The 72,089-nt window shown below is 42.3% G+C and overlaps 1 protein-coding gene across 1 annotated transcript; it reads right to left on the bottom strand.

Moving 5' to 3' along the window:
• Window positions 1-3,872: 3,872 nt before the first annotated feature.
• Window positions 3,873-55,747, bottom strand: LOC114658743 (cytochrome P450 2J2-like). The gene is made up of 9 exons (XM_028810790.2): window positions 55,375-55,747; window positions 46,895-47,057; window positions 45,033-45,182; window positions 44,608-44,768; window positions 40,340-40,516; window positions 29,494-29,635; window positions 18,689-18,876; window positions 16,738-16,879; window positions 3,873-4,268 (listed from the first exon to the last, which is right to left on the bottom strand). The coding sequence occupies exons 1-9, from the start codon at window positions 55,564-55,566 to the stop codon at window positions 4,081-4,083; spliced, it is 1,503 nt and encodes a 500-aa protein (XP_028666623.1). The 5' UTR covers window positions 55,567-55,747; the 3' UTR covers window positions 3,873-4,080.
• Between the last annotated feature and the right edge of the window lie 16,342 nt (window positions 55,748-72,089).

Below are 72,089 nucleotides of genomic sequence, written 5' to 3' on the forward strand. Positions count from 1 at the left end.
ACAAAACACGACTTTCTTGATATTAAAAACACACGACTTTCTTAATAGTTTATAATTTAAAAACGGAATACGAATCTGAAAATATAACAACATCACATTAAAGTTCGATAAACTCTGAAAAGAATGATACCAAACATATATATGTAGGTTTTAAAGTAAGTCTCATTTAAAGCGTGACAAAAAACGTGACATAAAATCGTTGCACTAGATAGATAGATAGATAGATAGATAGATAGATAGATAGATAGATAGATAGATAGATAGATAGATAGATAGATAGATAGATAGATAGATAGATAGATAGATAGATACACTGAAAAAAGAATAACATTAATGTTGTTCATTCAACGTAAACTATCTCTTTCAAGCAACTTAAGATTAGTCATTTAGTGTTGTAGCTTGAAATATTTGGTTTCAGATTTCAACCAAAGTAAAAAAAAAATTGTTTGTACCAAAGTAAGTGGTGGGAATAAATGCCACTGGATAAAAGCTGTTATTATGTATCATCTCATAAAGCAACCTGGGAGGGAAACAAATCCAACTGCTCCTCCATGGGGGCTCATCTTGCTGTGATTGAAGACAACAAGGAGCTGGTGAGTTTTCAGTAGAAAAGATAAGCAGGATGTCTGAAAGGCCACTGCACAGGTGGATCAAAGCCCCTGTTCTGCATTCTGTGTTACACTCATTTTTATATTCCATTGAAATTTATGTTTTCTATTTAAAGAATGAATGCTTTTGAAATGCACAAATAACACAAGGATGACTTCACACCAGAAAGCAAATTCTCTATGTATCAAGTAAAAGATTAAACCGCCTTGTTTCAGTAGTGAGTAAATAACGTCAACATGGCCACACAACTGTAATTTATTCCAAAGACAACAACTGAGCCTTTTATGTTATGTGACAGTTTTGTACTATTAAAAGTTAAACTGTTGGCTGCATTTCAAATTATTAGTGTTTTCTATTCAGATCCCTCTTGGGTTCTACCAGCACTTTCACGATAGTTCTATTCACTTAAATTATGCAGATGGTGCCCTCTACATCTAGTCTTCTAGATTTGATCAATCGATCTATTGATCCATCATTCATCACTAGGCTGGGAGCTGTGAGAGTTAAAGACTTCTGATGGGTTTATAGTCTCAGAATTTTAGAACTTAAAGTTCACAACAACACGGCAAATGTCACGGCAGCTTTTTGGAATGGACGGCATCCCCACATTGACAGTGGAGCTTAGAAGAATTAAATCTCCTCATTCCACTAAGGTTTAGGGACTTAAAGATACTTGGTAGCATCATTGCCTGAATTATCCTGAATGACGGAAGTCTGGAAAGATGAGTCCATCACTGGAGCACAAGCACTAGGGGTGAGCTCAAAGTTCAGTGAGCGTCTGTTAAAGGTTTTAGTTCTTGTAAAGAACCTGGAGGTCCACAAGTTTCATTGGTACTCTGATTAATATATTCCTGGACACACACTGGTAGAGTTCAGCATTCTAGAGGCTTTAGACTCACATGAGTTCAAAAGCTGTGGAACAAAGTTGGCAGCCATTACCACAGGATATGAAGAGGACATCTTATGAGAGGCCTTTGGCACTTTGGTGCGTGGTGGTGTGCTGCAGTGATCAGCTTTGGAGGCAAACTAAACAAAGTGTCTGTCCTATCTAACTATTATATAGTGCCTTTCATATTTATCTATTACATAGCACCTTGCACATCTATCTATCTATCTATCTATCTATCTATCTATCTATCTATCTATCTATCTATCTATCTATCTATCTATCTATCTATCTATCTATCTATTATATAGTGCCTTTCATATCCATCCATCCATTATCCAACCCACTATATCCTAACTACAGGGTCACGGGGGTCTGCTGGAGCCAATCCCAGCCAGCAGAGGGTGCAAGGCAGAAACAAATCCCTGGGCAGGGCACCAGCCCACCACAGGGCACACACACACACACACACACACACACACACACACACAAGGGACAATTTAGGATCGCCAGTGCACCTGACCTGCATGTCTTTGGACTGTGGGAGGAAACCCACGCAGACACGGGGAGAACATGCAAACTTCACACAGGGAGGACTCGGGAAGCGAACCCAGGTCTCCAAACTGTGAGGCAGCAGAGCCACCCACTGCGCCACTGTGTTAACAAAGTATGTATTATTAAAAAAATGAATATAATATAATTAGTGAGAGGGCTGAGCTTGGTGTGATGACAACAATTTTGCGATGTTTGGTGCCATTTTTGTCATCAGCAATCTTAAATTGCTGCATTCCACTATTAACAATCTGTTTCTTTTCTTTGTTAATAGATTGTAGACTATGCTAAATCCTCTTTTGGCTAAATATGATGATGGGAGACTTGTAGATTGTCTGATTCGTGTTGCCATCAGGGAAAAGTAGCGTTTCTTCCCAATGAAGAGGCCTATCCGCAAGATTTATTGTTTGATGAAAGTGAAATCCACATACACGAGCGGCAGAGATGTGAAGTGGCTGGCTGGTGAAGGGGCTGGCAAGTGAAGTGAGCAGGGGGCAGAGCCCCCTGGTTTTAATAAGTAGGTCCACGTAAGTTTTCCTTTGATTCGGTACTGTAGGTACCACACTGTAATTTTAGGTTTACACTTGCTCTGAAGGAATCCCGAAAAACTTCTCACATATTTATAGTAATGTTCAATGAACCTATCGAAACATGCGCATAAGTTCGGTCCTCTGCACATGCGTTAATCTTGTAAGGACTTGCATGATCTGAGAATGCATGACTTGTGCAGACTTGTAAATATAATGTACCAATACCTACTATTTAATAAGGACGGATGTTTCCTAATGGACATTTAGAATAATTGGTTGAAACATGAGTTTGATGATATTTAGTATTAATCAAACTTTTCAGCGTGTTCTTACGAGTATTGCCCAAGGGGGTGGCGGGTGGTCCTCAACGCCCCCTTAATATGTCTTGGACCAGAAATGCCCCATTAGATTTCTTCAGTGCCCACTGATTGGCAGTACCGCCCCCGTTAGGAACCTTAGCACTATATCCTAACACAGGGTCATGGGGGTTATACTGGAGCCAATCCCAGCCAACATAGGGTGCAAGGCAGGAACAAATCCCCGGGTAGGGCGCCAGTGTTGTAAATGTGCTTTATACATAAAGTCTGACTCGACTTTGACAAACACAAAACATTTTTGTCTGTTGTATCATTTGATAAAATGCATTTTTGTGTTGCTGCTTACATTTCATTTTATTGTTGTCCGTCATTTTGCTTTGTCCAATTGGCGTTCTTCCATTGACTTCAATAATTAAAAAATATTTTGAAGCATATTTTTCTATTTGTGGCATTTTATTTCTTTTTCCTTCTTGGTTTTTGATCACACATTCTAGTACGATCCTCATTTGCTGTATTTTGTTCCAGTCTGGTGTGCCTTTCACTTTCTAGTTCTTTGTTTGCTCTTTAGCAGTTAGTTCATATTAGGCAGGCACTTAGTCTCATCATGATAGATTACGTGAGTGAAGTAAGCTTGAAAGGCTTACAATAATTGACAATATCTATTTTGTGAAAATTGACAATAATTGTTATTTTTTTCTTTCTCTTTTCAGACATCTGCCAGGGCCTATTACTTTGATTTAACTTTATATTTGATTCCTTTGTTTACTCTTCTTGCTAATGTAACAATGGGTGACTCAGACGCATTTTTGTGCTTTCTGAATTTTCTTTTTTAATTTTTTCTTCCCCATTGCTGTTGAGTCATTACATTTTCATGGTAAACTGGTCAAATAACAAGGGGAACTTCCACTTACTACAGAAGCAGTTTGGCTAAGCAATCGACGTGTTAGTTATCACGTAATTGGATAGTATAATAACAAAAGAGAGAAAGCTTTTCTAAGCTGACCAAGCAATTGGAAAGAAATTCAAATCTGATTTCTCTGACTGCACATTCTTGTAAATTGAAGGAATGTAACAGTTTGCCACTCGTATAGATTCAGAATTAAGATAATGAATATGTAAAAAGGAAGAAAACTAGATTCTCGTAAAAGTATTTTGATGTCTAAACAGTAACGCAGGAAAGCCAATCTCAAGCAATTTGATGACGAGGGATGGCACAGATTTTGTATGGCACAGGCGCACGTGTAAAACCACTTATAGAATCCAATGTCAGGTTTGTCCCTTCAGGGGCACAAAAGGTGAACTTTTGCAGGAGACATGTAAAAAAGAGAAAGAGCTCAATTCTTGCCAGTGGTTCTCCCAGACAGGATCGCTTTCCTGAAAAAAATAAAATAATAATAATAATAAAAATTCAGTAATAATGATTTTTATAGATTCAAATTATAATTCAGATGTGGTTAGTAAGTAAATCTTTATGTGGGCCTTAACTACAGGGATTCCCAACCTGGGGTGAGAGATTGCATTTCAAAGGGTGCGATGTGCATGTTTTGCTCATTTTGAATGAGGTGTGTTGTCAGACTTTCTCGTGGTGCACTCGGTGTCTTGCAGTGTGCCATCATTTGTAGGCCATTTATTAGTTGGAGCTACTGTTCTGTGACATGAAAAGAATCAAGCATTGCGTACACAAATGTGCATGATGTGCAGAAATCCGCTTTCTTGTGGTTTACTTGCCGTGGGTGTGGCGTTCTTAAAGGCAAATAACGTTTATTAAGAGAATGGAATTTGGACCTTGCACTCTTCTGTAGAGAAGGTTGAGGTCTATTATTGACTTCTGTGCAAGCCCAAATTGCAAACCATCACTGATTTTGAGATTTGATGAACATTTTTTGCTAGGGTGCTGGGAAAGGGGGCACTGAATTGGATGCAACACCTGCTGCTCACACTCAGCTCATCTCTCCTGCTGGTGGTCCTGACAGCTGTGGAAGATGAATGTTCTCTTCGTTCCCTTGTACTAATCCTTGTCTAAGGAGTTAAGCAGAAGTAACCTTTAAAAACATGCTTTATTGAGCAAACAGAAAAAATATTTGTCAGAAGGACTCAAGGTCTAAGCTTCCACACTGAGACTGCCTTATCACGTTTTCCCTTTGTTTACATCTGAACGCCATAACAAGGAGCCAAGGAATCAAGTTGCACAAGGAGCATTGAAGGGGCTCAAGGATTGTGTATAATAAAGTGTTGACTGTTGCATTTTCATAATCAATATTAAATCACGCATTCTAGGGGTATAAAAACTTGCTCCACCCAATAAACAGGGTTCAGAAGAGCCCTGACGCTGTCATGTAATATTGATTGCCTGCTTTTCTGAAACCTGTTCACTGTGACGATGTGAAAATAAAGCTGCTATATGACCACATCTGCTGTCTTGTCTAAGTGATCGTCCACACAGCAGTGCAGCGATATTAACTGTGTTTGAACTGCAGGACAGGTGTTATAGGTGGGGAGGGACAAAGCTCGTCGACTGAGTTTCATTGCTTAGCAGTTCTCTGGCACCTGTTGCTTCATTCCAGTCCCCAAAACCTCTTGAACGCTGAGAAAGTATTTTGTAATAATTAGGGTAGAATTGAGGGTGTAGAGGTGATTGAATCACTAACGTCAAGTGACCATAATATAATATAGTTCTCAGTATTTTGTAAGACTGCGGATGCAAAGACTAAAACCGTTAGGTTTAACATTGATAGGGCTAATTTTGAGCAGATGCTTCAAAGTCTAAGAAGGAAAATCTGGGATAAGCTTTTAAGTGTGGAGACAGTAGAGGAGCAGTGGAACAGGTTTAAAAATGTTTTACATGTAATGCAGGACAGATACAGACCTAAATTTGGAATTAATCTGAAATTTTAAAAATCCCCATTGTGGGTTAAAAAAGAGTTAAAAAAGATGCTGCAAAGGGAAAAACAGATGAATAAGTCAAATAAGACTAATAACTCCAAAGTGAAATATAGGGCGTTTGAGAACATGAGGGCAACCATTAAGAAAGATTTTAGGGAGGCTTAAAGACAGTTGGAGAGGAATATAGCAGATAAGGCAAAAGACGGCCCATAGAAATACTTTCAATACTTTAGTAGTAAAAGAACAGTCAAGGAGGAGGTGAAGTGCATCAGGATTAGTAAAGGGGAATTAAAAGATAAAGACAGTGAAATAGTGGGCACTCTTAGCTTGTATTTTTCTGAGGTCTTCACAAGTAAGAAAGTGGATAATCTCCCAGCAGTAACAGGGACTACTAAGGAGGTACTGAGGGATTTGGAAATTGTAGAGTGCATCTTTAACAGGTTTGACCACCCTAACCCACTCTCACCTTGGAGTACTGCACCCTCCACCCATCCTTCTGCAGATACCATCATAGGAGAGTGTTTCCCCCCACCCAAAATTACAGCAGCCCAGGTAAGCAGAGAGCTGAGGAGACTTCGTGCCAGCAAAGCAGTGGGTCCAGATGGAGTATCACCATGACTGCTGAAGGTCTGTGTGTTGGAGCTGGGGAGTCCTCTACTGCGCATCTTCATCCCGAGCCTGGAACAGGGGAGCGTCCCAAGACTTTGGAAAACATCTTGCAAACATCACCCAAAGGTATCACGTCCTAGAGAGCTGAACGACTTCCGGCCTGATGCTCTGACGTCACATGTGATGAAGACCATGGAGTGGCTGCTGCTTCACCACCTGAGGCCACAGGTCCGCCACGCCCTCGACCCTCTGCAGTTCGCATACCAGGAGAAGGTGGGAGTGGAGGATGCCATCATCTACATGCTACACCAATCCCTCTCACACTTGGACAGAGGCAGTGGTGCAGTAAGAATTATGTTTCTGGACTTCTCTAGCGCCTTCAACACCATCCAACCTCTGCTCCTTAGGGACAAGCTGACAGAGATGGGAATAGATTCATACCTGGTGGCATGGATTGTGGACTATCTTACAGACGGACCTCAGTATGTGCGTTTCGGGAACTGCAGGTCTGACATTGTGGTCAGCAACACAGGAGCGCCGCAGGGGACTGTACTTTCTCCAGTCTTGTTCAGCCTATATACATTGGACTTCCAATACAACTCGGAGTCCTGCCACGTGCAAAAGTTCTCTGACGACACTGCTATCATGGGCTGTATCAGGAGTGGGCAGAAGGAGGAGTAAAGGAACCTAATCAAGGACTTTGTTAAATGGTGCGACTCAAACCACCTACAACTGAACACCAGCAAAGCCAAGGAGCTGGTGGTGGATTTTAGGAGGCCCAGGCCCTTCATGGACCCCGTGATCATCAGAGGTGACTGTGTGAAGAGGGTGCAGACCTATAAATATCTGGCTGGGCAGCTGGATGATAAATTGGACTGGACTGCCAATACTGATGCTCTGTGCAAGAGAGGACAGAGCCGACTATACTTCCTTAGAAGGCTGGTGTCCTTCAATATCTGCAATAAGATGCTGCAGATGTTCTATCAGACGGTTGTGGCGAGTGTCCTCTTCTACGCGGCGGTGTGCTGGGGAGGCAGCATAAAGAAGAGAGACGCCTCACGCCTGGACAAACTGGTGAGGAAGGCAGGCTGTATTGTAAGCACGGAGCTGGACAGTTTGACATCTGTGGCAGAGCGACAGGTGCTGAGCAGACTCCTGTCAATCATGGAGAATCCACTGCATCCACTGAACAGGATCATCTCCAGACAGAGGAGCAGCTTCAGAGACAGACTGCTGTCACCGTCCTGCTCCACTGACAGACTGAGGAGATCGTTCCTCCCCACACTATGCGACTCTTCAATTCCACTCTGGGGGGTAAACGTTAACATTATACAAAGTTATTGTCTGTCTGTATACCTGCATTGTTATCACTCTTTAATTTAATATTGTGCTGCAGACAATAAATGTCAGCCATCAGTGGTAATGGAGCGGCTGCCCTTTGCTACTCCCCAAAGTATGTAGGCTATTGGCCATTGCTAACACCCACTTCGGGACACCACACATCCGGATGCTTAGGCAGAGTTAAAGATGCTAAGATTTGCATTGGGTGTGACGAGGATAGACAGGATTAGAAATGAGGACATTAGAGGGTCAGCTCAGGTGGGTCGGTTGGGAGACAAAGTCAGAGAGGCGAGATTGTGCTGGTGTGGACATGTGCAGAGGAGAGATCAGGGGTATATTGGGAGAAGGGTGCTAAGGATAGAGTTGCCAGGGAAGAGAAAAGGAGGAAGGTCTAAGAGAAGGTTTATGGATGTGGTGAGAGAGGACATGCAGGTGATGGGTGTAACAGAACAAGATGACAAGGACAGAAAGAGATGGAAGAAGATGATCCTCTGTGGCAACCCCTAATGGTGGCAGCCAGAAGAAGAAGAAGAAGAATGTGGCAAATCTCATTTTTGAATAACAAATGATAAGTTGCCATACTGTGTGGTTTCTAATTGTTAGGAAAGAGACCTGGAGAGTTTGGCCCTTCATGGGACACGCAGACTTTGGGGGCAGAGGACTTGCTAACCGTCTCTCTGCACCTGAGACCGCCTTCTTAAAAAAGTCATTCTATTAAAGTCTTTCTATTATATAGTGCCTCCCATGTCTATCTATCTATCTATCTATCTATCTATCTATCTATCTATCTATCTATCTATCTATCTATCTATCTAGAGGGAGAAGTGCTGCTCAAATTAAATACACTAAAATCAAACAAATCACCAGGACTCAATAATATTTATCATGGAGTTGTTAAGGAGGCTATCGAGTACAGATATAAACCATTGAGACATATTTTTAGGAAGTCACTGCACACTGGGCAGAGTCCAAAGCCCTAGAAAATGGCAAATATTATCCTGTTACATAAAAAGGGTGACCGGGAAGATCCAAGCAACTATAGGCCAGTACACTTAATGTGCATCACAGGAAGATTAATGGAAGGAATGATAAAGAATAAGATTGGGCAACACCTGGCAAGGACAGGAGTTATTCTGAACAGTCAGCATGGGCTCAAAAGAGGGAGGTTGTGTTTTACCAACATGCTGGAATTCAATGATGAAGCAACAAACGGATATGATCAAAGTCGAGCTTATGATATTATTTATCTGGACTTTCAGAAATCATTTGATGAGGTGTCACATGAGAGGTTGGGCATCAAACTAAAAGAAGTGGGAGTTCAGGGTGATGTTTTTAGGTGGGTGCAGAATCAGCTCAGACACAGGAAGCAAAGGGTGATGGTGCAAGGACCCTTATCTGAACTGGCTAATGTTAAGAGTGGTGTTTCACACAGATCAGTGCTAGGGCCGCTGCTATTTTTAATATTTATAAATTATTTGTATAGAAAAATAAATAACAAGCTGGTTAAGTTTGCAGATAATACCAAGATATGTAGATTAGCAGATAATCAAGAATCTGTTGAATCATTAGAGGGGCTTGGACAGCACATAGGGTTGGGCAGATTTTGTGGCAAATGAAATTTAATGTCAGTAAATTTAAGGTTAGGTCTGAATACACAATGGGAGATCTGAAAATCGAGAGTACACCTTATGAGAAGGATTTAGGAGTCATAGTAGACTCGTCACTATCAACTGCCAGACAGTGTTCAGAAGTCATTAAGAAGGCTAACAGAATGGCAGGTTTATATATAGTGCCTTGATGTGTGCAGTACAAGTCACAGGAGGTTCTGCTCAAGCTTTATAACACACTGGTGAGGACTCATCTGGAGTCCTGTGTGCAGTTTGTTAATATTTTTATTTTATTAATTTTCATTGTAATCATTCCATACAAACAGATCAATTTATAACCCAACAAATTTGAAAACAAATCAAACCCCATCCCTGAGAAGGAGAGCTTAGCTAAAGGAAAATTTCTTTAAGCTTTTTAATAAGGCAACATTAGACAAAAGAAGGGGAGAAGTAAATATCTATATAAATAAGAGATGGAGAAGGGAGTTAAATGCAATAATAGTTAATTCTCTTATTCTAAAATAATATTGATTAAATCCTGCCAAGTTTTGAAAAAATGTTGTACAGATCCTCTAACTGAAAATTTGATTTTTTCCAATTTCAAATAATATAAAACATCAGTTTCCCACTGACTTATAAGAGGAGAATTAGGATTCTTCCAATTTAACAAAATAAGTCTGCGTGCCAAGAGTGTAGTGAATGCAATCACCGTTTGTTTGTCCTTCTCCAATTCAAGTCCATCTGGAAGGACACCAAACACAGCTGTTAATGGGTTAGGAGGGATTGTGATACTAAGGCTGTCTGAGAAGCACTTAAAAATTTTTGTCCAAAATGATGTTAGTTTGGTGCAGGCCCAGAACATGTGACCCAGTGAGGCAGGAGCTTGGTTGCAGTGCTTGCAGGTTGGATCCTGGCCTGGAAACATTTTGGACAGTTTTAAGCGAGACAGATGAGCTCGATATATAATTTTTAGTTGAATAATTCTATGCTTTGCGCATATAGAACTCGAGTGAATTCCCTGCTTTGCTACCTTCCACTCCTTTTCTGATATATTGATTAAGAGATCTTCTTCCCAATGTCCTCTTGGATCTTTGAAAGGTAGGGACTCTAATAAGATTTTATATATTGCGGAAATAGTGTTTGTTTCCTCGGAATTGAGCAGTATTTTTTCCAGCATTGTGGAGGGTGCAAGGTGGGGGAAATCGGGCAATTTCTGTTTAACAAAATTTCTAATTTGAAGATAGTAAAAGAAATGTGTAGCTGGGAGGTTAAATTTTGAACGTAATTGTTCAAAAGATGTAAATATGTTGTCTATATAAAGATCTCTGAGCATTTTAATCCCAAAACTTTTCCAGGTATTAAAAACTGGATATACTTGCGAAGGTTGAAAGAGGTGGTTCCCTTGCAGAGGTGCCACTGATAAAAGATTTTCCATCTTAAAATGCTTCCTAATTTGGTTCCATATTCTGAGTGAGTAAAGCACAATTGGGTTATTAGTATATTTGCGATAACTTTCATTTATTGGAGAGCAGAGCAGGGAATATAAAGAAGTACTACAGGATTTTACTTCTATTGCGGACCAAGCCTGTGTATGTGCATTTATTTGTGTCCAGGTTTTTATGGCTTGTATGTTTGCTGCCCAGTAATAAAACTGAAAATTAGGTAAAGCCATGCCACCTTCTGCCTGAGGTCTTTGTAGGGTCGCTCTTCGGATACGTGGGTGTTTTGAGTTCCAAATGAATGAGGTTATTATTGAATCTAACTGTTTAAAAAACAATTTATTGATATATATTGAAATGTTTTGAAATAAAAAGAGAAGTTTAGGAAGGATATTCATCTTAACAATGTTAATTCTTCCGGCTAGAGTGAGATGAAGGGTTGACCATCTATGCAAGTCTTGCTTAATTTTTTCCATACAGACGCCAAAATTTTGTTGATAAAGAGCTTTATGTTTACTTGTGATATTTACCCCTCGGTATTTAAACTGATCTGCTATGGTAAAAGGTAGGGTGTCTAATCTAATATTATATGCTTGTGAGTTCACTGGAAAGAGTATACTTTTATTCAGATTAATTCTAAGACCAAATATCTTTTGAAATTCTGTTAGTGCTGTTAAAACAGCAGGGACAGTGTTTTCTGGGTCCGATATATATAAGACCATATCATCTGCATATAGAGAAATTTTCTGTTCCAGTCCTTCTCTGACAATCCCCTTTATCTGATGAGAATTTCGGCAGTGAACCGCCAGTGGTTCAATAGCGATTGCAAACAACAGTGGCGACAAGGGACATCCTTGTCTGGTACCACGTTCTAGTTTAAAGTAGTCTGAGCAAATTTTATTAATACAAACTGAAGCTTCTGGACTGGTATACAGTAGTTTAATCCAAGCACAAATATTCGGGCCAAACCCAAATTTCTCCAATGCAGTGAAAAGGTAATTCCATTCGATCATGTCAAATGCCTTTTCTGCGTCTAATGATAGTAATATCTCTGGGGTGTTTGATTTTGCTGGTGAATATATAACATTAAACAAGCGTCGGAGATTTGAAGATAGATGTCGGCCTTTAATAAATCCAGTTTGATCTTGTGATATTACCGAGGGCAGCACTTTCTCCATCCTTCTAGATAGGATTTTTGAGAGTATCTTAACATCATTATTCAGGAGTGAAATTGGTCTATATGATGCACATTGTAACAAGTCCTTATTTTGTTTAGGAAAGACGGTGATTAATGCTTGTCGAAATGTTTGAGGTAGTATTTGGTGGACTTTAGCTTCTGTAAATGTTACCAATAAGAGTGGAGCTAGCTGAGTGGAGAATTTCTTATAAAACTCTACGGGGTAACCATCAGGGCCTGATGATTTCCCGCTTTGTAGTGACTTTATGGCGTCTAGTAATTCTGTTAGCGTTAGAGGTTTATCTAGTTCCTCAGCACTTAAAGCATCTATTTGTGGTATTTGTGAATTATCCAGAAATGCATTAGATTGCGTGTTGTCTTCTTTGGGCTCAGTGGAATATAAAGACTTATAGTAATCTCTAAATGTGTGCATTATTTTATTATGGTCGATGATTTCTTCTCCATTCTTGTTGGTGATTACTGGTATTGCATTGTGAACTTCTTGTTTATGAATTTGTTGAGCTAAAAGCTTATTAGCTTTTTCTCCGTGTTCATAGTAATGCTGTCTAGACTTATAAATAAGTTGTTCAGTTTCTTTAGTTGTTAAGATGTTAAGTTCTGTATGCAGGGCCTGCCTTTTCCTGTAAAGAGCTTCACTTGGACGCCTGGCTTGTTCTTCATCTATTCTAGTAATTTCATTTCTTAGCTCTGACACTTTCTTGGTTTCTAATTTATTTCTATGGGAAAGATATGAAATAATCTGGCCTCTTAGGAAGGCCTTTAGAGTTTCCCAGAGTGTTCCTGCAGAAACCTCTGTAGACGTGTTTGTCTCTAGGAAGAAGCTGATTTGTTTGGATATAAATTCTGTGCAGTTCTCGTCTGCCAATAAAAGAGGGTTAAGACGCCATCTGCGAGGTGAGTACGAGGGGCTTATTGATTTTAGCTCCAAGACTAGAGGGGCATGGTCAGAGATAACAATTGTGTCATATTTGCATGATCTAATTGTAGGCAGGAAATTATTATCTATAAAAAAATAATCAATTCTTGAGTAGCTATAATGCACTGGTGAGTAGAACGAATATGTTCTTGAGTTTGGGTTAAGAAACCTCCAGGGGTCTGATAAGTTGTGATCATTTAAAAACTGTGTAATTATCTTTGCAGTATTAGATGTCGTCCCCCCTGTCACAGGAGTCCTATCTAAGAGTGGATTTAAAACACAATTAAAGTCCCCAGCCATTATAATTTTATGAGTGTTCACATTGGGAATGGATGCAAATAGATTTTGCATGAATTCCTTATCATCAACATTGGGTGCATAAACATTTATCAAAATCATTTTACTGTTATATAAGTTGCCTATGACCATCACATATCTCCCTTCAGGGTCCAACACTACCTCTGATTCTACAAATGGAACTGTTCTATGTATGAGAATTCCCACCCCTCTAGTTTTCTTTATAAAGCTAGAATGGAACATTTGGCCAGTCGAGTCTTTTTGTAGTCTGAACTGATCCTTGGTTAGTAAGTGGGTCTCCTGTAAAAATACTATTTTAGCGTTTAAGCCTGTTAGGTGAGAGCATACTTTCTTTCTCTTTAATTCGTGATTCAGGCCTTTAACATTCCAGCTCACAAAGTTAACTGTCCCATCATGGAGACATTGATTCTGAGTTTTTAATGTCATTTTATAGTTTTAATTGGTAATATGGCAGTTTTAATCTTAGTTTCAAGATTCCCCAGGAGTTGTTGCATGTTAGCCTGTTGCTGCATTGATATTTATAATTATAAGGATTATAAGAACAGATTAAATATAACCTGCTCTCCTTCTCTCCCCCCTTTATCCCCCCACCCCCCCATTTTGCCTCCCCACATGAGGCTAGACCCCACTTCGCGATGTTCCAGTCCTCTGACATACGAAGAGACAGAGCATGTCCAAAACAAAACAAACCCCACCCTGCAGCGGCGATACAGAATTAAAACAGAGATATCTTTTACAGTTAAATCCTTAATACTATCTGCCGAAAATGTTCTCATTAACAATATTTAAACTTGAAATAATCTTCAGCGCTTTTAAGTTAAGATATTAAGATTAAAAAAAAAAAAAAAAAAAAAAAAAAACAACCCTGGGAGTGATTTTAAAAACTAGTCTAGGATAAACCTGGTAATTCCTACTGTAATAGTATAATGGTAATTGTATAAATAGTAGAACAAGCATTAAACCAAGGGTATGAAGTTAAACAGTCTACTTTAAGGTATAGTAAAATAAAAAAAATAAATAAATAAATAAAAAAAAAAAAAAAAAAGGAATAAAAAAATAAATAAATAAAACGAATCCTACTTTAATCACTTCCACATTTTCACACTCACGTCTATAACTCTATAACTCTGATTAAAACATAAACATATAACATATAAAGTCCAGATAAAAAGAAAAAAAAAAAAAAAAAAAAGAAAATAAGAGATGTATAATTATAATACCAGTCTCTTTAAACATGGATCCAGCGATCAGATCATAGGTCTTTCCCGTGCCTTGATAGAATACGGCTCTTTAATTTTAATTAACTTTCAAAAAAGTGTCGGAAACAGCTTCTTTAATTCTTTTTCAGCTTCTTCTTTGCTGAAGAAGATATAATGTCCATCTTGAACTTCCACTTTCAGTTTGGCAGGATACAAGAGGCTGTATTTGATATCGGCTTCCCGTAGCATCCTTTTAATGTCGTTGTAGGATCTGCGTTTTGCAGCTGTTGATGGTGAGAAGTCGGGAAAAATACGAATAAGATTATTTTCGAATATAATCTCTTGCTTGTGTCTGAGAAGTGCCATCACATCGAGCTTACATCTTAGTCGTTCGAGGCGGACAATAAAAGACCTAGATTTAAAGGCGCTTGGTATCTTTGTGCGATAAGCCGTGGCTATCTCATTGTCGAGTTTAAAGTCATCTCCAATTATTTTAGACAGTAATTCTACTGCAAATTTCACTGGGCTTGAGCTTTTTCGTTTCTCAGGTATACCCTCAATTCTTATATTATTTCTTCTGCACCCATCCTCCAGGGCTGCAAGTCTGTCTCCAAGTTTTTTGTATTCCGAGTTCGCAGCTGTGGCTTTTTCATCGGCGTTAGATGCCATTTGTTCCGCTGTTTCCACTCGAGCCATGAGTCCCTGCTTAACGTCTTCCAGCTGATCTGAAACGTCATTAATATGATCATCAAGCCTTTTCAGTTTGGAGTTAGTTTCTTCAATGTGTTCCACTAATTTCTCCAACATGCCTTTAAAGTTCACGTCGAAACGTTCAAATAGACGCGTTTCCTTATCTTTGTTATCCTTCTTGAGCTCAGTGGCCACCTTCTTAAGATCATTTGTGTTATCTTTCTTAAGCTCATTCATGGCCGTAACCATGGCAGTGGCCAGTGTAGTGTTCATCTCTTTCTGTGTAGCTATCTGTGTAGCGATCATCTCTTTCAGTTCGGACAGTTCGCTTCTGCTTTCGTGCTCCGCAAGTGAAAATGCAGCTCCTGTTACAGGCTCGCGATGAGTAGATGAGAGCACGTCCTGCAGAGCCCTTTCTAGTCTCGAATGATCCCCAGAAATCGGCGATCCCTCGCGACCTGTATCACTTGCGCCTTCGCTCCCATTTTCACTCTCGACTGGAGACGATACAATGGAGCGGGGCCCCAGGAATTCTGCGCACTCTTCTGCCTGTTCCAGGTCAGTCTCCGTGATGCCATACCTTACAATTGCACTCAGGCCGGAAGTCTGTCCGGACTTCGATGCAGCTTTAAGTTTCTTTTCCGGTTCTTTCTGACTTTTCTTCTTGTTACTCATGCTTGTATATTGTATATTGTAGTGGAAGTTCCTTGGTCGGGTTAAATACAGGATACCTCTAAATAATATGAAATACGTGGGAAAATAAAGCCGCTGCTAGCAGAGCTCTGCTTCAGACGTCCATCTCCTATAAACGGACAAAACCAACTGTGTGCAGTTTGGGTCTCCAGGCTACCAAAAGGACATAGCAGCACTAGAGAAGGTCCAGAGAAGAGCGGCTAGGGTGTTTATGGGGAGCTACAGGGAATGAGTTATGAGGAAAGATTAAAAGAGCTGAGCCTTTACAGTTTAAACAAAAGAAGATTAAGAGGTGCCATGACTGAAGTGTTTAAAATGATGAAACTTAAGGGTAAATTTCACACAACCTTTAGGAAGTTTTTTTTCGCAGCGAAAACCACAGACACTTGGAATAAGTGACCAAGTACTGTGGTAGACAGTATGAATTTTCCTAATGTTCTAATGTGTGTAATTTCCTCGCAGTGCTTGATGCTTTACAGGAGAGTTCAATTCCTGGATTGCCAATTGAGTGTCTAAGCTTCACAGGGAACACATTTCCAAGATTATGGAGACTTATAAACGTAACTTGCTCAATTTATGTTAAATTTCACGTTGAAAAGCTTATTTGTCTAATTCAGTTTGTTCATCCGCAGTACTGTATGTGGTTCAATCTGTGGTTTAAAAGTGAGAAATTTGACTTCTTCATCTTCAGATGTGATATTACATTTGTAGGGAATGTGGGGCGTAGAAAAAGTTGGGAACCCCTGACTAGCATATACAGTAAGGGGGTACAGACAGCCAGACATTGTTCACAAACAAGACTTCTTTTAGTCATTAAGACAATAAGCGTGCAAGAAGACCCTGGTAAGCACACAAAATTAAGAAACACAAGGAGGTTATTCTTATTTGAAGAAAAAAAAAATGGAAGCCCCATCTCCATTTAACGATTGCAAAAATAAAATTTACATTACCAGCAGAGAAAGGCATAAAGGCCTCCCTTCGTCGGAACTTCCCATCAGGGGTGAGAAAGTGGGCAGGATTGAAAGTGTTGGGGGTCTCCCACTCGCTCTTGTCTTTGAGGATCGAGTTCAGATTAATGAGCACGGCCGTATCCTGAAGACAAAAACAGCAGTCACTTTACATGCCTCAAAAAAAGAAATGAGTACAAAAGAACGTACAAGAGTACAAATACAGTTTTATCAAGAAATATGTTGATGTTTTAATGTGAATATCGTTTCACATTGAGGTGCAGAAAAAAATGCTGTTTTAAAAATTCTTCTATATGATAGTGGTGTTAAAATATGAACTAGAAAGATATCCATTGTTAGGCCATTTATTAACAGACGCTCAACTTCCTAGTAGTCTCAACGGTCAGTGGGCCCAAAAAACAAATGCAAACTGAGATAAATTTAAATTTTAGTCTACAGAGTCACTCAGTCAGTCAGTCATTGTCCAACCCGCTATATCCTAACACAGGGTCATGGGGGTCTGCTGGAGCCAATCCCAGCAAACACAGGGCACAAGGCAGGAACAAATCTCTGGGCAGGGTGCCAGCCCACCACAGGGCACACACACACACAGCAAGCACACACTAGGGACAATTTACGATCGCCAATGCACCTAACCTATCTATCTATCTATCTATCTATCTATCTATCTATCTATCTATCTATCTATCTATCTATCTATCTATCTATCTATCTATCTATCTATCTATCTAACCTGCATGTCTTTGGACTGTGGGAGGAAACCGGGGCAGACACGGGGAGAACATGCAAACTCCACGCAGGGAGGACCCGGGAAGTGAACCCAGGTCTCCTTAGTGCGATGCAGCAGCGCTACATGTAATAGTTTACCAATGCAAAGTCTTTGAAATGTGACTTTTTGATGTTCACAAATACTGAACGTTTTTACAGAAGAGTAACCATTCTTGCAAGACATCACTATACTGCCCTCAGTATCACCCGGAAATCAGATTGAAAAGAAAATGAGCAGTATCGCCCATCACTACAAGATACTGTACTCTTCAATGCTGGGGGCGGGGTCTCGATGCGTCAGGTGGTTGCTCTACTAGCCAATGACCTTCTGTAGCATCGCGATTGCATATATATGAGGTTGATTTACCATGGCGGTGCGTTCCCGGGCGCACACTTACAAGATGATTTTTATTTATACCGAGTGTCAGTTTATTTTAAAGCTTAATTTTGCTGATTTTTGTGAAAACCACGCAAAGTTTTACAAACGATGCCCCTGGACTGGATGAGACGAAAATGCAGTGCAGAGCGCTAGCTGACACCATTTGTTATGATTGGGCACACTTTAATTTGTTAGCGTTGTTACTTCTTACAGTTGCTATACTCTGGCAGACAGGTCAACTTTCGTTTCCGACTCCCAGTGCTCCACTGGCGCCGCTAAATCTTCATGGAATTGCAACACGTCACGTAGTGGTGTTAAAATATGAACTAGAAAGACATCCATTGTTAAGCCATTTATTAATAGATGTTCAGCTTCCTAGTAGCCTCAATGGTCAGTGGGCCCAAAAAACAAATGCAACCTGAGTGAATTTAAATTTTAGTCTACAGAGTCACTCAGTCAGTCAGTCATTGTCCACTCGCTATATCCTAACACAGGGTCATGGGGGTCTACTGGAACCAATCCCAGCCAACACAGGGCACAAGGCGGGAACAAATCCCTGGGCAGGGCACCAGCCCACCACAGGGCACACACACACACACACACTAAGCACACACTCGAGACAATTTAGAATCGCTAATGCACCTAACCTGCATGTCTTTGGACTGTGAGAGGAAACCCACACAGACACGGGAAGCGAACCCAGGTCTCTTTACTGCAGTGCTTCCATTGTGCCACAGTGCCGCCCCAGTCCACAGAGTATTTCATTTAATTATTTTATGAGATCACCTTTGGAATTGCATATCCTCCAATTGTCATGTCCTCCACTGTCATTTTAAAAAGGTTCAGAGGGACAATGTCGCCCATCCTCTGGATCTCATGAACTACTGCCTCGGTGTATGGCATGTTGATTTTGTCCTCCATCGACGGCAGATGAGTTTGGCCCAATACACTGTCAATCTCAGCTTGGACCTTCTCTGGAATGAAAGAGAACAGAGAGCGACATATCACAAGGGGATCATTTGTACTTTATCCAGGTCACACTCATCCCGTCAAGCAGATAAAACATCGGCAATTCAGTTTACATTAATTCATCCATGAACAGCTTTACTGAGACGCTGTGTAGGCAGCATTGGGCATAAAGCAGGAAAAACCCTGAAAGGAATGAAGATCTGTTTCTAAATAGAGATATTGCTATTTGCATTCGTCAGTGGGATGTGGGTGGAAACTGGGAAACCCAAAGAAAACCAGTAAGACTCAACACAGGCATTGAGATGTGTAGCAGCAGGGACATTGTGCTCCTTCTTATCTGGTGTATCCAGGTGTATCCAGAGGGGGGCGTACACTCCCTGGGAATATATTTGTTAGAGATTGAAGCTTTTACTAAAACAAAGATGTATACATATTGTCACAAAAGCCACAAAGAGCCATAGCAAGGTTTGGGGCAGCCACCCGCGTATTTGGTTTCCTGGCTGCAAATTGAAGTAACTGATTGCACTACTGTGCACAAAACTGAGTCCAAAACAGAACTGAGGGAATAGGGAAAAGGTGGAGGATATTAAAGGGGAAGACAGGCAGTGAGATCAGGAAGGTCTTCAGCCATAGGCTCGAGCCCGGATGTGACATCACAGGGGCCGGAGCCGTCAAGGTCTTCTTTCATAGGCTCGGTCACGGAAGTGACGTCAAGAAGGCCAGGTGGAATCTCCCATGAATGGTCTGCAGGAAAGGGAGAAAAAGAGTCAGTGCACTCTATCACATCCCGGCATGCCTCGGAACTGCCCTTACTCAAGCCCTTTAGCTGCCTCCCATGTGCACGTGTGTGACTAATATATATCTATTATATAAAAACATTTGCGTCAAGACGTGATCATCTTAGGAAGACAGTTTGATGTCACGCGAGACGTGATCATCTCGGAGAGACACTTTGACGTCACGCGAAACTAGACATTATTACCTTAGAAAGCAAGAGCCATGAGACGGTGACTTTTGCACGTCACGCCCAACTTTCAGACAATTTAAAACAAGTTCACGGACATCTAACCTCACAGTTGTTGGAATGATTTCAGCAGACACATTTCATGTGCTACAAGCTCTTTAAAATGTTATACGTTCTAGATGGCACGTTAACGACTAAGCGAAGAAGAAAGAGCAGTGCGTCGAAAAGAGAAACAAAAGCATCGCAGAGAAAAGAAGGCAACAAAGGATGCACAAGAGAACAATAATAATCTATGTGCAAATTCATAAAATAAGGAAAGTAATAATTATCTCGAACCAAGGGGAATTGATAAGCTTGTAGGTCAAATCAGGGTCAGAAATAAAAGACTTCATAATGACGTTCAAAAACGTTGGTGCGATACACATGCAGAACAAGTTAAAGAATACAAAAGTAGCAAAATTCAAAAGTATCAAAAAAAAAGATAATAAAAATTGCATTAGCACAAACAAATGGAAATTATTACTCAGTGAAATAACGGAACAGCAAAAAGAGATTGACTATATGCACATAGATGATTTGTCAGAAGTATGTAGATATTGTAAGGCTTTAAAGCAGCAGCTGGCTTAAAGGACGGCTGCTGTACAGGCTTTTAAATGAACGACGTGCAGCGCGACATGCAGATCATGCAGCGCGGCACAAGCAGCCCTGGGGCAATAACTCATATACAAAAATAACAATCACTTTAAATTGTTTATCCAGTTAACCAAACCCAGGGGTGCAGGAGCGAAGTGGGAAGGGGGCGGAACCCCCTAGTATGTACTGTATATACCTGCAATACCTCCCCCTGGACGCTAGATGGCTGACCCCCTGGGTTGGAGCGGTGCCTTGGTTTCCCGCAGGGTTCCATGGGAATTGGAGTTGGGTGCAGCCCTGTTGGGTCCCACAGGTACCACCAGGGGTTACTGCAGCTGGGACACCTGAGCCCATCTGGGCAGCATATTCGCCACACCGGGAAGTGCAGCTGGAACTCAGCAATCAACTACCTGGGGCACTTCCAGGTGGACTACTATATAAAAAGGCCCAGCAACCTTTGTGGGTTGTGCCTGTGGGGATTAAGGGGAAGACGTGCCCTACAGGTTAAGCAAAATAAAAGTGTATTTATTTTAACATGCCTCTGGTGTGAGTGTGTCGGGTCAGGCGCCCATATAGTGCCTTTGTTACAATATATATAAATAAATATATATATTTATATATATATAGTGATGGGTAAAAGTAGGTTCACAGTTGTGACTATGCGAAACATATATATTTTTAGGTAATTTTAGCACTAAATGCACTGTGCCACTGTGACAACCTTTTGAGTTAATAAAGTTAATAGAGCTATTGAGTTGATAAAGCTTTTGGAATAATCATAACCTGCATGTCTTTTGGCATATGAAAAACTGTAAACCTACTTATTCCCACCCCTCAACATATACATATATACATATACATACAGTATATATACCCTGTACATATATATATATATATATATATATATATATATATATATATATATATATATATATATATATATATATATATATATATATATATACATATACATATATATATACATATACATATATATACATATACATATATATATATATATATATATATATATATATATATATATATATATATATATATATATATATATACACATATATATATATATACATAAATATGTATATATATATATATCCATCCATTATCCAACTATATCCTAACTACAGGGTCACAGGGGTCTGCTGGAGTCAGCCCCAGCCAACACAGGGCGCAAGGCAGGAAACAAACCCCGGGCAGGGCGCCAGCCCACCACATGGCACACATACCTACACACACCCACACACTAGGAACAATTTAGAATCGTCAATGCACCTAACCTGCATGTCTTTGGACTGTGGGAGGACACTCACGCAGACACGAGGAGAACATGCAAACTCCACGCAGGGAGGACCCGGAAAGTGAACCCAGACGGGTCTCCTTACTGCGAGGCAGCTGCGCTACCCACTGCGCCAGTGTGCCGTCCCTACATGGAACATTTCTGCACAATTCTTTTGTTTTTGTAATGCTTTTACCTTTGCATTTACTTATTTGGCTAATACCTTTATCCAAGGCAACGTACAACATTTATTTTGGTTTTCCAATTGGCGCACATGCAGGTCAAGTGACTTATTCAGGGTCACACACTGAGTCCATGGCCTTAACCACTACGCCACAATGCCTGCGTCTAGCACGTTGTTATTATTTCATGGTGCCACAATTTTATTTTTGTTTTGCATATGGACATCACCGTGTTATGATTTCTGTTACTGTGATGCTGCTCACAGTTGATTTTGAATGTCACTGCAACTAATATCATCAGCAAGATGCCTTAAATACCCGGGCAACAGTTCATTCAGTATTCATGATTTGGATATAAACACAATCAAATGTAGTGTGAATTTCTTTTTTGAATATTTCACTTTTAACCTTGCTGTTTTCCCTTTTACTTTAATAATAATGAAAGAATCTCTTAGGGTCGTCTGTCACCTTATCTGCTATATTCCTCTCCAACTGTCTTTTAGCCTTCCTGATATCCTTCTTAATGGTTGCCCTCATGTTCTCATACGCTCTACGATTCACTTTGCAGTCATTAGTCTTATATGCCTTAAAAAGCAGTTTTTTCCTTTGCATCTTCTTTTTTAAATGTTTATTAATCCACCGGGCAGCACGGTGGCGCAGTGGGTAGTGCTGCTGCCTCGCAGTTGGGAGTCGCAGTTGGGTTCGCTTCCCGGGTCCTCCCTGCGTGGAGTTTGCATGTTCTCCCCGTGTCTGCGTGGGTTTCCTCCGGGCGCTCCGGTTTCCTCCCACAGTCCAAAGACATGCAGGTTAGGTGGATTGGCGATTCTAAATTGGCCCTAGTGTGTGCTTGGTGTGTGGGTGTGTTTGTGTGTGTCCTGCGGTGGGTTGGCACCCCGCCCAGGATTGGTTCCTGCCTTGTGCCCTGTGTTGGCTGGGATTGGCTCCAGCAGACCCCCGTGACCCTGTAGTTAGGATTCAGCGGGTTGGAAAATGGATGGATGGATGGATACTAATAATAATGAAATGGAGTCTAAGACACAGCCAAAAGGTGTGAGGCCCACAAAATGAGCCACAAATGTAGGCAAGGAGTTTTACTGGCCAGTCCAGAAGAGGCTTACCCCAATCCAGCTAGTCCCCCAACTACTACCTGCTAGCTTTGGCCTACACTGGCCCAAAAGATGGAGCTGGCTTAAAAAAGTTCAAAATACAAAAAAAGAAAATGGACAAAAAATATTTCAAAATGCCCTACAAGAGAGAAGGTGACCTTAAACCTCTGGCTTGTAGACAATAAAGGCAATGATAAATGTATGCAAATAAAGAATTTATTAATAACACCAAGAGCAAAATTAGCAAAAATAGGGAAAAAAATTAAATTATGAGGAAAACAAGTGGCAAAACTTAAATTCAGAAGCCAATCCAAGAACAAAGCAAGAAAGAATCCAAATAATACCAAAAATATCAAGCAATACAACACTCAATGAGCTGACTCCATTAAACTCAATGCTCCACTGCTGAGTTTCTGGCTAGAAATAAAAAGGCAGCAGGTGTACCCAGCCGTGGTGATGTCATGATGGCCCCGCCTCCTGAGACTCTACCCACAAGTCACAGGTAATGAATTCACATTTAATGGGTCAGAATAAAAAATAAATAAATAAATAACATACAATTCTAAGAGAAACCTCAACACATGAAAAATGATAATTCAACTTTAAGAAAAGCAACCAATAAAACTCAACTGGCGATGCTATTCCATAATGGATGTGAGGAGCTGCCTGTACTTCTCAGCAGAGTGTCTGGCCAACAATTTTTATCAAATCATATACTCCATTTTTGGAAATGCAGCCCCTAACCTGTGGGGGTACCTCCACCGTGCTGCATCCCTGTATCGTTCTCCAGCACTTCAGCAGACAAACTGAATTTTATTAGAGCCGTCAGTTTTGAATTTGGACCCCTCAGTTTTCTGCCACCAAGTTCTTCTGGTTTGGTGTGCAGGTGAGCCATTTAGCTTTATTTCCACATCTGAGGAATGACTTTTTTGGATACAACTCTTCCATGAAGGACACTTTTCATAAGTCTTACCAAGACTATGGGAGTACTAGGGCTCCAGTGGTTTCTATGATATTAGTGGTGCTGGATATCTTAGAAGCGAAGTAAGTTGAATGTATTTCTAGTTTGCGGTTTCTATGGCTGACCACCGTGTTAATAGCTTCTCTGTCTGTTTTTGCTTCTGCAGAAGAACTTGGAGAGCTTACCTGAAAAGAGCTGTCTGCTTGCTGGGAGACCTTGATGATTATGGTGACCACCTTGTGTCTTTTCTCCATGCTCCCCTTTACCATGCATAGCGTACAATTTGTGGGTTAAAACGCCACATATATGGCAGATTCACCCTTTTAGTCTGGCCATTTCTGCCCAGTTTTATTCTACTCAGCAGTTTCTGTTTTTGTTCATCACTTTGGTTCAACCTACACATTGTCACACACGTGTGAGTAGGAGACAGCTAAAGGGCCTTAGTAAATGTAATACTACACCACACCAGGGGGTGTCAGAGTTTGCTGACTGTCTCTCTCAGTTCCTTGCAGACCATTCCCGTGAAATCTCGTTGGGTCCCAGCACCTCTGATGATGTCACTCCCGGCTCTGGCACCTCTGACGATGTCACTTCCGGTTCCAGTAAACGTAGATGACATCATTTTCTCCCCCAGCCCTTAAAACCGCCATCTTACCTCCAAGTATTCAGTTCTGTTTTGGACTGGATATAATATACAGGTGACTGCCTCAAACCTTTATAATGTCTGGAGATTCATTCTTCTCACAGTGGCGTAGTCGGCAGGATATTGGTTCCCTGAAGACAATGGGATGGGACCAAAGAAATAACCAGGTGAGATAGCACTGGGGCCGAGTTTCCGGGTGGGGAGTGTGTCCGGGGGTCAGGAGTAACTTGGTGCAGGCTCCGCTTCCTAAATATGATTGCTAAAAAAAATCCCCGTGGTGGTCCTACCAAGTCCACCTTTTGCGGTGATTCTGGGGAGGGAGTGGTCAAACATTAAAAGCAGCATACTAATTACTACTCCCAGAAAAAACCTTAGGCCTAGCTATAGACGGGGATGACTCAACTTCAGCTGTCTCCATGCCGTGTAATCAGCCAGCGGAGAGAGATGCAGAAGTCCAAGAGGTAGACGGGGAGGTTCCTGGGCCGTCACAGGCAGACACGTCATCACCAAAGAAATGTGAGAAATTCCTGCCCCTTGAGGTCAGACCGGACCCTCTCTCTGAAATGCACTTTCAGTTCAGAGAAACGCTGGCTTCTTTCAAAAGGGAGCAGTGGAATGATGACTCCCTGAAACATGCAAAAGATGCAGCAGTACATGTTAATGGCCAACGCACTCATCAGCCAATGCCACAGGGGGGTCCTCACTTTGTGATAGAAAACGACCTATTATATTGAATAGCTGAGCATGAGGGGGAGGTGAGAAAGCTGTTGTTAATCCCACAAATTTACCGATGGAAAGTCTGTGAATTACACTAGTGCAGATTAAGCTCCGATTTTTTTGTCCGGGAATTAATGAGGAGGTTCGCTGTTTTTGCGGCTCTTGACCAGACTGTCAATTACGGCAAATTCCTAGAAGGGGCCGAGCTCCTCTTGTTCCCCTTCCCCTGATTGATGTTCCCTTTGAGAGAATTGGGGTCGACATTATAGGACCCTTAGAGCCCTCAGCCTGAGGACATAAATATATATTAGTCCTCGTTGATTATGCTACTCGATATCCTGAGGATATTCCTCTGCGCTCAGCCACATCAAAAGTAATCGCACGGGAACTTGTAGGGGTCTTTGAGCGTGCCGACATCCCTAAAGAGGTCCTTACGGATCAAGGGACGCCATTCATTTCAAACTTTTGCAGCTGGGATATAATATACAACTGCGGTGGGTTGGCACCCTGCCCAGGATTGGTTCCCTGCCTTGTGCCCTGTGTTGGCTGGGATTGACTCCAGCAGATTCCCGTGACCCTGTGTTCGGATTCAGCGGGTTGGAAAATGGATGGATGGATATAATTTACAAGTGGCTGCCCCAAACCTTTATAATGTCTGGAGACTCATTCTTCTCACAACGTGATGGCATTGATTTTTAGCAACTGAAATTAGCACTGAGCTATACAAGTATGTCGACAGAGAGCTCACATGTTTTAATTGCAAAGTGCTCTGCTTTTATTATCCTTCTTTAAAGATGTTCAAAAACATTTCATTGCGCTGCTTCACTTACGGCAAAAGAAATTCTCGAATATCTAAAATTTCTGTTTTTTGTTGGATCCAGAAGACAAGAAGTTTATCGCCTGAGACTACATTCAAACTTCATTGTTTTCATTTTACAGAGGAGCTTTTAAACAAAGACGATCTCCGTCCACACTGGCATTTTTACATCGTTTTTGAAAGGATCCTCATTCCATTATGAAAAGCCTGAAATCACCCATGGAGCAGACCTTCACCTAGACAGCCTGCGCTTATCGGCAGAAAAGGTTTTGAAGGGACTCTGGAGTGAAGAATTTCAAAACTATCGTTGCGCACAGCGTGTTAACAGCATAGCAAAAGAAAGGAATTCTAAAGAGCCTCGGCGAATTGTGCCCGTTTTTCAAATTAATGCCCCAATTGCAAGTCTTCAGAACTGACCGCGGTTGTCTTTCCATTAAAAATACAATGCAAATGTTAATATGACACTTAAAAAAAAACGTTTAGGTTAATATATGAGATGTTTGATTACAAGCAGTCCACAGCAATCAAAGCGCATCTTGTATTAAGCAACCTTTGTAAAACTAATCCATCCATCCATCCATCCATTTTCCAACCCGCTGAATCCGAACACAGGGTCACGGGGGTCTGCTGGAGTCAATCCCAGCCAACACAGGGCACAAGGCAGGGAACCAATCCCGGGCAGGGTGCCAACCCACCGCAGGACACACACAAACACACCCACACACCAAGCACACACTAGGGCCAATTTAGAATCGCCAATCCACCTAACCTGCATGTCTTTGGACCGTGGGAGGAAACCGGAGCGCCCGGAGGAAACCCACGCAGACACGGGGAGAACATGCAAACTCCACGCAGGGTGGACCCGGGAAGCGAACCCGGGTCTCCTAACTGCGAGGCAGCAGCGCTACCACTGCGTGTAAAACTAATCCAGTCGAGGAAATGATAAATAAAAAAATCTGTATCGTCGGTTTGCTACATAGTGCCTTTGTGTCTCTCTGTCTGTTCTGTAGTATCGTGACCTTGGCTGCGTTCTTCACTCGTTCACTGTGCTAAGCATCTTGTTACTAATTATACTGCAGAACGCACACCTCCTTACTGTGCAGATTAACTTTTAAGTAATAAACGTTGATAAGAGGCTGTCAACTGAGTTATTTACTGATTTTGATCTGATTTTCATAGTATTTTCGGACTTTTTCCATTACAATGGTCACGCCGCCGGCGACAGGGTTTAATGCAAAACTGCAGCGACCAGTAAATATTTTGATTTTTAAAAATGTATGCAGCGTTCAAACTTTACAAAACGCAATTTAGATGCATACAGGTAAATAGTATAACAAACGCCATGGAAAGCAACACTTTAATGACCCTTACGTTAGAAAATGTTTTTCTTCCATGAAAGGCAACCATTCTGGAAATGAGCAGGATCCAATCAGGAAAGGGCCACGAAATAAGTCAAAACCAAACAAAGTGCAATTAGAGAATCATTTTCAGAAAACCGCATTTATGTCCAAACACACCAAAATGCTGACTTTGCATTTACAAAAGTATCCGGCTCTGAAGAGTATTTATGAAAGTCTTCATTTGCAGGGATAGTGTGGACGAAAAGTGAACACATAGATAGATAGATAGATAGATAGATAGATATGAAAGGCACTATATGATAGATAGATAGATAGATAGATAGATAGATAGATAGATAGATATGAAAGGCACTATATGATAGATAGATAGATAGATAGATAGATAGATAGATAGATAGATAGATAGATAGATAGATAGATAGATAGGTAGATAGATAGATAGATAGATAGATAGATAGATAGATAGATAGATAGATATGAAAGGCACTATATGATAGATAGATAGATAGATAGATAGATAGATAGATATGAAAGGCACTATATGATAGATAGATAGATAGATAGATAGATAGATAGATAGATAGATAGATAGATAGATAGATAGATAGATAGATAGATAGATAGATGGGTGATAGAGCCGGATCACCCTCGGGGAATTGCGCCACACCACCGTAGTGCTGTAACTGACGCTCCCTCACAATGCAGGTAATGTGCCTCAATCATTATACCGAACCCTTAAATTCAATAAAATAACTTTTTAAAGATGGCGGTCTCAGGTGCAGAGAGACGGTTAGCAAGTCCTCTGCCCCCAAAGTCTGCGTGTCCCATGAATGGCCAAACTCTTCAGGTCCCTTTCCTAACAATTAGAAACCACACAGTATGGGAACTTATCATTTGTTATTCAATAATGAGATTTGTCACATTCTTCTTCTTCTTCTTCTTCTGGCTGCTCCCGTTAGGGGTTGCCACAGTGGATCATCTTGTTCCACCTCTCTCTGTCCTCATCATCTTACTCTGTCACACTCATCACCTGCATGTCCTCTCTCACCACATCCATAAATCTTCTCCTAGGCCTTCTTCTTCTCCTCTTGCCTGGCAGTTCCATCCCTACCCTTCTTCTCCCAATATATCCAGCATCTCTCCTCTGCACATGTTAAAAACCAATGCAATCTCGCCTGTCTGGCTTTGTCTCCCAACTGTCCAACCTGAGCTGACCCTCTATAAAATACAATACAGTACAATTTATTTTTGTATAGCCCAAAATCACACAAGAAATGCCGCAACGGGCTTTAACAGGCCCGATTTCTTGACAGCCCCCCAAACTTGACTCTCTAAGAAGACAAGGAAAAACTCCCAAAAAACTCTTGTAGGGAAAAAGTGGAAGAAACCTCATAAAAGGGAGTTCAAAGAGAGACCCTTTCCAGGTGTGCAGTGGGTGTCAAAAAGAAGGGGGTCAATACAACACAATACACAAAACAGAACAAATCCTCAATACAGTATAAAAATAGAAATTTTACAAATACGGAGCAGAATTTAACAGTAGATGATATCACATAATATGATTTATTTATTTATTTATCTATTTATTTATTTATTATCTAATGTCCTCATTTCTGATCCTGTTCATCCTCGTCACACCTAATGCAAATCTTAGCATTTTTAACTCTGCCACAGCGTCCGGATGTGTGGTGGCCCAAAGTGGGTGTTAACAATGGCCAATTGCCTACACACTTTTGGGAGTAGTGAAGGGCCGCAGCTCCATAACCATTGATGGCTGCCATTTATTGTTTGCAGCACACTAGCCAGTCATGTTGGTGAAAAGCCACTCGCTCGATTCATAAAGCAAACAAGTCAATCATCGTCCCCTATAGCAGATTCAGAGCTCCCCATCTAAAGAGGACACTCTGAAATGGAGAATCATGGGACATTTAAAAATGCACTCACCCTGTATTTGTGGGTTTAGAACCATGAAGAGCAGAGCCCAGCGCAGGGTGGTGGCAGTCGTTTCGCTTCCAGCCACAAAAAGGTCTAAGGTGTTGGAGCACAGAGCGTCGTCGTTGAATGCAGCTGCAGGGTCGTCTTTGCGCTGATGAAAACACAAAATGTTATGTCTTTATTGTCACATACAGCACTACTACTTGGATTTATTTTAATGGAATCATTCAACCCGTGACTCTGTAGTTAGGATATAGCGGGGTGGATAATGGATGGATGGATGGAATCATTCAAACAGTTTGTAATGCATTATCTTTAGCAGCTCCTTCTTCTCATTATATAATTCAAATTGCCAGCCTGTTAAAACAATTGTCCAGTACACCATTAAATAGATGAGGGATATTCAGTTTTAATAACACAACTTTCAATTTGAGAGCCATCACATGGCACTCTCTACAGCTTACATTATCATAGACAGTGTCCTTCACTCTACATAATGACACAAGTGTCATACACAATAAATATGAATGCATTTCAGGCATAAACACTAGATTTCCGAACCAGAAGAATCCAAATTCATTTGTTGCTGAGTTAATCAAATACCAGCTGTGCTACCTGTGGAAGAGGCATTGGAATCTAAGTAAGCATCACCATCACTTGGAATGTATTCTGTAGTGCATGAAATACTTTTTTAACAATGTCCTGAATACACGCACCCTGTAAAGCAAGACATAAAAGTCTTCCAAGGAAAGGTCTATGTACTAAACTTAAAAATAGTAAAAAGAGCCCTAATGTTAAATAATCCTTTATGGGCCATAATAACTAAAAAATACATCCTATCCCTATCTTAATCCTGAGGTTAATAAGTAAAAAATATCCCTAATCTTAATAATTAACATGAGAGCCCTAATGTTAAGACAGTGATCAGGGCAAATAAAAACCCTACGTAAGTCCTATATTAATGTTTTAGTGGTTTTTAAGATTTATTTGAGATATTTATACACCTTAATAAAATCATGTTTTAAAATATTATACATCTACTGGGAATCCCTGGTATTTATTATAATAAGATTAGAGTTAAGGTGAATACAATTATAGTAATAAATATGTATTTAACACTCTAGATCAGGGGTCTTCGACCTTTTTTCCCCTGAGAGCTTCTTTTACAAAATGAAAATGGCAGAGAGCTCCTCGTGTTTTCTAACGTTTATTCTCATTGCTTATTTCAACCCAAACGAACTGAATAAGTTTGTTTTGCCTGAACATTTACAAAATGTTGGTGTCCACAACTCACATTTTGTATTAAAACATCACAAAAAATATTGAATTCACCTGCAAGTGCATTTTTTACGTCTGTATGCATTTTCTCGTATATTTCACTCACACTATTGAATTAAAACATGAATACTGTCAAAATAAAACAATGCAATTCCAAATACACAGATAGGACGTATTCATTTGTCATTTTGTCACATGTCACTGTGTCACTTTATTCACAGGTCCAGTCGCATGTGTGATGTGTTTTTCAGTTAGTCTGATGACTGGCACTGAGGTGTACGGTGGAGTGGAGCCCCTCAGGTTCACTCTGATGGAGTCATTTAAATGTTCGTGTGTCAGTCTTGTTCTGAACTTTGACTTCGTGACATTCACGTCAGACTCACAGAGGTATGGGGACCCAAACAAAGCAGACATTTTCAGAGCTGCTTGGTGAAGATTCTTATAGTTATCTGGCTCTACTAAGCTCCAGAAATGCTGTTGAGACTTGAACTGCACATTATTTTGAAGGTTCACTAATATATATATATATATATTAGGGGCTCTGCCCCCTGCTCGCTTCACTCGTCCACCCCCGGGTTTGGTTTACCGGATATACAATTTAAAAAGATTGTTATTTTCATTTTACTTCACTTTTGTAAAAACAATACTTGTCCTTTATTTCCGGCCCCGGGTGTGGTTAAATCCCCTTCTTAGTCTCCCTCCCAAGTTTTTTTTTATAACAGAGAGATATAAAATCCAATGTCTCTCTGTATGTCTGTCTGTCCGCTTTTCACAAGAGAACTACTTAATGGATTTAGATCGGGTTTTTTTCTATAATTTGCTTGAACATTCCGGTTGATTTTGCGACTTCTCTCATTTCGCTATGTATCATAGCTTGCAGTAGCGCTTTATTTGCATGAATCCAAGAAACACGCAGTGGGCCGAGACGGGCTCTCTTCACTCACTCGCCAGTCTTCGGGGCATGTACTTTAATTCCGCTTAGCTGATGAATGAGAGAACAATTGAATTCAACTTTGTTTGATATTTAAAATAAAGTGTTACTTAGGTCTTGATGAGTTTGAGTCCGGATATTCTCTTAAGTGTACGCCACATTGAAAAGATAGATTGCAATTCAGATTGTGGATTGTGATTTTGTGTTAAAAGGATCGTGATGTGATTTTTTGGAAAGATCGTCCTCCCCTAATTTGACTAATCAAGTTTTCAGATTTATGTAGGATTCATTATCCCTTTAGCGAGAAACTTCGAAAGGGGTTTGTGAGCTACCGGTAGCTCTTGAGCGACGTGTTGGAGACCACTGTTCTAGATAAAAAATATATGCATTATTAGAGTTTTCATTGGTTGTGTTTATAATTGGTTAAAATTAGTTTTAATACTTAAATCATTGTGCCAGGATATATTACTTGTGGGATCAATCTCCACTAACCTAACCCTAATTTTTTTATAAAGCACATTTACAAAAGTCAAAGTGCTGTACAAAAAAGGGTTAAAGAAGCAGTTAAAATATATACAGTGTGAGGGACAACATGCTGGGACCCAGCAGGAATTGCTTTGTAATCCTTACCTGCCCAGAACACCATTAAAAGGAAAGACAGGGGAGAGCAATATTTCTGGTTTGACCCCCGAGACACTAGGTGGCGGAATCCCTGGGTATCAGTACCCATTCAGACACCCACAAGGAATGCTAGGAATTGTAGTCCAGTAGAGCAGCCCTTCTAGATCCGTGGGTGCTACTAGGGGGTGCTGCAGGGAGTTACACTCCCTACCATTTGGGTACTTCCGTATGGGCCCTGGCACCATAAGTACTCCTAGATCCTCAATAAAAGAGACTGCACTGGGAGCTGGGAGGAAGGAAGGCAATGCTCATCTTGGAGGAGTAGAAGTGCAATAGAGAGAGAAAGATGAAGAGACGATGTATATATAAACTGTTTGAATAAGGTATTTGCAATAAACAGCTGTGACTGTGTTTGTGTGTCATATTTGGAGTTTGGGACTCAGTGGCACCCCCTAGCTTTCATAATACACATCACAAAACTTCAAGCATAACCCACCATTACATAAAAGATAAAGTCATAAAACCTATACATACATATTTATAATCATGAATATACATGAGTCCACATATACAAACAAAAGCCTCTTGCGGGGTCAAATGGCAGCAAGTAGAGATAAGACTTTAATGATGACTTAAAAATGGACAATACTGGGACAGCCCTAATATACTAAGGCAAGCCATTCCAGTGCAGCCACTGCAAAGCCTGATTCCCCCCCTTTGCTTAATCGTCGACCTCAGCACAACTAAGAGCTAGCGGACCACAGTGCTCTTGTTGGCACATACAAGTGAAGACGTTCTGAGAGGAAAGATGGAGCTGCTCCATTCAAACATTTAAAAAAAAAATCGTAGAATTTTAAAATCAGTTCTGAAATGAACTGGAAACCAATGGAGCGAGGCCAGTATTGGTGAAATATAGTTACGCTTATGAGAGCCTGGTCAGTAAGTGAGCAGCAGGGTTCTGAACCAGTTGTAGACATCGTAACAAGGTCTGATCAATACCTACAGTACCTACAAAGATTTGCAATAGTCCAGACGAGATGTTATAAAAGCATGGATGGCCTTATCAAGATCACTAAAAGAAAGGAAAGTCTTTACCTTGGCTAAAAGTCTCAGCTGGAACGTTTGACCACCAAATTTATCTGTTTGTCGAGTTTGAACGAACTGTCAAAAATCACGCCTTGGCTCCTAACTGAAGCTTTATGATGTATGGCAAGGGGTCCAAGAGCAACATCAGGGACAAGCAAGGTTTCTGAGCATTTGAGCACCACAATTTCAGTTTTATTATCATTTAGTTTAAGAAAATGCATTGCCCTCCAGGTTTTAATAGTATTCAAGCTCATATGGAGGGTCTGTATTGTCTCACCCCGCTTTGATTTTAGTGGCAAACAGATATAAGCATCTAGCAGTGAAAGGAGAAGCCGTACTTCTTAACAAAAGGTAACATGTAGATCAAAAGAAGAAGGAGTCCAAGAGTGGACCCCTGCTGAACCTTACAAGTACAGGGGGTACTAAAGAGGATGAAAACTCATCCAAGACAACAGAAAATATCAGAATCAGAATATCAGAATATCTTTATTGTCATTGTAACAAATACAACGAAATTAGGTGCAGTCCCTTCGGTGTCAAAACATAAATAAAATATAATTAAATAAAAAGGATAAGAAAGGATAAGAAGAAATAAGGTAGAACACAAACATTCAACATAAGACCTTATTGCACATGAACACTATTGAACAAGATGTCATCTACTGCACTGCTGCATTGGAGGTTGATGAGGTGGCACTCAGTGCCCTAATAGCAACAGGGTAGAAACTGCTATTCAGTCTATTAGTCTTTGTTTTGATGCTCCTCTATCTTTTGCCTGATGTCGTGAGCGGGGTGTGAGGAGTCTTTTAAGATGTTTTCCGCTTTCCTTATGCAGCGAGAGCTGTGCAGTTCATCCAGAGATGGTACAGGATAGCCGATGATCTGCTGGGCAGTCTTTACCGTTGAAGTGCTTTCCTCTGTGCTGTGGTGGGCTGGTAAATCCCACGCAGAGGCAGTAGCCCAGGATACTCTCAATAGAGCAGCGATAGAAAGACACCAGCAGTTTTTGGGGGGATGTAATTTTTCTTGAGGACTCTCAGGAAATAAAGTCTCTGCTGAGCCTTCTTTGCCAGCTCCGCTGTGTTCACACCCCAGGACCGGTCTTCCATGAGGTGGACTCCCAGGAAGCGGAAGTCTGACACAGTCCCCTCTGATGTAGAGTGGTTTCATGTCCGTTTTCTTTTTCCTGAAGTCCACAACGAGCTCCTCGGTCTTACTTGTGTTCAGGGGCAGGTTGTTATCAGTACACCACAGCTGTTAGCCTCTCCACTTCGTCCCTGTAGGCAGATTCATCCTCCCCAGAGATGAGCCCCACCACAGTGGTGTCATCTGCAGATTTGTGTGTGCAGGTGTTGCTGTGGTGGGCGGGGGCGCAATCATGTGTGTACAGCGTGAAGAATAGAGGGCTCAGCACACACCCTTGGAGAGAGCCGATACTGATGCTAATGGCTGAGGAGCTGTGAGGGCCCACCCTAACCCTTTGTGTGCGCTCGGTCTGTCAGAAAGTCTTTAATCCATAGACAGGTGGAATATGGGAGTCCCAGGGCTAGCAGCTTGCCCACCAATCTGAAGGAGGATGGTGTGAAAAGCAGAGCTAAAATCAATAAAGAGGAGATGTGCGTAGCTCCCATGGTGCTCCAGATGGGACATGGTAGCATGGAGATCAGCAGCAACAGCATCCTCAGTAGACCTGTTAGCCCTGTAAGCAAATTGGTGTGCATCAAAGGTGGAAAGGATGAAGGGTTAGGGTTAGATGACTCCAGACCAGTCTCTCAAAACTCTTCATCAACACTGGGGTGAGCGCTACTGGCCGATAGTCATTCAGGCAGGTTATGGGTGATTTTTTTGGTAAAGTGAGTAAGATGGAGGATTTCAGACAGGGAGAAACTGAGGCCTGGGACAGTGACAGGCTAAAGATCTTTGGAAAGACCTCAGCCAGCTGCTCTGTACAGCTCCTCAACACACATCCAGGGACACTGTCGGGATCTGCTGCCTTCCTAGGATTGACAGCCTGGAATGAGTGTCTCACCTTGTGTTCCTCCATCCTAAGGGAGGGAGTGATGTTGTTGTGAGCTGCCGCTGCGTTTGTGACAACTGCCTCTGGTAGTTCCACCTCAAAGTGAGCAAAGAAGTTGTTCAGCTCAGACTCTGACATTGAGGCGTCACCTTCAGCAGCTCCATGACTGGTCCTATAGTTGGTGAAGTGCTGGACTCCCTGCCAAACCTGCCTGCTGTTATTACTGTCCAGGTGCTCCTAAATCCTTCTCCTGTAGTCCCTCTAAGCCTTTCTGATGCCTCTTTTCAGGTTGGATCATGTCATGCTGTAGAGAGCCTTGTCACCACACCTAAAGGCAGTGTTCCTTTCCTTTAGCAGCCGCTGAACCTCTCTTGTCATCCAGGGCTTGTGGTTTGGATAGACACAGATATGTTTCTCCACTGTGACAGTGTCAACGCAGGTTTTGATGTAACACAATAAACTGTCGGAGTAAAGTTCCTGGTCTGGACTTTCAAAAATGTCCCAGTTAGTCCTGTTGAAGCAGTCCTACAGCTGCATAGAGGCGTCATCAGACCAGGTTGTGATGGATCTTGTGGTGGTAAGAGCAGATTTGTGGAGAGGGGTGTATGCAGGAATCATCAGCAGTGGTCAGACTGGGCCAGGTGTGGAAGCTGTTTAGCTCTGTAGCCCAGCTTGATGTTTGAGTAGACCTTGTCCAGTGTGTTGACTCCTCTAGTAGCACACTTTACGTGCTGGTGGAGTTTGGGGAGCACTGCTTTTAAATCCACGTGATTAAAGTCCCATGCGATAATGAACACTGCATCAGGGTAATGGCGCTGTTGGTGGTATGTAAACAGCGGTGATCATTACCACATTGAACTCCCACCGTAAATAGACAGGTCGACATTTCACAGTCATATGCTCCAAGTCAGGGGAGCAATGGCTATCCACTATCACTGCGTCCATGCACCAGTTATTATTGATGTACACACACACACCCTCCTCTGCTCTTACCAGAGTCTCTAGTCCTATCGTAGCGTCGCAATGTATAGCCTGTTAACTCAATAGCAGAGTCCGGTATGCATGAATGGAGTCAGGTTTCCGTGAACACAAACAAGCTACTGTCCTTGATCATGCGGTCTGATGCAACCCGAAGTCTCAGTTCATCCATCTTGTTGACAATAGATCTGGCGTTAGCGAGGAAAAGGCTTGGAAGCGTAGGTTTGTGAGGCTGTCTCCGTAGTCTAGCTAGCGCGCCGGCCCTGCATCCATCGCTTCTGCTTCCTCTCTCTGCGCCGCCTTCATCGTCGGCCTCTGGGGATGGTAATCCACAGGGAGCCGGGTGTCCTGGCTATATCCACCGGAACGCTGTGCGAGTGAATGAATTCCGCCATAACACTCCCCTCACAGCAGACTCCAATCTTAAGAAGATCGTCTCGGCTGTAGTATATGTTCGCCCAACAGGATGTAGAATGAACTAAAATCAACAGACACACACAGACAAAACAAAACTCTGAAGGGGAGAGCACCGAGTCACTCTAACTATGTGCGCCGCCATTGTGATAGGAGCTCTTATTGCTTAGATAAGATTTAAAGCCTTTAAGGGCATTGCTTTGGATATCTACATACTGTTCAAGGTGGGACACAAGAATTGCGTGATCCACAGTATCAAAAGCTGAGAGGAGGTCCAGCAGTAAAAGAATGGCAGACTCTCAAGCGTCTGTAGTTAAGATGAGGTCATTGTTAACCTTTAACAAAGCTGTTTCAATGCTGTAACAGGATCTGAATCCAAATTGAAATTTTTCCAGAATGCTGCAGTATTTTTATCCAAAAATGTCTGGTATTGAGTAAAGACAACTTTTTCCATCTTAGAAATTGGCCTGAAATTTGACAGATTAGTGGGGTGGATCCAAACTTTGTTCTTTGATAAGTGGCTTCCGGCCAGAAGTTGCTCAATCCAGAGTATCCCAAAATGACAACAGCACTTTGGCAGGCAGATGACGCAGAGTTGAGAGCTTGAAAATGGTTTCTTAACTGCAACATTGGTGCTTCTCTGAGGCCTCCTTTTTCATTGGTGCTCCCACACTACATCCTAGGGGTCAAACACACACTCACTAAGCTTCAGGTCTTGTCGGGGTGAGGAAGAAGCCAGCAGGAAATTGCTGGAAGCGGAAGTCGGATCAGAATGTCCTACCACATCACACTGCAGCCTCGGGGCTTTCAGACACCCGTAGTGGGTGTGAAGCTTTAGTATCTGATCCTCCAAAACCCTCAGCTCTTCATCAATGTTTAGAAGCTAACAAACTGCTGTGTTCTCCAGTGGTTTCTGTGGGATCTTGCAGACAGTAATGGTAAGACAACATGCACAGCTTCCGAACGAGACTATTCAACACATCACAGTAAAGGGTTAATTCTTCTTGGCAGTGACATGCGTGTCTCTGGTGACTCCTCTTATGAAGTCAGTAGATGGATTGGGAGGTTGCTGGAAAGTGGTGTGTGGTGCTCCCGGAATCCATGCAAAAGGATGAAGGTCCAAGTTCTTAGAGTCCTGGTGCTTCCTGTTTTGAGACATGGACACTATCCAGTGACCAGAGACGAAGACTGGACTCCTTTGGTACCCTCTTAAGAGGGTCCAGAGGTACCGCTGGTTTGACTTTGTGTTGCTCACGGAGTCCTGAATGAGGCACATTACCTGCATTGTGAGGGAGCATCACATATGGCACTACAGCCATGTGGTGTGCCTACCCGAGGGTGACCCGGATCACAGGATCCCCATTGTTGAGGACCCGAGAGTCTGGACCAGGCCAAGGGGATGACCAACATAACTCCTGGCTGCGGCAGATAGAAGGTCGTTTCCGGAGTGTGGGACTGAACCATCTGGGGGGGTTGCCAACCAGGATCCCGACTGTTTTGTCGTGTGGTGAGTGCAACAACACGCTGTACCAGTGCATGGTCCCCAACCTGACCTGACCTGACAGCAAAGGGAGGAAATCCCCAAAATTCTCTTTACTGAGTTTTGCATGTTATAAGTGAGAAATCACCAGAGAAACAAAATGCTTTGTTAGTTTTGTGAGACTGTACGATAATCTGTATGTAGCTAATATGAAAAATTCCTATCCTGTGCTTTATAACTTTAATTCATCATACTAATAATCGCAGCTGAAAACCACTAATTATCGCTCACACCGATGACCAGAGAACAATAAAATGCATAATACATTATCTAAACTAATTATGAGTACCGAAGAATTTAAATACCTGATTAGAGATAAAATAAATTGCAATAATGTATATCCGTCCATCCATTATCCAACCAGCTATATCCTAACTACAGGGTCACGGGGGTCTGCTGGAGCCAATCCCAGTCAACACAGGGCGCAAGGCAGGAAACAAACCCCGGGCAGGGCGCCAGTCCACCGCAGCAATAATGTATATGCTGACCTTAATATAGCAGTATTGAAATTTTTCGCTGCAGCATTATGTACTGACAACTAAAACAACTTGATGACGTAATATGGTATATTATATAGGACTATATAAATCGCAGTACCGGACAGATAATGTTTAGTAGTTTATAAAATTAATTTTAATGTCAAACAGTAACCAGTACATATGACCAGACCAGAGTCCGCGACCCACTGGGCATTGCCCAAATGCCCTAATGGCCAGTCCCTGCCCACCAGAACCTTTGTGATTACTGAGTTCACCAGTGCATTCTTTCTCCTTCATGATATTCCAGACAGTTGATTTTGGTCATTCTAATGTTTTACCAATGTCTCCAATGGTTTGATTTTTGTTTTTCAGCCTCCCAGAAGTCCTCACTGTGGCACTGACTGGACATCTGAGGAGAGTGCAGGAACAGATGGGGACACGACCGGTCAGCGGGAAGCCAGAAATGCAGTAAAAGTGTCTGAGTTCACCTGTTTGTCTTGTCAACTGTACCGCCACCTGTGGATTACTGGCTCTGTATGGATGTGTGGATTGTCTTGTGCCTGCCTGTCGTGTGAGCAGCGAGTCGGACTTACAGTATCACTGTGCTTCGTCAAAGAGAGCGCTCCCAAATCTCACCACCTCTCGCCACGTCAGGGAAACTAGTAGGACTGTCTCTACATTACTTACAGCCAGCTGTTTTTGTGGATCGTCATTGTCTCCTCCATTTCACCCCATCTGTTGCCGCTACATATTGGACTGGGTTATGGACTTTGTCATTTGTGTTTATCGTAATTGTTGCTCTTTCCATATCGAGTTACTTTTGTGATTGCTGATCAGGTAGCTGGGGTGGTTGGTTTGGTTTAACGTTTAGTTTTCCTTCTATTTTCTTTATTTAATATGCTCATTTGGATTATTGTTCAAGCCCTGTGGTTCCATGTCTGTGTGTGTGTGTGAGGGGTGCGAGTTGGGCTAAGGCTGGGTGTGTTTCCTGGGTCCCCACCAAAAAAATATATAAATCATCATCCTTGCATCGGTGTTTAATCTTAGCGCCGTTATACCCACTACTCCACCTCTCTTGTCCTCATGATGAACAATGTCAACTACAGACTCCACAGGGTAGAAGCAAGCTGAGGTGTTTTATGAAGCCATGAAACCCACCTGAGGAATCACAAACACCTGGGATGCCAATTGTCACAAACAGTATGGGGTTCTGAAATGGGGGGACCCTGTAGAAAAAGTGTTGTGACACCGAAATGTTTGCAAATCCCCTTAAATGAAAGTCTGCAATGTGCACTTTTGTCACGTTGGACTTGTTTGATTTGTCATTTTAAACTGTATAGCAGAGGAGGGAATCAAGAAAAATGGGGTCTTTGTCTTAAACATTATTGGGGGGCACTGAAGGTACTACACTGCATTGCAGCCACTCTCCTCGCTTTTTGCCGTTATTTCTGAAGTTGGAGCTTTCTTAGTTTCCATGCTTTCATATAATGTAATTCTGACAGAAAACTGACCTTCTCGATTTCCAAGAGGTAGGTGTCAATGTAATCGCGAGGGGATGTTGGGTCCAAGTCCTCCTTATGGTTTCTGATTTCTTCTCTCAGAAAGACCAGAACTTTGCCATAAACTGAGAAAAGCTCGTTGTGACGCCCTGGTAAGTACCTCATAATCCTGGGATACGCATTGTAAACCTAAAAGGAAAATAAAGAGGAAATTTAACTTCCTATTGGGATCATTTTATTTGTCAGTAAACAGTTGTGTAAGAGTCCTTTTATAATTCATGCATTCTGGGCAGGATTGATACGGCTGGACACTGCAGCTTTGTTTTGTCATAGTGACAATGGGACATGGATGGGATTGATTTTTCCTTTTTTTTTATATTATTGTTTTTTGGGAATTATGAGAATTTCTGCAGCAGTGGTGACACTTGTGATCGGAGGCACTCTTTACAGACTCTGTCAAGGTATGTTAGTATGCCCCAGGAAGAGAGGGGGCGCTGCCACTAACATTGTCATCTCCTCCATTCCCCACAGTCCTGAGAAATCTCCAAGTGAGGGCAACTGACTCCACCCTTTCTGGTTCACACTCCATGAAAGCCCAAGCTTCCTGGAAGCAGGCATAATTTTTGGAATGACCTTCCTGCCAGACAAAACTCCTGAGAAACTGACGCAAACTGCTGATTATATATATATATATATATATACAGTGCATCCGGAAAGTATTCACAGCGCATCACTTTTTCCACATTTTGTTATGTTATAGCCTTATTCCAAAATGGATTAAATTCATTTTTTTCCTCAGAATTCTGCACACAACACCCCATAATGACAACGAGAAAAACGTTTACTTGAGGTTTTTGCAAATTTATTAAAAATAAAAACACTGAGAAATCCCATGTCCATAAGTATTCACAGCCTTTGCTCAATACTTTGTCGATGCCCCTTTGGCAGCAATTCCAGCCTCAAGTCTTTTTGAATATGATGCCACAAGCTTGGCACACCTATCCTTGGCCAGTTTCGCCCATTCCTCTTTGCAGCACCTCTCAAGCTCCATCAGGTTGGATGGGAAGCGTCGGTGCACAGCCATTTTAAGATCTCTCCAGAGATGTTCAATCGGATTCAAGTCTGGGCTCTGGCTGGGCCACTCAAGGACATTCACAGAGTTGTCCTGAAGCCACTCCTTTGATATCTTGGCTGTGTGTTTAGGGTCGTTGTCCTGCTGAAAGATGAACCGTCGCCCCAGTCTGAGGTCAAGAGCGCTCTGGAGACAGGTTTTCATCCAGGATGTCTCTGTACATTGCTGCAGTCATCTTTCCCTTTATCCTGACTAGTCTCCCAGTCCCTGCCGCTGAGAAACATCCCCACAGCATGATGCTGCCACCACCATGCTTCACTGTAGGGATGGTGCCAGGTTTCCTCCAAACGTGATGCCTGGCATTCACACCAAAGAGTTTAATCTTTGTCTCATCAGACCAGAGAATTTTCTTTCTCATGGTCTGAGAGTCCTTCAGGTGCCTTTTGGCAAACTCCAGGCGGGCTGCCATGTGCCTTTTACTAAGGAGTGGCTTCCGTCTGGCCACTCTACCATACAGACCTGATTGGTGGATTGCTGCAGAAATGGTTGTCCTTCTGGAAGGTTCTCCTCTCTCCATAGAGGACCTCTGGAGCTCTGACAGAGTGACCATCGGGTTTTTGGTCACGTTCCTGACTAAGGCCCTTCTCCCCCGATCGCTCAATTTAGATGGCCAGCCAGCTCTAGGATGAGTCCTGGTGGCTTCGAACTTCTTCCACTTACGGATGATGGAGGCCACTGTGCTCATTGGGACCTTCAAAGCAGCAGAAATTTTTCTGTAATCTTCCCCAGATTTGTGCCTCGAGACAATCCTGTCTCGGAGGTCTACAGACAATTCCTTTGACTTCATATTTGGTTTGTGCTCTGACATGAACTGTCAACTGTGGGACCTTATATAGACAGGTGTGTGCCTTTCCAAATCATGTCCAGTCAACTGAATTTACCACAGGTGGACTCCAATGAAGCTGCAGAAACATCTCAAGGATGATCAGGGGAAACAGGATGCACCTGAGCTCAATTTGGAGCTTCATGGCAAAGGCTGTGAATACTTATGTACATGTGCTTTCTCAATTTTTTTATTTTTAATAAATTTGCAAAAATCTCAAGTAAACTTTCTTCACATTGTCATTATGAGGTGTTGTGTGTAGAATTCTGAGGAAAGAAATGAATTTAATCCATTTTGGAATAAGGCTGTAACATAACAAAATGTGGAAAAAGTGATGCGCTGTGAATACTTTCTGGATGCACTGTATATATATATATATATATATATATATATATATATATATATATATATATATATATATATATATATATATATACAGTCATATGAAAAAGTTTGGGACCCCCTCTTAATTCTTTGGATTTTTGTTTGTCATTGGCTGAGCTTTCAAAGTAGCAACTTCCTTTTAATATATGACATGCCTTATGGACACAGTAGGATTTCAGCAGTGACATTAACTTTATTGGATTAATAAAAAATATGCAATATGCATCATAACAAAGTTAGACAGGTGCATAAATGTGGGCACCCCAACAGAGATATGACATCAATACTTAGTTGAGCCTCCTTTCACAAATCTAACAGACACCTCTAGACGCCTCCTATAGCCTTTGATGAGTGTCTGGATTTTGGATAGAGGTATTGTTGACCATTTTTCATACAAAATCTCTCTAGTTCAGTTCAATTTGATAGCTGCCGAGCATAGACAGCCTGCTTCAAATCATCCTATAGATTATCAATGATATTCAAGTCAGGGGACTGTGACGGCCATTCCAGAACATTGTACTTCTCCCTCTGCATGAATGCCTTTGTAGATTTCCAACTGTGTTTTGGCTCATTGTCTTGTTGGAATATCCAACCCCTGCGTAACTTCAACTTTTTGACTGATGCTTGAACATTATCCTGAAGAATTTGTTGATATTGGGTTGAATTCATCAGACCCTCGACTTCAACAAGGGCCCCAGTCCCTGAACTAGCCACACAGCCACACAGCATGATGGAAATTCCACCAAATTTGACAGTAGGTAGCAGGTGTTTTTTTTGGAATGTGGTGTTCTTCTTCCGCCATGCAAAGCACTTTTTGTTCTGACCAAATAACTCCATTTTTGTCTCATCAGTCCAAAGCACTTTGTTCCACAATGAATCTAGCTTGTCTAAATGAGCATTTGCATAAAACAAGCGACTCTGTTTGTGGCACGAGTGCAGAAAGGGATTCTTTCTCATCACCCTGCCACACAGATGTTCTTTGTGCAAATTGCGCTGAATTGTAGAACGATGTACAGATACACCATCTACAGCGAGATGTTCTTGCAGGTCTTTGGAGGTGATCTGTGGGTTGTCTGACACCATTCTCACAATCCTGCTCATATGCCGCTCCTGTATTTTTCTTGGCCTGCCAGACCTGCTGGGTTTAACAGCAACTGTGCCTGTGGCCTTCCATTTCCTGATTCCATTCCTTCCAGTTACAGAAACTGACAGTTTAAACCTCTGAGATGGCTTTTTGTAGCCTTCCCCTAAACCAGGAGACTCAACAATCTTTGTTTTCAGATCTTTGGAGAGTTGCTTTGAGGATCCCATGCTGTCACTCTTCAGAGGAGAATCAAAGGGAAGGAAGCACAACTTGTAATTGACCACCTTAAATCCCTTTATATCTCATGATTGGACACACCGGTCTATGAAGTTCAAGGCTTAACGAGCTCATCCAAACAATCAGCATTGAGCAGTGACAGGCATTCAAATCAGCACAATGACAAGGGGACCCACATTTGTGCACAGCCAGTTTTTCACATTTGATTTAATTTCATACAACTAAATACTGCGTCACTAAAAATCTTTGTTAAGAAAACACCGCAGTACTCAGATGTTCCTTGGAAATGAAAGACATACCACTGTTATCTTTTTTGTTGAAAAGAGAGTCAATTATTATGCAGGCTGAGAGGGGTTCACAAACTTTCTCATATGACTGTATTTATCTTAGAGCACTGTTTCACTTAGAAACATAAAAGCGTTGATAAGAATGGGCCACCTTGTCAATTTCCTTGCCCCTAGCTCTTCTGAGTTTTGAAGGTTGTGACCTACCAGTTCTTCAGACGCTCGTCTAGACTAAATATGTGTGGTATTATTATACAATCAAAGTGAAACATAAGTCAATGGCTGAATGAGACACTGCACATTCATGAAATGTTCAATTGTATAATGTTCTCTTACCCAAGTCCACCAACTTCCTTCCAAAACAATGCCTCTGTTGATCAGATGTTGGATCTCTCGGTAGTGGCTGTCGCTGTACTCAAATCGATGACCAAGGACTATCAAGCAGATGATGTTGGAGATAGCGTTATTAATCGTATAATGAGGATTAAATGGCTGGCCTGAGAAATCAAAGACAGTAAAGCATAACAATGGTCAATGTCTGCTTCTCATTAACACGTTTCCCCTAAACGTCACGACTCTGCAGTAGACATGCAGCAGCAGTTTTGTCAGTAATGCTGTCTTCATTAACAGTTGTGGAGAGCCATGGCAGCCCTTTCTGTTAATGCAACGCTCATCAAGCTCTCCACACAGTAACTGGTCACTGCTTCCAGTCTGGGAGCCATGTGTTTTCTCATCCACATGAATTCTTTGAGGTTACTCACCTCTCTCTTCCTCAAAGGCTTCTACAAAGAACTTTGCCTCCTCCATGATGATGGACTCTAAGCTCTTCTTTCCAACTCCAAAGTTTCTCAGCGTGGTCAAAGTGAACCTCTTGTGCTCTTTCCAGGTGTACCCGTTACTTAGCGTCAGGCCTACAGGAGTATAAATGCATGTTATAACCCAGAGGATTTTGGGGGTGTTTTTTGGGGTGACTGGGCATTCAGAGATAAGAGGAGCAAAGCATCCAACTTGCAATTTGTGGGCATGACGTCACATCGCTACAACAGTATTACTAGGGAGCCAAAGAAACTGGAGATCAACTTTGAATGATTCTAAATTTTTGACAGGATAAGATTAGACAAGCAAAGGTTCTGTCACAAAGTGTCACAGAATGGTGGTGATGTTGAACACCAGGGCACTAAAACATGGGACAGATTACCCAAAGCTGGGCAGAATTCCATAGAGCTGGCATTGCCAAGGGAAGACGACGGATGGGATGATACAACAAAGTGTCAACATCTGAAAGGGCCGATAATTTTGAGATGCAGAGATGGTAAGAACTCAAATAATGTGAGACCACATTCAGTGCTAATATCTCAAAGGGCACATTACTAAAGAACGGATATTCCAAAATGAATAAACTACTAAAAATCAGAGAACATTTTCAAAAGCCGAACAACCAAAGTATCACAAACCGAAAGGATACAAAAGACAAACAACGAAGACCAAGAGGCAGATGACCACACCGCCTGTGTTACAAAGGTTAGACTATCTGGGGAAGGAATTGTAAAAGAGCAAACCATTAAAGAGCTGAGATCCCAAATAGGACCTCCATGAGACACTGGACACCTAAAATACCAATATCCCAAATGGGACACAACTACAAAAGCTATTAAGTATGAATGAGAAGTCCAGTAGGGTGAAACTGGATGGCAGAATAATTCAGGACAGAGGGTTTTTAAGTAATCCACAGCAGCTGGGACACCTGTGCAAATTGTTTGTTCAAGATGTTCACTGCAGTGGTGGACTTCACCTTCTGTAAGGTTCTCATCCTTCATGGTCTGTTATACAAGCAAACGTGCAAAGTGCTCTTCCTCTGGTCAGCTTGTTGTCCAGGTCTCACATTCACATTTGTAAATATTGATCAGTATTTAGAGTTCTACTTAACCATTACTAATAAAAATGCAAAAGTAATCAAGTGACCCAGGCGTATGTACTGTATACGTTAACCTGCAGGGGGTGCCACTGAGCCCCAATACAAGACAGAGTAATGCCCAGCACACTTTCGAGTTAAAATAAAGAATACTTATTCAAACAATCACACTTCTCCACAATCCCCTCTCCAAAGATCCGCCATATTAATACAACAATACACAAGACTACCTCCTCTAGTCCTCCTGTTAAGTGCTGCCTGCTGCCTCCCAACTCTGACATATCCACGTGAGGCAGTGGGCTTCCTTTTACGCCAGACCCAGCAATGCCTCTGGGGTTAGGCCATGTCTTCTGGGAAGCCCCCTCCTTCCCCCAACAGCACCATGTACTGGAACATAGAGACTCTGACAGGGTTTCGCTGCTGGACTCCATATCCCAAGCACCCCTGCAGTTGTCCTGACTGGGTTCCCATGTGAGGACCACCGCCACCTGGCATATGGGAGATTGAAATGCTCCTGACTCCCAGCAATAGCTGGTCCTTCCATTATTGAATACCAGCTGGACAGAAAGTTATATTCTTGTTCTGCTGACCATTCTGACTGTTGTTCCTCTCTGGGTTCCCATCCTGGTACAAAATTATCTCCTTTCCCGGGCGGGATGCCTGTCCTCCTTCTACAATACTGTATGTAAATATATTTATACAGATAAGTACCGGGTATTTTGTAGATCCTGTCATAAGCAGCAGGTTGTGGCCGGCCAGTCAAGGCATATCCTTGTGTCAGCAGAGCTTCCTTGGCCATCTTGTACCCGTTGACAATCACGATTTTACTTCCTCCAAATCGCAGGCTGTAGACATTTCCGAACTTTTCTGTAAGCTGAATAGAAATAAAAGGTAAACTCTTCATTTACATGCTCTTCTCTCTCTTTCGCTAAATATTATATAATACATATATACAGTATATATAAATATACATATATATAAATATACAGTACATAAATACATATATATATATATATATATATATATATATATATACATATTGTGAGATATGGCCGGCTATTTATCCTAGCCAATACCCCCAGGCCGCCAGATGAAGCCCTCCTTGCAGCATGGAGGTGCCCTGAATGCCAGCAGGGAATTATGGACAGTGGACTTTTAATGCACAGCTCTGCTGGATACCATGTGGGACGCCAGGAGTCGCTGCAGGGAGGCCCAGGGATTGTTATTTGCATCATAACCCGGAAGTCCGTCTTAATAACAGCGACACAAGGAATGACGTGCTTCCTGGGTGAAGAAAAAGAATTTTTATCTGACCCGGAAGTGTCCCATGTCACGTGGACAGAGAAGGTGAAACACTTCCAGGTCAAGGACTATAAAAGGATTGTGGGAAATCCCAGACGTTGAGCCGAGCTGGGTGGAAGGGTGGCAACGCGTCTGGGAGTGGAGGATTAATTATTGATTGTATTATTGTGTATTATATGAGTATAGTGGAGTGTAGAGTGCTTGGTGCACATTATTATTATAAAATAAAGTCATATTGGACTTTTATCTGGTGTCTGGCGTCTCGAACTAGGGTTCAAGGGAGCGATAGCGCCCTCTATCTGTTACAATATATACATATATATATATATATATATACACTGTAAAAAATGTTTTGTTGGATCAACCTAAATAAATTACTTCACAAGGTAACAAGCAATTTAATTGATTTCTTTCAAATTTTAAAAAGTATTTGAGTAAACTTAATTCATTTGAGTTTGTTTTAACCTTTTCAAAAACTTGAATAAAAGCAAAAAATGTATTTAGCTCAAACCAAATTTCTTTAAAAACTTAAATTAACTGCGGTGGGCTGGCACCCTGCCCGGGGTTTGTTTCCTGCCTTGCGCCTTGTGTTGGCTGGGATTGGCTCCAGCAGACACCCGTCACCCTGTAGTTAGGATATAGCGGGTTGGATAATGGATGGATGAATTAAAAATAAAATGTTGTCCATTATTGTATTCACTGTAATGCCAACTTAAATTTTATACAGTATATATAGTCAGAAACTCGAGGCAGAGTCATATAAAGGTTTGGGGCAGCCACCCGTATAATTTGGTTTCCTGGCTGCAAAGTTGCTTTTCAAAATAATACAACACTGATGTGCACAAAATAGAGTCCAAACAGAACTGAGGGAATAGGGAGAAGGTGGAGGCTTTTAAAGGGGGAGACGGGAAGTGAAGTCGGAGGGGTCGGGCTCATGTAGGTCTTCTGCCATTGGTGCGAGCCCAGATGTGACATCACAGGGGGCGGAGCCGGCAAGGTCTCCAAAGCAATTTTTTGCTTTAGACTAAATAGAAGTAGTTACATTAAGCGACAGCAAGGTTTTTCAATTTGAAGTAAAGCAAAAAATTACGTTAGGTGAACAAACATATTAATATAGTTCATTACAACTACTAAAATTACCTTAAATCAAAAAGAGCCCCTTTTCTCTTTTTAGAGTGCAGGTTATATGGTACAATCATTGAATTATCGATCATCACTTACTCATCTCCGGTCTCTTGCAGATGACGTCACCACCTTCCCAAGATCCTTTGCATCACCTTTACCCAGCATTCCTACTTCCGTTCCCAACTCATAAAAACGTCCGTGTTCCCCCCATTGTTTGTCACTTGTGTATCCCATTAACTGACTGTAATTTGTGTTTTTGACTGTGCTCTCGGGTGGCACGGTGGCGCAGTGGGTAGCGCTGCTGCCTCGCAGTTGGGAGACCTGGGGACCTGGGTTTGCTTCCCAGGCCCTCCCTGCGTGGAGTTTGCATGTTCTCCCCGTGTCTGCGTGGGTTTCCTCCCACAGTCCAAAGACATGCAGGTTAGGTAGATTGGTGATTCTAAATTGGCCCTAGTGTGTGCTTGGTGTGTGGGTGTGTTTGTGTGTCTCCTGTGGTGGGTTGGCGCCCTGCCCGGGATTGGTTCCCTGCCTTGCACCCTGTGTTGGCTGGGATTGGCTCCTGCAGACCCCCGTGATCCTGTGTTCGGATTCAGTGGGTTGGAAAATGGATGGAAGGATGGACTGTGCTCTCTCTCTCTCTCTCTCTCTCTCTCTCTCTCTATATATATATATATATATATATATTGTGACAGATAGGGGGTGCTATTGCTCCCTTGAACCCTCAGATCAGATGCCAGACACCAGATAAAAGTCCAAGAAATTATTTTATTATAATAATAAATGTGCACAAAGCACCTCCACTCCACTATACTTAATAAACAATCAATAATAGCAACAATACACAATAATCAATAACCCTCCACACCTCCCAGCAGCTCAGTCACCCTTCCTCCCAACTCGACTCACTGCTGGGATTTCCCACAGTCCTTTTAAAGTGCTTGACCCAGAAGTGTTTCTGATCCCTCAGTCCATGTGATTCTTAACACTTCAGGGTCAGGTGAAAACTCCTTTTCTTCATCCCGGAAGTACGTCATTTCCTCTGTCGCTCTGACTAAGACGTACTTCCGGTTTATAGGGCAAATAGCAGTCCCTGGGCTTCCCTGCAGCAACCCCAGGCAGCCCCCATGGTATCCAGCAGGACTGTGCATTAAAACTCCAATGTCCATGAGGCCCTGCTGGAATTCGGGGCATCTCCATGTTGCAGGGATGGCTCCATCTGGCGGCCTGGAGGTATTGGCTGGAATGAATTGCCGGCCATATCCCACTATATATATATATATATATATATATATATATATATATATATATATATATATATATATATATATATATATATTATATACATTCATTGCATTCGTAGTCTGAGTCCCAACCTGATTGTATGGTGGTTACCTACCAGGTAATGCATGTGGTTGGTCTGCCATTTGGCAAACATCCGCCATGGAGCCCTCTTCAGTTGCGAGAAGCAGATCATGGAATGTTGCATAGTTTACTGTCAAATAATGCAAAGAGTACGCGACACGTATTTCGACCTTATTGGGCTCATCAGGCGTACACACAGGTGGCTGTTTGCCGAATGGCAGACCAACCACATGCGTTACCTGGTAGGTAACCACCCATACAATCAGGTCGGGACTCAGACTACGAATGCAATGAATGTAATTACTCTGATGTACAGGCTGTCAAATAAACAAACTACACGCCGTGGCACAGCGTAAAGGGACTTCGTCTCTGACGCTGATGTCCGAGGTTCGATCCCCACAAGGGGAGCAATGGAGTGTGTAGGCCTGATGAGCCCAAATAAGGGCGAAACATGTGCTGCATACTCTTTGCATTATTTGACAGTAAACTATGCAACATATATATATATATATATATATATATATATATATATATATATATATATATATACACACTGTATATATACTTAAATACTTACTAGTTGTACTACCTGTCTAAGATGGGTTGATATCTAATTAATCAATATAGACCTTATTGTTACAGTTTGCAGTGCACCTTCTATTGGAATGTATTTTGCAACTGAATATAGTAATAAAATGCATTTCATTTGTCATTCCAACAGATGGCACATCGCAAGCTCTAGTGGTAATAAAATGTATTTCCACAAATATTTGTGATGTTCCATCTGTTGGAATGACAAATGCAATGCATTTTATTACAGGTGGGATTACATCAGGGATCGGCTCTGAGCCCTTTCTTATTTGCAATCGTGATGGACAGGTTGACAGATGAGATTAGACAGGAGTCCCCATGGACTGTGATGTTTGTTGATGACATTGTGATCTGTAGTGAGAGTAAGGAGCAGGTTGAGGAGACCCTGGAGAGGTGGAGATATGAGAGGAGAGGAGAGGAATGAAGGTCAGTAGGAACAAGACAGAATACATGTGTGTGAATGAGATGGAGGTCAGTGGAATGGTGAGGATGAGGGAGTAGAGTTGGTGAAGGTGGATGAGTTTAAATACTTGGGATCAACAGTACAGAGTAATGGGGATTGTGGAAGAGAAGTGAAAAAGAGAGTGCTTGGCAGGGTGGGGTGGGTGGAGAAGAGTGTCAGGAGTGATTTGTGACAGACGGGTATCAGCAAGAGTGACAGGGAAGGTCTACAGGATGGTAGTGAGACCAGTTATGTTATATGGGTTGGAGATGGTGGCACAGGAGACAGAGCTGGAGGTGGCAGAGTTAAAGATGCTAAGATTTGCACTGGGTGTGACGAGCATGGACAGGATTAGAAATGAGGACATTAGAGGGTCAACTCAAGTTGGACGGTTGGGAGACAAAGTCAGAGAGGCGAGATTGCGTTGGTTTGGACATGTGCAGAGGAGAGATGCTGAGTATATTGGGAGAAGGATGCTAAGGATAGAGCTGTCAGGGAAGAGGAAAAGAGGAAGGTCTAAGAGGAGGTTTATGGATGTGGTGACAGAGGACATGCAGGTGATGGCTGTGAAAGAGCAAGATGATGAGGACGAGAAGCGATGAAAAAAGATGATCAGCTGTGGCAACCCCTAACATGAGCAGATGAAAGAAGAAGGTATGAGATTCAAAAAAGCAGTATTAATGTTTGTGATGTGCCATCTGTTGGAATGAAGAATTCAATGCATTTTATTATGACAAATGTTTGTGATGAGCCATCTGTTGGAATGATAGAGACACAGCAGCCAGATGGACACACAGATACACATACTCTTATGTTTTTAGTAGCTGTGCTACCCATCTAAGATGGGTTGAAATGTAAGTCATCAACAGAGACATCAATGTTTGCAGTGCACCATATCTCTGTTATATGCTATTTGCTATGGGATTTGTAAAAGCAGTGTTAATGTTTGTGATGCACTACAATACAAGCTGTACATCATATTCATCACTTTTGAGGTGTCATATGTTTGTCACATCATTGCGCATTATAATAATGTAAATACAGTGCCCTCCACTTTCATTGGCATCCCTTGTAAAAATTATTAAGAAGGGTTAGAAAGAAAATCCCTGTTTGCTGAAGAACCAGCATCTTGCACTGAAAAAATGAGAAACATTGGACTTTTAATTGAAACAAGTTCATTCAAAGAAAAACAAAGCCCTCATCAAGAAATCAAGATTTTTATCAAAAGCACATGTGTCACATTTGTTGACACCCTTGGAAATAAATGGGGAAACAAACTGCAGCAGGTTTCCCATTTAAACTGGGCATTGTTAAGTTGATTGGAGTGCATAGGAACTTTCCAGCTGAAATCAATGACTTCCTGATTAATTGGGATACAAATGTGAGGAGACACAGAACCAAATTTCCTTAGCCAGCCATCATCATGGCAAAGAAAAGAGAACACTCAATCCGAATGAAGGAGACGTGTGTTGTCCTTCATAACTCAGGGACTGGTTATAAAAAAATAACTTCTCACTTTGGTATAGCGGGTCTGCGGCTTTAAATGGATGGCCAGTTTTTAAATAAATAAACACAGTTTAAATAAGGGGGTGTGGTAATGTGGCTGGAGTGGTTCCAGTGCGTGATACAGGCTTGGGTGTTTCTGCACTGAAGTGCACAGGTGAGGAATTGTCCGTGTCCATAATTGATGCCGGGAGCAGCTAATTTCAACACTTGTGCCACGTCCCCATTATTAAAAGGCGAAGCATGAGTGAGGAGTGGGGGAAAAAAAGAACAGAACACAGAGCTTAAGAAGAAGAAGAAGAAGACAAAGAAGAAGAAGACGACAGCAGTAGTAGAAGAAGAAGAAGAAGACAATGAAGAAGATGACGGCAGTAGAAGAAGAAGAAGACGAAGAAGAAGTTGATGGCAGTAGAAGAAGAAGAAGATGACAGCAGTAGAACAAGAAGAAGAAGAAGAAGAAGACGAAGAAGAAGAAGATGATGGCAGTAGTAGAAGAAGAAGAAGAAGATGAAGGAGAAGATGACAGCAGTAGTAGAAGAAGAAGATGACGATGAAGAAGACGACAGAAGAAGTAGAAGAAGAAGAAGATGATGGCAGTAAAAGAAGAAGAAGAAGATGACGGCAGTAGTAGAAGAACAAGAAGATGAAGAAGAAGACGATGTCAGCAGTAGAAGAAGAAGACGACGATGAAGACGAAGAAGACGATGGCAGTAGTAGTAGAAGAAGAAGAAGAAAAAGAAGATGACGGCAGTAAAAGAAGAAGAAGAAGATGACGGCAGTAGTAGAAGAACAAGAAGATGAAGAAGAAGACGACGTCAGCAGTAGAAGAAGATGACGATGAAGACGAAGAAGACGATGGCAGTAGTAGTAGAAGAAGAAGAAGACGACGACAAAGAAGACAACGGCAGTAGTAGAAGAAGAAGATGACGGTAGTAGTGAAGAAGAAGAAGAAGACAACGGCAGTAGTAGAAGAAGAAGATGACGGTAGTAGTGGAAGAAGAAGAAGAAGACAACGGCAGTAGTAGAAGAAGAAGATGACGGTAGTAGTGGAAGAAGAAGAAGAAGACAACGGCAGTAGTAGAAGAAGAAGACGGCAGTAGTAGTAGTAGTAGAAGAAGAAGAAGAATTCAGGAGGTGAGTGAGAGAGTAGGCTCGTTGGATAGCAGGCAGTTGGGAGGAGACCCTTGGATGAGTGTTTGGCCGACACTCAGGGCAGAAGGATTGGATCACTCCTGCTGAGCTTTTTAGAAGAACGGGAGTGACCAGGATCATTGATGACTCGCCGCAGAAGGCAGCGGGAGTCAAGGAGGCTTGGGAGGCTGAGCATCTAGCCGTTTGGGGGGACCCAAGTCTCGGTCCAGATGGATGAGTTCTACGTAGCCAAGTGACGGAAAGCTACTGGACCAGCAGGAGAAGGTCAGCTGCAGCTGCGGATTGGGAGAATCCCCTGTTGCAAGGACCATATGGGAGAAGCAGGGGAGCTGCTAGTTAAAAGGAGAAGGCAACAAGTTTTTAAAAAGGACAGCTTCCAGCCTGTTAATTTTAACCTCGTTTTAACGGTTTATTTATTGTTTTTTTTTTCGTTTTGTAACCTCCACTTATTGCGCCCGTTTTTATTTATTTATTTAGTCAGTCATTTTCCAACCCGCTATATCCTAACACAGGGTCACGGGGGTCTGCTGGAGCCAATCGCAGCCAACACAGGGCACAAGGCAGGAAACAAACCCCGGGCAGGGCGCCAGCCCACCACAGGGCACACACACACACCAAGCACACACTGGGGACAATTTACGATCGCCAATGCACCTAACCTGCATGTCTTTGGACTGTGGGAGGAAACCGGGGCAGACACGGGGAGAACATGCAAACTCCACGCAGGGAGGACCCGGGAAGTGAACCCAGGTCTCCTTAGTGCGAGACAGCAGCGCTACATGTAATAGTTTACCAATGCAAAGTCTTTGAAATGTGACTTTTTGATGTTCACACATACTGAACGTTTTTACAGAAGAGTAACCATCCTTGCAAGACATTACTCTGGCTACATCAGTTTTGTGATCGGTATTGGCAATACTGGCCTCAGTATCACCCGAAATCGGATTGAAAAGAAAATGAGCAGTACAGTATCGCCCATCACTACAAGATACTCCTCAAGGTTGGGGGCGGGGTCTCTATGCGTCAGGTGGTTGCTCTACTAGCCAATGACCGTCTGTAGCATCGCGATTGCATATGTATGAATTTGATTTACCATGGCGGTGCGTTCCCAGGCGCACACTTGCAAGATGATTGTGATTTATACCGAGCGTCAGTTTATTTTAAAGCTTAATTTTGCTGATTTTTGTGAAAGCCACGCAAAGTTTTATAAACGATGCCCTTGGACTATATGAGACGAAAATGCAGCTCAGGGCGCTAGCTGACGCCATTTGTTACGATTGGCACACTTTAATTTGTTAGCGTTGTTACTTCTCACAGTTGCTATACTCCGGCAGACAGGTCAACTTTCGTTTCCGACTCCCAGTGCTCCACTGGCGCCGCTATATCTTCATGGAATTGCAACGCATCACTGATAAGTTCTGGCTGATTGCCACTTGGCTCGGGTGGCATATGCCAGGATCTCAACTTGCAAAGCCCTCGCTTTTCCCAGTGCCAAACGTCGGAAAGAGTTTTTCGGGTGGGATATTGGGGCTACACATTGCCCATGACCCATTTCCCCATGGTCTGGATATTTTTAATAATGAACAAGAGATGTTGTAATGGTCGGCATGCCGAGATGTTAGAGGCGTTTTTAAATTGTACTCATGTTCCTTCAACCCATGCGCGCTCTCAAATACGAGGCCCACAGTATTTGGAGTCAGAGGTTCACACTCACCTTTGCCATGTAGAGATGCGGATGATCTGAAGCCATTTTAAACAAGTCTCCCACAAACGGCACCCAAAAAGGACCCGGTGGGAAGTTTTTGCCATCTCTGTGCTTCAGGTAATCGGACACAAATAACAGAACCACGACGAAGATGAGGGCGCTCCGGGCGTCCAGCTGCTCCCACAGCCACCACACCGACATTGCGGACTGAAATGCGCACCGCTCGGCTGTCAGGCTGCCTTTAACTTGAAGAGGACGAACTTTGTGCAGCAAACGTGGATCGGGCACAGCTTGTGACGTCGGTTATGCACGAGCCCAATGGGGAGGAGTGGAGAGCAACATGGGTCTCCATGCAAGGGAATGAAATTTGATATAAAATGGCGAAATTCTGATCTCTAATCAGATTAAAAGTAACCGAACTACGCGGCGTCTCGTCCAGAGCTTTACACCCTCTACTGGTTGTATAGTGTGCCCCACATTACGACATGACAATAAACGAACGGGTGTGTCAGAGAGAGTGGGAAAATAAGTGTCCGTTACAGGGTCGTTAAGCCAGCTTCCGACGGGACAGTCGCGGACAGAGCGCTGCAGTTTGTTTATTCCCCGCAGCGCGGCGCTACAGACACCCGCGTCTCGTCAGTCTGGTCGTTCAGGTCTTTTAAGACAAATCTTAAAACAAAGAGCCTCACTAAAGCCCTTAAAAGCAGCTTCACGACTACGGGTAGCCCGCTAAGTACTGAATAATAAACTGGAGTAGAATCAGGTTCGTTACACACAGCATGACCGATGAAATCCCAAGTTAAAAAAGGAGATACTTACTGCGCTATGTAATTCACTTTAAATGCCATACGTTGTTGTCAGGTTTGCCGGGGGATTTGGCGAAAAATGGTCAGAGCGGGGAGACAAAACGTGCCAAAGATGTCGCAAACAGTAAATTAAAGAACAATCTGTAACATGACCGTTTAATTATTGCAACTATTGCAGCAAAGAAACCGAAAGAGAAGAAAAATAAAGTCGAGATGAAGTAAACGAGACGTCAAAATAACTGAGTGCTGATTGCTTGGCTGAGTTCAGTCAGCTGACTTTTATTGGGCAGATTCTAATATTTACACGAAGTGCCAGTTGGTGTTGCACACCTTTATACATTGGAGAGAAAAAATAAGTGCAACGTGTGTCATTTATTCACTCAAGTCTCTTCATCAAAATGTAGATGCCGATAAGATAACAGTCGGTAGGAATAATTTGAAGTAGTAGAGAAAAATCAAGAAGTAGGAAAATAGTTTTTCAAAACACGAAATAATACAAAAGATAGATAGATAGATAGATAGATAGATAGATAGATAGATAGATAGATAGATAGATAGATAGATAGATAGATAGATAGATACTTTATTAATCCCAAGGGGAAATTCACATACTCCAGCAGCAGCATACTGATAATAACAATATTAAATTACAGAGTGATAACAATGCAGGTATAACAGACAATAACTTTATATAATGTTAACGTTTACCCCCCCAGGTGGAAATGAAGAGTCGCATAGTGTGGTGGAGGAACGATCTCCTCAGTCTGTCAGAGAGCAGGACGGTAAACAGCAGTCTGTCACTGAAGCTGCTCCTCTGTCTGGAGATGATCCTGTTCAGTGGATGCAGTGGATTCTCCATGATTGACAGGAGTCTGCTCAGCGCCCGTCGCTCTGCCACAGATGTCAAACTGTCCAGCTCCGTGCCTACAATAGAGCCTGCCTTCCTCACCAGTTTGTCCAGGCGTGAGGCGTCCCTCTTCTTTATGCTGCCTCCCCAGCACACCACCGCGTAGAAGAGGGCGCTCACCGCAACTGTCTGATAGAACATCTGCAGCATCTTATTATTATATATATAATAATATATATTATATATATTATTATATATTAAGCTGGCTTGATAATGTTTTGGGGCGGCACGGTGGCGCAGTGGGTAGCGCTGCTGTCTCGCAGTTGGGAAAGGTAGTAAGTAAGGTTCGCTTCCCGGGTCCTCCCTGCGTGGAGTTTGCATGTTCTCCCCATGTCTGCGTGGGTTTCCTCCCACAGTCCAAAGACATGCAGGTTAGGTGGATTGACAATTCTAAATTGGCCCTAGCAAGTGCTTGGTGTGTGGATGTGTTTGTGTGTGTCCTGCGGTGGGTTGGCACCCTGCCCGGGATTGGTTTCTGCCTTGTGCTCTGTGTTGACTGGGATTGGCTCCAGCAGACCCCCGTAACCCTGTGTTCGGATTCAGCGGGTGGTATAATGGATGGATGGATGATAATGTTTTGACTAACCAAAGCAATGTCACACTGCTTTCAGTTACACCTCTGATAGAACATCTGCATCATCTTATTGCAGATGTTGAAGGACGCCAGCCTTCTAAGGAAGTATAGTCGGCTCTGTCCTCTCTTACAGAGAGCATCAATATTATCGATATGAAATTCTACTAATAACCTTCAAAGCTTTAAATGGCCTCACGGCAGTGACTTGCAGTGAGGTTCATGGCCATTGAGGCACGGACTCCTTCAGAGTGAAAATTTACAAATATATGAACCCAAAAGAGTAGCTTATTGACTATTCAATTGGCAGCGTGCACATGGACTACTGGTTATGTCTCATATCTCATCAGCATTCTTTACACCCACATAGACAGGTAAGGCGCATATTTGGCTAAGAAAGAACGGTGAGAGAGAGCAGAGAGAGCGCATTCACTCCTCGCCCTCCATGTGTTCTAAATTTTCCGTTGCAATTCCACAATTCACACTCATTCAATACAAATTAAGTACAGAGTGGTGTACAAAAAAAAAACAGATTTCAATTTTGACCTTAATTGAAATATTAAGTTGAATTTAAAAGCTTTTAATTCTGACACTGAAATCAATTTTAATACAGACTGTTCAATAAAAGGATAACAAGAAAAACGAAAGAATATTTTATTTAAGGTCAAAATTTATTTTTTAAATATTGGATTTTTTTTTCTTAGTCTGATCCCATTTTTTATAAAATTGAAAACCGGTTATGGTATTACCTTTATTTGTAAATGAAGTCCATGTGCCTGTCCTTTTCCACGAAAATCTCTGTCACTTTCTTGTAAAAGTCCTCCTTATTTTCCTTTAGTTTTACAAGTCTTAATCTTCCATTTTGGCAGTCAGTGGACCAAAAAAACAAAAATAAATGGCCCGCTGCAGTGCACTTGACTTTCTAATGTCGCTAACTTATTGGCGCCTCTGCATAGAAAAACAGCAACGACCACCTCTTGGGCTCTCATGCGCCCCCTTCAGGGCGCCACGGTACTGTCTGCCTCACCCTTTTCCTTTTCACTGCGGTTTTATGTCCCATCAGCAAAACTAAACATGTCACACAGATTCATTAAATATATTAGACAGACTGTGGAAAGTCAGGGTGTATAATAAACGTGTTTGCAAACATTACCGTATATTGGCGACATACAGAGAGACAGCAGCAGGCACGCGCTAATCACAGGCGTCAACCCCGTCAGAGTGTGAGGGAAAGCGCAGTCCGAGGTGAGGTGAGGCTCGTCTCTGCCGCACTTCGCGTTTCTTCAATGTATTTGAACAGGAAATACGTCAATTCAGAGATTTTAACTATAAAAATGATCAAAATTACTGGAATCATAAAGAAACAAATTTATAGCACAGTCGAGTAGACAAATTTATTTTACAGTGCATCCGGAAAGTATTCACAGCGCATCACTTTTTCCACATTTTGTTATGTTACAGCCTTATTCCAAAAAAGATTAAATTCATTTTTTTCCTCAGAATTCTACACATAACACCCCATAATGACAACGTGAAAAAAGTTTACTTGAGGTTTTTGCAAATTCATTAGAAATAAAAAAAATTGAGAAAGCACATGTACATAAGTATTCACAGCCTTTGCCGTGAAGCTCAAAATTGAGCTCAGGTGCATCCTGTTTCCCCTGATCATCCTTGAGATGTTTCTGCAGCTTCATTGGAGTCCACCTGTGGTAAATTCAGTTGACTGGAAATGATTTATAAAGGCACACACCTGTCTATAGAAGGTCCCACAGTTGACAGTTCATGTCAGAGCACAAAACAAACATAAAGTCAAAGGAATTGTCTGTAGACCTCCGAGAAAGGATTGTCTCGAGGCACAAATCTGGAGAAGGTTACAGAATAATGTCTGCTGCTTTGAAGGTCCCAATGAGCACAGCGACCTCCATCATCCATAAGTGGAAGAAGTTCGAAACCACCAGGACTCTTCCTAGAGTTGGCCGGCCATCTAAACTGAGTGATCAGGGGAGAAGGGCCTTAGTCAGGGAGGTGACCAAGAACTCGATGGTCACTCTGTCAGAGCTCCAGAGGTCCTCTGTGGAGAGAGGAGAACCTTCCAGAAGGACAACCATCTCTGCAGTAATCCACCAATCAGGCCTGTATGGTAAAGTGGCCAGACGGAAGCCACTCCTTAGTAAAAGGCACATGGCAGCCCGCCTGGAGTTTGCCAAAAGGCACCTGAAGGACTCTCAGACCATGAGAAAGAAAATTCTCTGGTCTGATGAGACAAAGATTGAACTCTTTGGTGTGAATGCCAGGCATCATGTTTGGAGGAAACCAGGCACCGCTCATCACCAGGCCAATACCATCCCTACAGTGAAGCATGGTGGTGGCAGCATCATGCTGTGGGGAACTGGGAGACTAGTCAGGATAAAGGGAAAGATGACTGCAGCAATGTACAGAGACATCCTGGATGAAAACCTGCTCCAGAGCGCTCTTGACCTCAGGCCTGGGCGACGGTTCATCTTTCAGCAGGACAACGACCCTAAGCACACAGCCAAGATATCAAAGGAGTGGCTTCAGGACAACTCTGTGAATGTCCTTGAGTGGCCCAGCCAGAGTCCAGACTTGAATCCGATTGAACATCTCTGGAGAGATCTTAAAATGGCTGTGCACCGACGCTTACCATCCAACCTGATGGAGCTGGAGAGGTGCTGCAAAGAGGAATGGGCCAAACTGGCCAAGGATAGGTGTGCCAAGCTTGTGGCATCATATTCAAAAAGATTTGAGGCTGGAATTGCTGCCAAAGGGGCATCGACAAAGTATTGAGCAAAGGCTGTGAATACTTATGTACACGTGATTTCTCAGTTTTTTTTATTTTTAATAAATTTGCAAAAATCTCAAGTAAACTTTTTTCACGTTGTCATTATGGGGTGTTGTGTGCAGAATTCTGAGGAAAAAAATGAATTTAATCCATTTTGGAATAAGGCTGTAACGTAACAAAATGTGGAAAAAGTGATGTGCTGTGAATACTTTCTGGATGCACTGTATGTTATCATTATTAGTTTTTTTGCTGCCTCCCCTGACCGCACGTCGATGCCTCACACTGGACTACAGCAGTGACCTTTTCTCCATCACTCAGCTTCTGCACGCCCAATACGGTCATCTGATTCTGGCTTTCATGTTGTGCCCGACACTAACCAACATTCTATGGGTGACAGCAGGGCCTTCATCTTTATAGTGCCCAGACTTTAGAATGACCACCCGAAATTCATGAGGTCAACTGACTTTCATTCCTTTAAAAAACTCCCAACTCTTCTGTTCAAGAAGGCTTTGAACTTCACCTGACATTCTGTCCCCTCTTTTGGTCTTCATCTCTGTCCAGATGCTTATGATAATTAATATGTGTGTGTGTGAGATATCACAAATGATGGGATGTGTTCAGGCTTTTCTTTTAGTATTGAATTTAGTATTTTACTCTGGCTTATTGTGTTTTGTTCTATTGATTGCTTTTCATGTTATCTGTTGTAGTGTTCAATGCAGAAAATATTTGTTTTCAATGTTACATACAATATATCTGCTGTTCTTTCTGAGACTCTGTGAAGAACCTTGAGCATGGTAAAGGTGCTATATAAATAAAATGTGTTGTTGTTTTTATTACAATTATTAAATATTGTGCACTGTGATGCCCCAACTTTGCTCCAGACGCGGTGCCCGATTTAACCAATATACAGTTAGATCCATAAATATTTGGACAGAGACAACTTTTTTCTCATTTTGGTTCTGTACATTACCACAATGAATTTTAAATGAAACAACTCAGATGCAGTTGAAGTGCAGACTTTCAGCTTTAATTCAGTGGGGTGAACAAAACGATTGCATAAAAATGTGAGGCAACTAAAGCATTTTTTGAACACAATCCCTTCATTTCAGGGGCTCAAAAGTAATTGGACAATTGACCCAAAGGCTATTTCATGGGCAGGTGTGGACAAGTCCGTCGTTATGTCCTTATCAATTAAGCAGATAAAAGGCCTGGAGTTGATTTGAGGTGTGGTGCTTGCATATGGAAGATTTTGCTGTGAACACACAACATGCGGTCAAAGGAGCTCTCCATGCAGGTGAAAGAAGCCATCCTTAAGCTGTGAAAAGAGAAAAAACCCATCCGAGAAACTGCTACAATATTACGAGTGGCAAAATCTACAGTTTGGTACATCCTGAGAAAGAAAGCAAGCACTGGTGAACTCAGCAACGGAAAAAGACCTGGACGTCCACGGAAGACAACAGTGGTGGATGATCGCAGAATCATTTCCATGGTGAAGAGAAACTCCTTCACAACTGCCAACCAAGTGAACAACACTCTCCAGGGGGTAGGCGGGCGTATCGATATCCAAGTCTACCATAAAGAGAAGACTGCATGAAAGTAAATCCAGAGGGTGCACTGCAAGGTGCAAGCCACTCATAAGCCTCCAGAATAGAAAGGCTAGATTGGACTTTGCTAAAGAACATCTAAAAAAGCCAGCACAGTTCTGGAAAAACATTCTTTGGACAGATGAAACCAAGATCAACCTCTACCAGAATGATGGCAAGAAAAAGGCGTGGAACAGCTCATTATCCAAAGCATAGCACATCATCTGTAAAACACGGTGGAGGGAGGCAGTGTGATGGCTGCCAGTGGCACTGGGACACTCGTGTTTATTAATGATGTGACACAGGACAGAAGCAGCCGAATGAATTCTGAGGTGTTCAGAGACATACTGTCTGCTCAAATCCAGCCAAATACAGCAGTCAAATTGATACATGACACAGATGGACAATGACCCAAAACATACAGCCAAAGCAACCCAGGAGTTTATTAAAGCAACAAGTGGAAAATTCTTGAATGGCCAAGTCAGTCACCTGATCTTAACCCAACTGAGCAGGCATTTCACTTGTTGAAGACTAAACTTCAGACAGAAAGGCCCACAAACAAACAGCAACTGAAAGTAAAGGCCTGGCAGAGCATTAAAAAGGAGGAAACTCAACATCTGGTGATGTCCAGGAGTTCAAGACTTCAGGCTGTCATTGCCAGCAAAGGGTTTTCAAGCAAGTATTAGAAATGAACATTTTATTTCCAGTTATTTAATTTGTCCAATTACTTTTGAGCCCCTGAAATGAAGGGATTGTGTTCAATAAATGCTTTAGTTGCCTCACATTTTTATGCAATCGTTTTGTTCACCCCACTGAATGAAAGATGAAAGTCTGCACTTCAACTGCATCGGAGTTGTTTCATTTCAAATTCATTGTGGTAATGTACAGAACCAAAATTAGAAAAAAGTTGTCTCTGTCCAAATATTTATGGACCTAACTGTAAATCCTAGCCCCCCTGCATCACTATCAATGAATGAAGGAAGTTTGAAGATGGGTGTGGGGGGGTATTTAGTTATTCAGTTGCAGTTTAGTTGTTTTCTCAAAAGCACATGTAAAATGAAAACAAATTTAGGAAGCTTAAAAATAAAAAGACGAACATCCACAAGGCCACCAAAGACACATGTAATGCAATGGCAGTCATTTGCGTTTTGGGCTAATCAGCTTACACCTCTGAGTCAGTTTCGCGCTTTGGTCAGTTTAGTTACAGATATAAAAGAGTTTCAAACCACCGCGTGGCTTCTGTCAAACCTCAGTGTTGAAACTGAATTTTCCACTCAAGTCATTAAGATGTGCCCAGAACCACATGCCCTCCAAAAAATTAAATTTTCACTGTTCTGCTGGACATTTATTTAGGTTAAGATATGAGCGTTACGTATACACATTTTGACAGTTTTAGCCTTTAAACGGATAACATTGCTATATAAATATCTTCTCTCATATACTGTTTCCAGATCAGTTTTCATAGAAGACACAGGTTGGCTGGCACCCCGGCCAGGGTGGATGGTTCCTTACCCAGCTGGTAAGCAGTAATAATGGAAGGACATGGATGGGCGGGTGTCCCAACCGGGTTGGTTTGTGTGTAGGTGCCAGAGAGTAAGGGCAGGTTACGATAAAGGAAGGATTCATAATGGAAGGATTAGGCAAACGGGATAACCGGGAGCAGATCATTTGCCCAGGTGGCAGTGTCCCTCAGAGCTGAACCCATTCAGGACACCCGTAAGGGTGGCATGGGAGTTGGAGTCTGAAAACGCAGCTCTATCTGGGTTTTTGTTGACCACCAGAGGGCGCTGCCAATGGAGGATTACCCTGATTTCCACATGGCCCCGTAATGCTCTGGACGACCCGAGCAGGAGACTGGAAGGAGTTCCTGGGTCAAGTTTAAAAGGAAGCCCAGTGTCTCACTAAAATGGAGTCAGAGTCAGGAGGCGGTGGGCAATGCTCTTTTGAAGGAGGAAAGGGGACTGCGAATGGTTTATTGGGCTGGTAATTGCATGTGGAAGGCATTCTGTTAGATAAAAATTATTTATATGAACCTGGAATTGTGTTGGGTATTGCTGTGTCTGTGGTTTGGGGCTCAGTGGTGCCTCCTAGTGGTTACAAGTTGTATATTTCCTGGTTAGGAGGCCATTATGAGGGAAGGACAAAGAGGGACTGGAACCAAAGGTTATGTGTATCCACAGTACACTGGGTGGCAGGATCCCTCTGGTATGGCTCCAGTTTGGATACCCGCAGGGCTGCATGAAAGTCAGGGCCGTCTTAACAGCATCATATTCCACCGGGCAAAGTAGAGCACTGAGGCCCCTGTTTTGATAGCAAAACAGAAAAATACATAGGCATCAGAAAAAAACTTGAGCCCCTATGCTCATGAGGCCACCAGGCAATTGCCCAGCATGCCCATGCGTTAAGACGGCGATGATGGGAGTTGTAGTTTTGCTGGGCAGTCCTGTCGGGGTTGCTGCTGGGAAGAGGCTCCTCTGTAATCAAGAGATTCCACCAGCCCTGAAAGTACTTCCAGGTGGCAATCCTGTTACACCGCAATTACTCCAGGGTTTGGGTTAAAAAGTGGCTGCTCTGCCTCATGCTGTTTTGAAATACGGGAGCTCCGAAAGCACAGGTACCAAAACACTTTCCAAAGTTGCCCACTAGAAGGAGGGTAAACACTGTCAAAAACCCTGACTAGAAACCCAAAGGGCCAATAGAAACCTTTATAAAATGAAAGGCTTTGTTTTCACAGAAGCCTGTGCAGGCACAAACCTCCGAAGAGTACGAAGAATGTCCTGAAAGACAAGGAAAAATGCAATAAACAAAGTCCCAGGACAGAGTCCAAAACTCGCAGTCATTTAACAGAGCAGACGTTCATATTATCAATAGACACAGTCCTGATACTAAATCCAGAGACGAGGTCAAAAGTGGACAGGAGGAGGAATATAGGAACCTAATCAAGGACTTTGTTAAATGGTGCAACTCAAACCACCTACAACTGAACACCAGCAAAACCAAGGAGCTGGTGGTGGATTTTAGGAGGACCAGGCCCCTCATGGACCCCGTGATCATCAGAGGTGACTGTGTGCAGAGGGTGCAGACCTATAAATACCTGGGAGTGCAGCTGGATGATAAATTGGACTGGACTGCCAATACTGATGCTCTGTGCAAGAGAGGACAGAGCCGACTATACTTCCTTAGAAGGCTTGCGTCCTTCAACATCTGCAATAAGATGCTGCAGATGTTCTATCAGACGGTTGTGGTGAGCGCCCTCTTCTACACGGTGGTGTGCTGGGGAGGCAGCATAAAGAAGAGGGATGCCTCATGCCTGGACAAACTGGTGAGGAAGGCAGGCTCTATTGTAGGCATGGAGCTGAACAGTTTGACATCTGTGGCAGAGCGACGGGCGCTGAGAAGACTACTGTCCATCATGGAGAATCCACTGCATCCACTGAACAGGATCATCTCCAGACAGAGGAGCAGCTTCAGCGACAGACTGCAGTCACTATCCTGCTCCACTGACAGACTGAGGAGATCGTTCCTCCACCACACTATGCGACTCTTCAATTCCACTCTGGGGGGGTAAACGTTAACATTATTCAAAGTTATTGTCTGTTAAACCTGCATTGTTATCACTCTGTAATTTAATATTGTTATTATCAGTATGCTGCTGCTGGAGTATGTGAATTAATAAAGTATCTATCTATCTATCGATCTATCTATCTATCTATCTATCTATCTATCTATCTATCTATCTATCTATCTATCTATCTAAGCTGGCTAAGTAATGCTGGGGAGAAGTGGTGCATTGGGAACATGTAAGAGGAACGGCGATAGACAATACAGCAAAGAGACGCCATTTTCTGTAAGTACCTGACAAATGATTATTTAAGGAATACTGAATTATCGTGGATTCATAAAGTACTTAGACTCCCTCACTTTCTGCACACTTACTTTGTTATAGATTTCATTTTAAATGGTGTCACAAGAATGACAAAGAGACATTTGGAAGTGTTTGGGACAGCCACCCGTATAATATTTCCTGACTGCAAAATCTATCAAAAAGAACAGACATGTTCACACGACTGAGTCCAAAACAGAACTAACTAGCTGCCTTAAAATTGTGGCCTTTAAATGCAAGTAGAGGAAGTGATGTCATCAGGGCTGGAACCGGCAGTGACATAATTGGTTGCTCCAGAACCGGGCGGGACTTCCCGAGAATGGTCTGCAAGGAATTGAGAGAGAGAGAGAATCAGCGCACTTTGCCACCCCATGGTCGGGTGTGGAATTACGTTTATTCAACCCTTTAGTTGTCCCCTAATCGCACGTGTGTGACAATAGATACATTTGACATTTTTGCCCGTCAATCAACAGTCAGCAACCTATAACGACAAAGTGAGAAAGAGTTTTATTAAAAACCAAAAACTGAAATCTGTCATTCACATAAAGTCAAATGAGAAGTGAGAAAAGCGCTACATACAGTGGGCAAAATAAGTATTGAATATGTCAACGTTTTTCTTAGTAAATATATTCCTAATGGGGCTATTGATGTGAAATTTTCACCAGATGTCAGTAACAACCCAAGTAATCCACACATACAAAGCAATCAAAACAAATAAGTCCATAAATGAAGTTCTGTGTAATAAAGTGGAATGACACAGGGAATGAGTACTAAACACATGAAGAAAAGGAGGTGCACAAAGGCCTGGAAAGCCAAGAAAGCAGCTGACATCTCTCAATGCTGATAGCCCCCCATCAGTGCAAATGAATATCAGATGCCTTAGTCCTAATTGATGGCCTATAAAAAGGTTTCTCATTCCCAAAGTGTCATACAAGAAGCATCTCATGATGGGTAAAAGCAAAGAGCTCTCTCAAGACCTTCACAACCTTACTGATGGCTTTGGTGACAGATGTATCTCTAAACTTCTGAATGTTCCAGTGAGCACCGTTGGGGTTCTAATCTGGAAGTAGAAAGAACATCACTACACCATAAACCAGGGGCTCCTCACACGATTTCTGACAAAAGAAGAGTCAGAAGAGGCAAGGACCACTCGCCGAGAGCTTCAGAAAGACCTGGAATGAGCAGGCACAGTAAGTAATCCACTCCACTGCCATGGCCTCCTCTATGCACATTCACCGCGCAAGACTCCACTGCTGAAGAAAATGCACGTTGAAAGTTTGCTGCACAACGTTTGGACAACCCAATGAAATAACTGGGAGAATAGAGTCTGGTCAGAGGAGAGCAAAATGGAACTCTTTGGATGTTATAGCACACCCCATTTTTGGAGGAGAAATGGCACTGCACATCACCCCAAAAAACACCACAGAATACTGGCAGACCTCATAGAATTGAAGGAAGGATGAATGGAGAAATGTAGCGGGACATTCTTGAGAAGAATCTGCTGCCATCTACTGGCTCTGAGGCTAGAGATCTGCACTGGCAATTGGAAGGTTGTTGGGTCGAATCCCGTAAATGTCAATAGGGACTCTGCTCTGTTGGGCCCTTGAGCAAGGCCCTTAACCTGCAATTGCTTAGTGCTTTGAGTAGTGAGAAAAGCGCTATATAAATGTAAAGAATTATTATTATCTATATATATAATTCACTAAGGCAAGACAACCATGGAAAGCACGCCGGAAGGGGGCGTGGATTCACTAAGCTGCCGACAAGTAAGACACCCATGGCGCACGCAGAAAGGAGCAACGCCCACCAACTCTAAGCCCATTGGATACGACGACAACTCACAAAGCCACGCCCACCAACTCGGACGCGACGCCTCCGAAAACATGCCATCATTTCTGTTTGTCTGTGCCACAGTCCACATGAAGCTCTGAGCCACATTGACTTTTCATTAGTCAACCTCAGTGGAACCTTGGTTCACACAGAGGCAGCGCCAGAGAGAGACAGAGGCACACACAGGCAGCGCGACAGAGAGAGACAGAGGCACACACAGGCAGCGCGACAGAGAGAGCCGCGCAATCCTTTAAAACTGAGGTTAAAACACAATGAAGGAAGCAGTCTTTAAAAACCAATAAGCCCTGTGCCTCTTTTTCATTAGCGTCTCACCTACTTCACCGCCCTGCAACAGTCGAGACACTTTCTCAGCTGCTGACCTTCTCTGTGCCTGACTCCACTACTGTCAGTCGCCTGATTAAAAATGGTGAACTCCTGCAATGTTACTATCTTGCTTGGCTTTTAAATAAAGTTTGGATTTGTTCAAATGTTCCTTTTTTCCCCCCTGTGCTTAAAACTCATTTAAAAAAAAGTATTTATACAACTGCTGCAATGTTACAGAGAAAGAGAGGGGGAGGGGGCTCGCATGCTGCTGAGAGAGAAAGAGAGAGGGGGTGCTGGGGACATTAAAAAAGCGGCGTGATTATGCGGCGTATACTACGCCGCGGGTTGGTATGCAGCGTGTAAAACAGTTTGTCGCGGATAATTTGCCTTTTACTTTAACACGAAGACAATTTCCTGTTAGATTTGCCTTTGCAATGACAATTTATAAGGCACAGGGCCAAACTTTCAAAAAGATATGCCTGTATCTGCCAAAACCAGTTTTCAGTCACGGACAGTTGTATGTTGCTCTCTGCAGAGTTCCATCTTTTCATTCACTTACTGGTATGCCTGCAGGAACACGTGCAGCGAGAGAGAGCGAGCGACACACACACGCATACAGGCGCGAGAGAGCGAGCGCTGGACGCATAAGAATAATAATACTTCATTACATTGATATACCGGTGTTTTCAGTATTCAAAGCGCTATCCACACAGGGAGAAACCGGGAAGCGAACCCAAAATCTTCCACAGTCTCCTTACTGCAAAACAGCAGCACTACCATTGCACTACAAGGCAGTTAAAGAATGCACTGGCCTCGATTTTGTTTTCACTTCTGTTTACAGCGATCGGATCGTAGCGTGCATTGTTGCAATGTTACTTTTCTTGGTGGCTTATTACATTACGGATGTTTCACATGTTAATTTTTTTCCCTGTGCTTAAAAGACATTAAAAAAGTGTTTCTCAACTGTGACTCCGGAACAACTCAGTATGCTAGCTATATTAAGTGTCAACAACGAAGACTCGCTACACCTTAATGAACAAGTTCTGAAACTTATCCCTACCGACGAAGTAACTTTCACCAGCGTGGCCTCCATCGTCACAGACGATCCCGCTTTCAGTTACGGACAATTGTATGTTGCTCTCTCCAGAGGTCCATCTTTTCATTCACTCACAGTGGTATCCTCAAACCCACCCCATTTGGACAACTGTGTCGTTCAGCAAGTGTTCACCCATCAATACATAATTATGTGGTGTATGTTACGCCGCGGGTTGGCTAGTTATTATTATTACAACAAGACAAGGATCCCAAACACACAGCCAAGGAAACTCTCAATTGGTGTCACAGAAAGAAAATAAAGCTGCTAGAATGGCCCAGTTAGTCACCCAACTTGAATCCAATTGAGTTCATAGAAGAGACTTCTGGAACCTTCAAGATTTGAAGACAGTTGGTGTGGAAGAATGGGCCAAAATCCCACCTGAGCAATGCATGCGACTCGTTTCTCCATACAGGAGGCGTCTTGAAGCTCTCATCACCAACAAAGACTTTTCTACTAAGTATGAAATAAATTTCAGTCAGAGTGTTCAATTCTCATTCCCTGCGTCATTCCACTTTATTACTCATAACTTCATTTATGGACTTATTTGTTTTGATTTCTTTGTATGTGGGGATTAATTGGGTTGTTACCGACATCTAGTGATATTTTCCTGTCAATAGCCCCATTAGAAATATATTTAGTGAGAAAAACATTGACGCGTTCGATACTTATTTTCCCCCTCTGTAAATGTAAAGTATTATTATTTTAATTATCCTCTTATGTACAGTAGTAGTACAGCAAAGCAGAAAAAAACACGCCCTCTATGCTTTCTGTAAAGTATGTTAACTTTATGTTTCATTTGAGTTCTTTCACGCATTACGATTTCTGCTGTTCCAGGGTACTTCATTTTTCCTTCCATTGTCTAAAATGATTTTCATGCAGCTGATCCCTATCTTTGGACAGTAGAAACAAACATTTGCAGTGAGTAGCGTTTCCGTTTCCTCTTATGTTCAGCTAATCTGCAGTTTCCATCCAATATCTGAAAAGCTGAGGTTCACAACTCCCATGAGCACTATAATGTCTCAGAAGGTACACAGCCTTTCTTGACAATAAGCTTCACCACCATTGAGACCAGTGTTTTCAAAATGGCTGAAAAGTCTGGATAGTTGTTAGCTGCATGCGTAAAAACAGTCAAAACGTCCCACTCTGGAACCTGAAATGTCATAGAGTGGCCCTTCTACACCAGTCATACAAATTCAAACCCTGACTTGGCCCATCCAGACCACCCACTTCTGCCCCTCTCCTTTGAAAAAGCTCCAGAATATGAAGGAGAGTTAGTGACAAGTGTGACAATAAGTCCAGTTATAACTTGCCAATGCTTTTCCAATCGATACATGAGTCCTCATCATCTCCAAAAAGTACTAGATCCTACTGCTCAAATCCAAATAGGCAAACTCACTGACACCCTTAAACAGCCAAAATGCCTTTACAAACAAACAGCTCAAAAAATGTCCATCTCTGTTTAAGGAGCGTCCATGTTTGAGTCATTCTCCTAATAGATAGAACTTCATTTATTTGTCCCCAGGATGAAATCCTGCTATTTACAAAAACTCTTTAAATAAAAAAATAGTTAGGTCCATAAATATTTGGACAGAGACAACATTTTTCTAATTTTGGTTGTGTACATTACCCCAATGAATTTTAAATGAAACAACTCCGATGCAGTTGAAGTGCAGACTTTCAGCTTTAATTCAGTGGGGTGAACAAAACGATTGCATAAAAATGGGAGGCAACTAAAGCATTTTGTGAACACAATCCCTTCATTTCAGGGGCTCAAAAGTAATTGGACAAATTAAATAACTGGAAATCAAATGTTCATTTCTAATACTTGGTTGAAAACCCTTTGCTGGCAATGACAGCCTGAAGTCTTGAACTCCTGGACATCACCAGATGTTGGGTTTCCTCCTTTTTAATGCTCTGCCAGGCCTTTACTGCAGCGGCTTTCAGTTGCTGTTTATTTGTGGGCCTTTCTGTCTGAAGTTTAGTCTTCAACAAGTGAAATGCCTGCTCAGTTGGGTTAAGATCAGGTGACTGACTTGGCCATTCAAGAATTTTCCACTTCTTTGCTTTAATAAACTCCTGGGTTGCTTTGGCTGTATGTTTTGGGTCATTGTCCATCTGTATCATGAAATGTCGCCCAATCAATTTGACTGCTGTATTTGGCTGGATTTGAGCAGACAGTATGTCTCTGAACACCTCAGAATTCATTCGGCTGCTTCTATCCTGTGTCACATCATCAATAAACACTAGTGTCCCAGTGTCACTGGCAGCCATGCACACCCAAGCCATCACACTGCCTCCCTCCACTGTGTTTTACAGATGATGTGCTATGCTTTGGATAATGAGCTGTTCCACGCCTTCTCCATCCTTTTTTCTTGCCATCATTCTGGTAGAGGTTGATCTTGGTTTCATCTGTCCAAAGAATGTTTTTCCAGAACTGTGCTGGCTTTTTTAGATGTTCTTTATCAAAGTCCAATCTAGCCTTTCTATTCTTGAGGCTTATGAGTGGCTTGCACCTTGCAGTGCACCCTCTGTATTTACTTTCATGCAGTCTTCTCTTTATGGTAGACTTGGATATCGATACGCCCGCCTACCCCCTGGAGAGTGTTGTTCACTTGCTTGGCTGTTGTGAAGGGGTTTCTCTTCACCATGGAAATGATTCTGCGATCATCCACCACTGTTGTCTTCCGTGGACGTCCAGGTCTTTTTGCGTTGCTGAGTTCACCAGTGCTTGCTTTCTTTCTCAGGATGGACCAAACTGTAGATTTTACCACTCATAATATTGGAGCAATTTCTCGGATGGGTTTTTTCTGTTTTCGCAGCTTAAGGATGGCTTCTGTCACCTGCATGGAGAGCTCCTTTGACCGCATGTTGTCTGTTCACAGCAAAATCTTCCACATGCAAGCACCACACCTCAAATCAACTCC

The sequence above is a fragment of the Erpetoichthys calabaricus genome, chromosome 10 (assembly GCF_900747795.2).
Source record: "Erpetoichthys calabaricus chromosome 10, fErpCal1.3, whole genome shotgun sequence".
Taxonomy (NCBI): Eukaryota; Metazoa; Chordata; class Cladistia; order Polypteriformes; family Polypteridae; genus Erpetoichthys; species Erpetoichthys calabaricus.

Excerpts from the sequence above, each read along its gene's own strand:
- LOC114658743 (XM_028810790.2), bottom strand. The coding sequence starts at position 55,566 with ATGTCGGTGTGGTGGCTGTGGGAGCAGCTGGACGCCCGGAGCGCCCTC. Across the intron at positions 40,517-44,607 it reads AAGGAAGTTGGTGGACTTGG|GTTTACAATGCGTATCCCAG; the intron begins GTAAGAGAACAT and ends TTTTCCTTTTAG. Across the intron at positions 16,880-18,688 it reads GAGGATATGCAATTCCAAAG|GATACGGCCGTGCTCATTAA; the intron begins GTGATCTCATAA and ends TTTTGTCTTCAG.